The sequence below is a fragment of the Mytilus trossulus genome, chromosome 9 (genome assembly GCF_036588685.1).
Source record: "Mytilus trossulus isolate FHL-02 chromosome 9, PNRI_Mtr1.1.1.hap1, whole genome shotgun sequence".
Taxonomy (NCBI): domain Eukaryota; kingdom Metazoa; phylum Mollusca; class Bivalvia; order Mytilida; family Mytilidae; genus Mytilus; species Mytilus trossulus.
In genome coordinates this window covers 29,662,315-29,734,403 of record NC_086381.1, presented here as the reverse complement: position 1 = coordinate 29,734,403, position 72,089 = coordinate 29,662,315, and the positions used below count along the sequence as shown (strand labels likewise).

The 72,089-nt window shown below is 33.5% G+C and overlaps 1 protein-coding gene across 1 annotated transcript; it reads right to left on the bottom strand.

The window, feature by feature from the left end:
- Window positions 1–36,504: 36,504 nt before the first annotated feature.
- Window positions 36,505–55,296, bottom strand: LOC134683801 (DNA damage-regulated autophagy modulator protein 1-like). The gene is made up of 7 exons (XM_063543105.1): window positions 55,160–55,296; window positions 54,272–54,325; window positions 50,082–50,149; window positions 40,936–41,081; window positions 40,015–40,195; window positions 37,921–37,958; window positions 36,505–37,154 (listed from the first exon to the last, which is right to left on the bottom strand). The coding sequence occupies exons 1-7, from the start codon at window positions 55,231–55,233 to the stop codon at window positions 36,966–36,968; spliced, it is 750 nt and encodes a 249-aa protein (XP_063399175.1). The 5' UTR covers window positions 55,234–55,296; the 3' UTR covers window positions 36,505–36,965.
- Between the last annotated feature and the right edge of the window lie 16,793 nt (window positions 55,297–72,089).

The following is a 72,089-nucleotide window of genomic DNA, read 5'->3' as shown; positions in this document are numbered from 1 at the left end:
TCTGAGTGAAGAAAGAAAGAAACTTGCGCACTTACTTCAAGTGTGTTTTCTGGAACAAAAAACACTAATGCATAGCCTTCTGTGTTAAATTATGCAAATTTGAGCATTTAAAGCTACTGTTGTCTTTTAATTAGTACAGTGGCAGTCATTTCATAACAAAACTATACGTTGAATTAGGCCTTTAGGTTTCTAAATTAAACTGTCTCCTATTTTATTTTTGTCTGGGTCTTTTCGTAGCCGACTTTACGGTTTGGGTTTTTCTCATTGTTGAAGACCGTACGATTGTCTATAATTACTTACATCGACTTCATTTGAACTTTTGTGGATAGTTCTCTCATTAGCAGTCTTTATTTTTATATACATAATCGACTTGACTGCGCTGAAAAAATATCTTAATTTGCATATTACAATGCACTGGTTCCAAAAAGTTGGGTTATATGGAAAAAAAATATCCAAAAAAACAACCAGGTACTTCCGTCCTGAATAACAAGGCCAATATGACCCCTATCAAAGTATCAAATATTAATTTATTATTCAAGAGAAACTGTCATCGAGGATTCTACAGTGATCCCAAGACCTGGCGCTTTCATTTGACACAAAAATACCACTCTTTTTGTTTACGTTTTGACAAAATTACAGCTATGCGTAGGAACTATTTTGTTTAACTTATGTACTACTTTCTGGTATGTTCTTTTGTGACCGGGCCAGCATTTTTGCTTCAATACCTTATTGGTGTCAAGCGAAAAATGAAAGAACTGACACACTCTATTTTAATTTGGAAATTAGCGCAGACACCCCTTCAAACATTAAATAAGTCTTACTTATTTACTGGATAGAAAGAAAAAAATAATTTAAGCGATAATTAAAACAAATACTGTTATATGTTTTAATTCAACAAAATTCAGAATCTTTTTGAAAGGATTTTGTGACTCTAAAAAGAGCAGGTTTTTGTTTATATGTAATTGTCTTTGGGGTTTTTTTTGGGGCGGGGGGGGGGGGGGGTATTTTCTGTCGGATGTAACAACTTCATTTGTTTCTTCGGCAGTGTTAACTCTAGTTGATTCTTCATCTTACACTGCAGTGTAGACCGATTTTTTTTAGATCCTCTCCCTGTATTTTTTCCATTAGGCGATTTATTACATGGACTTCCCCTCTGCATGGTTCACTAAGTGGATTGTTACTCGATGTGTAGTTCCGTTACATCTGCCATAATGCATGACGTTAACTTCGACTTACGACTTGTTTTTACCTTCAAGGAGTGGTTATGGCAGCGTGAGTCTGGCTTTGAAAGACTTCATCGTTTACGATGAAATGAGGCTGCTTTCGTCTACTGTGACATAAAGTGTACATCTACTTAGATTGACGGTATTACACAACCATTAACTTGCCTCTTTTATGAAGACCTGCGCTGAAGAAATTCGTGCGATAATATACCGGATATTTTTAGAAACTTTTCTTATGCAATTACATTCATACTTAAAAGTAAAACACCACTCTTTGCTCGTGAAAAGTGGTGTAAATTTGAACAATCTAACACGGTAAAAACAGCGAACTTCATGCCGATCGGTAGCGTGTTGCTGTTTTATTGACGTATAACTTGTATCTTCCTTTATTCCTATTTTATGTTTCAAAAAAGTTGTTTCCTTTTTACTAAAACATTGAAAATATGATCGCATTTCATAGCTGTTGATTATCAGGGGAATAAATCTATTTGACGGCAACCACCCCCCTTTTTCTTAAATAAATCTAAAAGCAATGCAAAAAGCAAAAATAAAACATAAATACACTAAAAAAAAGCCTTTGCCAATCATAATACGAAACAAAACAAGCTTGTTCTTTTTCAAGTCACATACATTGTATTGGGTTCGAAACCCTTATATAGTACACAATTTGTAAAGTTTCCTCAGAGAAGGTATTGAAAAAATCTGGACAGAAATATACGTATTGTATACGTTTGTGGGTTTGGGGCATTTTTCGTCTTTTTCGAAGTTGTGATCTGCAAAGTTTAAAATTAGATAGTTGCAAAAAGAGTTAAACAACGTATAAATCATGAAATGAGTCTTTATCGTGTTTTTTTTAGAAAACAATTCATAATTTTGCAAATCTGTGAATTTATCCGTTTATTAGTATACCTTTTTCATTAAATAATGTTTACATATAGATTTGCAAAGAAACAGTTTCATGATAACCACAGAATAAAAGTAAAACTGTAGACCTGATGGAATCTCTACCCTTGTTGGGTTTGGGTGAAACTCGTACGTCTAGGCGATGAAATTAATTATGAGACACATCTTTCTCCATTTCTCTCCTTGTTACTTTTGCCAATGAAAAGGGGGATGATGGGAACAAATCTATAACTTTTCTATAACCCTGTTTGACGTTTTTTGTCCATGTCAGAATACTTGTCGATTGTTGTCTTTCGTCATATTGTATTGTCAGTACCGCCCCCCTTTTATTAATATATAACTTAGATTTATTTTGTTGAATTTATATGTTTAAAAACAAAGAAGATGTGGTATGATTTCTAATGAAACAACTCTATAAGAGACCAAAGGACACAGATATTGATAACTATAGGACATCGTACGGCCTTCAACAATGAGCAAAACCCATATCGCATACTCAACTTTAAAGGAAATGTAATAGAATTCAAATAAAATAACTAACTGTCTCATCTATGTACAAAATAAGTAACGAAAAACAAATATATCTTTCATATAATCGAGACAATAAAGAGCAAGAAATGTTGTGTGGTGACCTGACTATTGTCGCAGACTGTACGTATGCATCAAGATATTTATTTCCGTTATTTCTGTCGTTAGGTTATTGTTCAATTGACATATTATAACCCTCATCTGGTTCTCCTTCTATTTCATTCTTAATTTTCCGTGTACACTACTAGGTGAGAAAAATATTAATATATAAATCTGATCGCACCTATATACCATATTGTCAGGACATCGGTCCATTTTTTAAGATTACACGTCCCCCTCTCGATGTCTTTTGGTTATTTGTGTAGTTGGATTGCTGTCTCATTGACGTATACTTCACATCACCTTTTATTCATGCAGGTTATGACTACACAAAATATTATCATATCAGCCTGATAGTACACTGCTAATTTTTTTTTTTGGCTTTGTTTATAATATAGCGGATTGACATAATTGTGTCGGGTTTTAACGTCCAGTGACAAATATTTCATGGATAGTCAAGGCCATTGTATCAGCTTGAAATTAAATCGTAAAGATATTGCGCATATGTCTTGTCCACTTCAACATTTGCTATTTTTTGTATTTTCTGAGTGAAGAAAGAAAGAAACTTGCGCACTTACTTCAAGTGTGTTTTCTGGAACAAAAAACACTAATGCATAGCCTTCTGTGTTAAATTATGCAAATTTGAGCATTTAAAGCTACTGTTGTCTTTTAATTAGTACAGTGGCAGTCATTTCATAACAAAACTATACGTTGAATTAGGCCTTTAGGTTTCTAAATTAAACTGTCTCCTATTTTATTTTTGTCTGGGTCTTTTCGTAGCCGACTTTACGGTTTGGGTTTTTCTCATTGTTGAAGACCGTACGATTGTCTATAATTACTTACATCGACTTCATTTGAACTTTTGTGGATAGTTCTCTCATTAGCAGTCTTTATTTTTATATACATAATCGACTTGACTGCGCTGAAAAAATATCTTAATTTGCATATTACAATGCACTGGTTCCAAAAAGTTGGGTTATATGGAAAAAAAATATCCAAAAAAACAACCAGGTACTTCCGTCCTGAATAACAAGGCCAATATGACCCCTATCAAAGTATCAAATATTAATTTATTATTCAAGAGAAACTGTCATCGAGGATTCTACAGTGATCCCAAGACCTGGCGCTTTCATTTGACACAAAAATACCACTCTTTTTGTTTACGTTTTGACAAAATTACAGCTATGCGTAGGAACTATTTTGTTTAACTTATGTACTACTTTCTGGTATGTTCTTTTGTGACCGGGCCAGCATTTTTGCTTCAATACCTTATTGGTGTCAAGCGAAAAATGAAAGAACTGACACACTCTATTTTAATTTGGAAATTAGCGCAGACACCCCTTCAAACATTAAATAAGTCTTACTTATTTACTGGATAGAAAGAAAAAAATAATTTAAGCGATAATTAAAACAAATACTGTTATATGTTTTAATTCAACAAAATTCAGAATCTTTTTGAAAGGATTTTGTGACTCTAAAAAGAGCAGGTTTTTGTTTATATGTAATTGTCTTTGGGGTTTTTTTTGGGGCGGGGGGGGGGGGGGGGGGGGGGGGTATTTTCTGTCGGATGTAACAACTTCATTTGTTTCTTCGGCAGTGTTAACTCTAGTTGATTCTTCATCTTACACTGCAGTGTAGACCGATTTTTTTTAGATCCTCTCCCTGTATTTTTTCCATTAGGCGATTTATTACATGGACTTCCCCTCTGCATGGTTCACTAAGTGGATTGTTACTCGATATGTAGTTCCGTTACATCTGCCATAATGCATGACGTTAACTTCGACTTACGACTTGTTTTTACCTTCAAGGAGTGGTTATGGCAGCGTGAGTCTGGCTTTGAAAGACTTCATCGTTTACGATGAAATGAGGCTGCTTTCGTCTACTGTGACATAAAGTGTACATCTACTTAGATTGACGGTATTACACAACCATTAACTTGCCTCTTTTATGAAGACCTGCGCTGAAGAAATTCGTGCGATAATATACCGGATATTTTTAGAAACTTTTCTTATGCAATTACATTCATACTTAAAAGTAAAACACCACTCTTTGCTCGTGAAAAGTGGTGTAAATTTGAACAATCTAACACGGTAAAAACAGCGAACTTCATGCCGATCGGTAGCGTGTTGCTGTTTTATTGACGTATAACTTGTATCTTCCTTTATTCCTATTTTATGTTTCAAAAAAGTTGTTTCCTTTTTACTAAAACATTGAAAATATGATCGCATTTCATAGCTGTTGATTATCAGGGGAATAAATCTATTTGACGGCAACCACCCCCCTTTTTCTTAAATAAATCTAAAAGCAATGCAAAAAGCAAAAATAAAACATAAATACACTAAAAAAAAGCCTTTGCCAATCATAATACGAAACAAAACAAGCTTGTTCTTTTTCAAGTCACATACATTGTATTGGGTTCGAAACCCTTATATAGTACACAATTTGTAAAGTTTCCTCAGAGAAGGTATTGAAAAAATCTGGACAGAAATATACGTATTGTATACGTTTGTGGGTTTGGGGCATTTTTCGTCTTTTTCGAAGTTGTGATCTGCAAAGTTTAAAATTAGATAGTTGCAAAAAGAGTTAAACAACGTATAAATCATGAAATGAGTCTTTATCGTGTTTTTTTTAGAAAACAATTCATAATTTTGCAAATCTGTGAATTTATCCGTTTATTAGTATACCTTTTTCATTAAATAATGTTTACATATAGATTTGCAAAGAAACAGTTTCATGATAACCACAGAATAAAAGTAAAACTGTAGACCTGATGGAATCTCTACCCTTGTTGGGTTTGGGTGAAACTCGTACGTCTAGGCGATGAAATTAATTATGAGACACATCTTTCTCCATTTCTCTCCTTGTTACTTTTGCCAATGAAAAGGGGGATGATGGGAACAAATCTATAACTTTTCTATAACCCTGTTTGACGTTTTTTGTCCATGTCAGAATACTTGTCGATTGTTGTCTTTCGTCATATTGTATTGTCAGTACCGCCCCCCTTTTATTAATATAGAACTTAGATTTATTTTGTTGAATTTATATGTTTAAAAACAAAGAAGATGTGGTATGATTTCTAATGAAACAACTCTATAAGAGACCAAAGGACACAGTTATTGATAACTATAGGACATCGTACGGCCTTCAACAATGAGCAAAACCCATATCGCATACTCAACTTTAAAGGAAATGTAATAGAATTCAAATAAAATAACTAACTGTCTCATCTATGTACAAAATAAGTAACGAAAAACAAATATATCTTTCATATAATCGAGACAATAAAGAGCAAGAAATGTTGTGTGGTGACCTGACTATTGTCGCAGACTGTACGTATGCATCAAGATATTTATTTCCGTTATTTCTGTCGTTAGGTTATTGTTCAATTGACATATTATAACCCTCATCTGGTTCTCCTTCTATTTCATTCTTAATTTTCCGTGTACACTACTAGGTGAGAAAAATATTAATATATAAATCTGATCGCACCTATATACCATATTGTCAGGACATCGGTCCATTTTTTAAGATTACACGTCCCCCTCTCGATGTCTTTTGGTTATTTGTGTAGTTGGATTGCTGTCTCATTGACGTATACTTCACATCACCTTTTATTCATGCAGGTTATGACTACACAAAATATTATCATATCAGCCTGATAGTACACTGCTAATTTTTTTTTTTGGCTTTGTTTATAATATAGCGGATTGACATAATTGTGTCGGGTTTTAACGTCCAGTGACAAATATTTCATGGATAGTCAAGGCCATTGTATCAGCTTGAAATTAAATCGTAAAGATATTGCGCATATGTCTTGTCCACTTCAACATTTGCTATTTTTTGTATTTTCTGAGTGAAGAAAGAAAGAAACTTGCGCACTTACTTCAAGTGTGTTTTCTGGAACAAAAAACACTAATGCATAGCCTTCTGTGTTAAATTATGCAAATTTGAGCATTTAAAGCTACTGTTGTCTTTTAATTAGTACAGTGGCAGTCATTTCATAACAAAACTATACGTTGAATTAGGCCTTTAGGTTTCTAAATTAAACTGTCTCCTATTTTATTTTTGTCTGGGTCTTTTCGTAGCCGACTTTACGGTTTGGGTTTTTCTCATTGTTGAAGACCGTACGATTGTCTATAATTACTTACATCGACTTCATTTGAACTTTTGTGGATAGTTCTCTCATTAGCAGTCTTTATTTTTATATACATAATCGACTTGACTGCGCTGAAAAAATATCTTAATTTGCATATTACAATGCACTGGTTCCAAAAAGCTGGGTTATATGAAAAAAAATATCCAAAAAAACAACCAGGTACTTCCGTCCTGAATAACAAGGCCAATATGACCCCTATCAAAGTATCAAATATTAATTTATTATTCAAGAGAAACTGTCATCGAGGATTCTACAGTGATCCCAAGACCTGGCGCTTTCATGTGACTCAAAAATACCACTCTTTTTGTTTACGTTTTGACAAAAATTACAGCTATGCGTAGGAACTATTTTGTTTAACTTATGTACTACTTTCTGGTATGTTCTTTTGTGACCGGGCCAGCATTTTTGCTTCAATACCTTATTGGTGTCAAGCGAAAAATGAAAGAACTGACACACTCTATTTTAATTTGGAAATTAGCGCAGACACCCCTTCAAACATTAAATAAGTCTTACTTATTTAGTGGATAGAAAGAAAAAGATAATTTAAGCGATAATTAAAACAAATACTGTTATATGTTTTAATTCAACAAAATTCAGAATCTTTTTGAAAGGATTTTGTGACTCTAAAAAGAGCAGGTTTTTGTTTATATGCAATTGTCTTTGGGTTTTTTTTGGGGCGGGGGGTTATTTTCTGTCGGATGTAACAACTTCATTTGTTTCTTCGGCAGTGTTAACTCTAGTTGATTCTTCATCTTACACTGCAGTGTAGACCGATTTTTTTTTAGATCCTCTCCCTGTATTTTTTCCATTAGGCGATTTATTACATGGACTTCCCCTCTGCATGGTTCACTAAGTGGATTGTTACTCGATATGTAGTTCCGTTACATCTGCCATAATGCATGACGTTAACTTCGACTTACGACTTGTTTTTACCTTCAAGGAGTGGTTATGGCAGCGTGAGTCTGGCTTTGAAAGACTTCATCGTTTACGATGAAATGAGGCTGCTTTCGTCTACTGTGACATAAAGTGTACATCTACTTAGATTGACGGTATTACACAACCATTAACTTGCCTCTTTTATGAAGACCTGCGCTGAAGAAATTCGTGCGATAATAAACCGGATTTTTTTAGAAACTTTTCTAATGCAATTACATTCATACTTAAAAGTAAAACACCACTCTTTGCTCGTGAAAAGTGGTGTAAATTTGAACAATCTAACACGGTAAAAACAGCGAACCTCATGCCGATCGGTAGCGTGTTGCTGTTTTATTGACGTATAACTTGTATCTTCCTTTATTCCTATTTTATGTTTCAAAAAAGTAGTTTCCTTTTTACTAAAACATTGAAAATATGATCGCATTTGATAGCTGTTGATTATCAGGGGAATAAATCTATTTGACGGCAACCCCCCCCCCCCCCCCTTTTTCTTAAATAAATCTAAAAGCAATGCAAAAAGCAAAAATAAAACATAAATACACTAAAAAAAAGCCTTTGCCAATCATAATACGAAACAAAACAAGCTTGTTCTTTTTCAAGTCACATACACTGTACATTGTATTGGGTTCGAAATCCTTATATAGTACACAATTTGTAAAGTTTCCTCAGAGAAGGTATTGAAAAAATCTGGACAGAAATATACGTATTGTATACGTTTGTGGGTTTGGGGCATTTTTCGTCTTTTTCGAAGTTGTGATCTGCAAAGTTTAAAATTAGATAGTTGCAAAAAGAGTTAAACAACGTATAAATCATGAAATGAGTCTTTATCGTGTTTTTTTTAGAAAACAATTCATAATTTTGCATATCTGTGAATTTATCCGTTTATTAGTATACCTTTTTCATTAAATAATGTTTACATATAAATTTGCAAAGAAACAGTTTCATGTTAACCACAGAATTGAAGTAATAGTTTAGACCTGATGGGATCTCTACCCTTGTTGGGTTTGGCTGAAACTCGTACGTCTAGGCGATGAGATTAATTATGAGACACATCTTTCTCCATTTCTCTCCTTGTTACTTTTGCCAATGAAAAGGGGGATGATGGGAACAAATCTATAACTGTTCTATAACCCTGTTTGACGTTTTTTGTCCATGTCAGAATACTTGTCGATTGTTGTCTTTCGTCATATTGTATTGTCAGTACCGCCCCCCTTTTATTAATATAGAGCTTAGATTTATTTTGTTGAATTTATATGTTTAAAAACAAAGAAGATGTGGTATGATTTCTAATGAGACAACTCTATAAGAGACCAAAGGACACAGATATTGATAACTATAGGACATCGTACGGCCTTCAACAATGAGCAAAGTCCATATCTCAAAGTCAACTTTAAAGGAAATGTAATAGAATTCAAATAAAATAACTAACTGTCTCATCTATGTACAAAATAAGTAACGAAAAACAAATATATCTTTCATATAATCGAGACAATAAAGAGCAAGAAATGTTGTGTGGTGACCTGACTATTGTCGCGGACTGTACGTATGCATCAAGATATTTATTTCCGTTATTTCTGTCGTTAGGTTATTGTTCAATTGACATATTATAACCCTCATCTGGTTCTCCTTCTATTTCATTCTTAATTTTCCGTGTACACTACTAGGTGAGAAAAATATTAATATATAAATCTGATCGCACCTATATACCATATTGTCAGGACATCGGTCCATTTTTTAAGATTACACGTCCCCCTCTCGATGTCTTTTGGTTATTTGTGTAGTTGGATTGCTGTCTCATTGACGTATACTTCACATCACCTTTTATTCATGCAGGTTATGACTACACAAAATATTATCATATCAGCCTGATAGTACACTGCTAATTTTTTTTTTTGGCTTTGTTTATAATATAGCGGATTGACATAATTGTGTCGGGTTTTAACGTCCAGTGACAAATATTTCATGGATAGTCAAGGCCATTGTATCAGCTTGAAATTAAATCGTAAAGATATTGCGCATATGTCTTGTCCACTTCAACATTTGCTATTTTTTGTATTTTCTGAGTGAAGAAAGAAAGAAACTTGCGCACTTACTTCAAGTGTGTTTTCTGGAACAAAAAACACTAATGCATAGCCTTCTGTGTTAAATTATGCAAATTTGAGCATTTAAAGCTACTGTTGTCTTTTAATTAGTACAGTGGCAGTCATTTCATAACAAAACTATACGTTGAATTAGGCCTTTAGGTTTCTAAATTAAACTGTCTCCTATTTTATTTTTGTCTGGGTCTTTTCGTAGCCGACTTTACGGTTTGGGTTTTTCTCATTGTTGAAGACCGTACGATTGTCTATAATTACTTACATCGACTTCATTTGAACTTTTGTGGATAGTTCTCTCATTAGCAGTCTTTATTTTTATATACATAATCGACTTGACTGCGCTGAAAAAATATCTTAATTTGCATATTACAATGCACTGGTTCCAAAAAGCTGGGTTATATGAAAAAAAATATCCAAAAAAACAACCAGGTACTTCCGTCCTGAATAACAAGGCCAATATGACCCCTATCAAAGTATCAAATATTAATTTATTATTCAAGAGAAACTGTCATCGATGATTCTACAGTGATCCCAAGACCTGGCGCTTTCATTTGACACAAAAATACCACTCTTTTTGTTTACGTTTTGACAAAATTACAGCTATGCGTAGGAACTATTTTGTTTAACTTATGTACTACTTTCTGGTATGTTCTTTTGTGACCGGGCCAGCATTTTTGCTTCAATACCTTATTGGTGTCAAGCGAAAAATGAAAGAACTGACACACTCTATTTTAATTTGGAAATTAGCGCAGACACCCCTTCAAACATTAAATAAGTCTTACTTATTTAGTGGATAGAAAGAAAAAGATAATTTAAGCGATAATTAAAACAAATACTGTTATATGTTTTAATTCAACAAAATTCAGAATCTTTTTGAAAGGATTTTGTGACTCTAAAAAGAGCAGGTTTTTGTTTATATGCAATTGTCTTTGGGTTTTTTTTGGGGCGGGGGGTTATTTTCTGTCGGATGTAACAACTTCATTTGTTTCTTCGGCAGTGTTAACTCTAGTTGATTCTTCATCTTACACTGCAGTGTAGACCGATTTTTTTTTAGATCCTCTCCCTGTATTTTTTCCATTAGGCGATTTATTACATGGACTTCCCCTCTGCATGGTTCACTAAGTGGATTGTTACTCGATATGTAGTTCCGTTACATCTGCCATAATGCATGACGTTAACTTCGACTTACGACTTGTTTTTACCTTCAAGGAGTGGTTATGGCAGCGTGAGTCTGGCTTTGAAAGACTTCATCGTTTACGATGAAATGAGGCTGCTTTCGTCTACTGTGACATAAAGTGTACATCTACTTAGATTGACGGTATTACACAACCATTAACTTGCCTCTTTTATGAAGACCTGCGCTGAAGAAATTCGTGCGATAATAAACCGGATTTTTTTAGAAACTTTTCTAATGCAATTACATTCATACTTAAAAGTAAAACACCACTCTTTGCTCGTGAAAAGTGGTGTAAATTTGAACAATCTAACACGGTAAAAACAGCGAACCTCATGCCGATCGGTAGCGTGTTGCTGTTTTATTGACGTATAACTTGTATCTTCCTTTATTCCTATTTTATGTTTCAAAAAAGTAGTTTCCTTTTTACTAAAACATTGAAAATATGATCGCATTTGATAGCTGTTGATTATCAGGGGAATAAATCTATTTGACGGCAACCCCCCCCCCCCCCCCCCTTTTTCTTAAATAAATCTAAAAGCAATGCAAAAAGCAAAAATAAAACATAAATACACTAAAAAAAAGCCTTTGCCAATCATAATACGAAACAAAACAAGCTTGTTCTTTTTCAAGTCACATACACTGTACATTGTATTGGGTTCGAAATCCTTATATAGTACACAATTTGTAAAGTTTCCTCAGAGAAGGTATTGAAAAAATCTGGACAGAAATATACGTATTGTATACGTTTGTGGGTTTGGGGCATTTTTCGTCTTTTTCGAAGTTGTGATCTGCAAAGTTTAAAATTAGATAGTTGCAAAAAGAGTTAAACAACGTATAAATCATGAAATGAGTCTTTATCGTGTTTTTTTTAGAAAACAATTCATAATTTTGCATATCTGTGAATTTATCCGTTTATTAGTATACCTTTTTCATTAAATAATGTTTACATATAAATTTGCAAAGAAACAGTTTCATGTTAACCACAGAATTGAAGTAATAGTTTAGACCTGATGGGATCTCTACCCTTGTTGGGTTTGGCTGAAACTCGTACGTCTAGGCGATGAGATTAATTATGAGACACATCTTTCTCCATTTCTCTCCTTGTTACTTTTGCCAATGAAAAGGGGGATGATGGGAACAAATCTATAACTGTTCTATAACCCTGTTTGACGTTTTTTGTCCATGTCAGAATACTTGTCGATTGTTGTCTTTCGTCATATTGTATTGTCAGTACCGCCCCCCTTTTATTAATATAGAGCTTAGATTTATTTTGTTGAATTTATATGTTTAAAAACAAAGAAGATGTGGTATGATTTCTAATGAGACAACTCTATAAGAGACCAAAGGACACAGATATTGATAACTATAGGACATCGTACGGCCTTCAACAATGAGCAAAGTCCATATCTCAAAGTCAACTTTAAAGGAAATGTAATAGAATTCAAATAAAATAACTAACTGTCTCATCTATGTACAAAATAAGTAACGAAAAACAAATATATCTTTCATATAATCGAGACAATAAAGAGCAAGAAATGTTGTGTGGTGACCTGACTATTGTCGCGGACTGTACGTATGCATCAAGATATTTATTTCCGTTATTTCTGTCGTTAGGTTATTGTTCAATTGACATATTATAACCCTCATCTGGTTCTCCTTCTATTTCATTCTTAATTTTCCGTGTACACTACTAGGTGAGAAAAATATTAATATATAAATCTGATCGCACCTATATACCATATTGTCAGGACATCGGTCCATTTTTTAAGATTACACGTCCCCCTCTCGATGTCTTTTGGTTATTTGTGTAGTTGGATTGCTGTCTCATTGACGTATACTTCACATCACCTTTTATTCATGCAGGTTATGACTACACAAAATATTATCATATCAGCCTGATAGTACACTGCTAATTTTTTTTTTTTGGCTTTGTTTATAATATAGCGGATTGACATAATTGTGTCGGGTTTTAACGTCCAGTGACAAATATTTCATGGATAGTCAAGGCCATTGTATCAGCTTGAAATTAAATCGTAAAGATATTGCGCATATGTCTTGTCCACTTCAACATTTGCTATTTTTTGTATTTTCTGAGTGAAGAAAGAAAGAAACTTGCGCACTTACTTCAAGTGTGTTTTCTGGAACAAAAAACACTAATGCATAGCCTTCTGTGTTAAATTATGCAAATTTGAGCATTTAAAGCTACTGTTGTCTTTTAATTAGTACAGTGGCAGTCATTTCATAACAAAACTATACGTTGAATTAGGCCTTTAGGTTTCTAAATTAAACTGTCTCCTATTTTATTTTTGTCTGGGTCTTTTCGTAGCCGACTTTACGGTTTGGGTTTTTCTCATTGTTGAAGACCGTACGATTGTCTATAATTACTTACATCGACTTCATTTGAACTTTTGTGGATAGTTCTCTCATTAGCAGTCTTTATTTTTATATACATAATCGACTTGACTGCGCTGAAAAAATATCTTAATTTGCATATTACAATGCACTGGTTCCAAAAAGCTGGGTTATATGAAAAAAAATATCCAAAAAAACAACCAGGTACTTCCGTCCTGAATAACAAGGCCAATATGACCCCTATCAAAGTATCAAATATTAATTTATTATTCAAGAGAAACTGTCATCGATGATTCTACAGTGATCCCAAGACCTGGCGCTTTCATTTGACACAAAAATACCACTCTTTTTGTTTACGTTTTGACAAAATTACAGCTATGCGTAGGAACTATTTTGTTTAACTTATGTACTACTTTCTGGTATGTTCTTTTGTGACCGGGCCAGCATTTTTGCTTCAAAACCTTATTGGTGTCAAGCGAAAAATGAAAGAACTGACACACTCTATTTTAATTTGGAAATTAGCGCAGACACCCCTTCAAACATTAAATAAGTCTTACTTATTTAGTGGATAGAAAGAAAAAGATAATTTAAGCGATAATTAAAACAAATACTGTTATATGTTTTAATTCAACAAAATTCAGAATCTTTTTGAAAGGATTTTGTGACTCTAAAAAGAGCAGGTTTTTGTTTATATGCAATTGTCTTTGGGTTTTTTTTGGGGCGGGGGGTTATTTTCTGTCGGATGTTACAACTTCATTTGTTACTTCGGCAGTGTTAACTCTAGTTGATTCTTCATCTTACACTGCAGTGTAGACCGATTTTTTTTTAGATCCTCTCCCTGTATTTTTTCCATTAGGCGATTTATTACATGGACTTCACCTCTGCATGGTCCACTAAGTGGATTGTTACTCGATATGTAGTTCCGTTACATCTGCCATAATGCATGACGTTAACTTCGACTTACGACTTGTTTTTACCTTCAAGGAGTGGTTATGGCAGCGTGAGTCTGGCTTTGAAAGACTTCATCGTTTACGATGAAATGAGGCTGCTTTCGTCTACTGTGACATAAAGTGTACATCTACTTAGATTGACGGTATTACACAACCATTAACTTGCCTCTTTTATGAAGACCTGCGCTGAAGAAATTCGTGCGATAATATACCGGATTTTTTTAAAAACTTTTCTAATGCAATTACATTCATACATGTACCAGTAACAACATTGGGGCCTAACAATTAAGATTACAAAACATTCATTTTTAAATGTACATATATATAATTTGCGACCCCCTGGTGCGGCCGAAGATAATATTACACACACACACAAAGTGACATGCACATTGTATTGGAGGACAAATAGTCCTGGTACTATTCGTCAGGCTAGCAGGACGAATAGCAACTGCTAATATTATTTGTATACGAATATCATATATCAACGATGTTTGATAAGCGTTTTGATATCAGGACAACTACAGCTTATCTTTTCCAATTGCAAAAAATTGTGATCGCTTGCAAAAATTATATATCACATAATTTTCATTTGATTTATGTTTTTATCATTTGATATACTTATATATATACTTGATAATATTTATGTTTAATTAAAGTTATATTTAATGACATATGACTTAAAAGTATTAAAAACTATTTTAAAATATATCAATGGTTATATTTTGTCAAGCTCGCACTCCATACATTCCTAACCCAAATATTGTGTATTGACGGAAAATAGTGTATCACTCAACGGCATCGCATCAGCAACTATATATGCACTTCCTGTCAATAGTCTATGGTGTGAAGGGAAAACGGTAGTATTACATTTTCCCAGCATTAGGTTGGCCTTTTGTGTACCCAAGACAGGTGAAGGAAGTCAACTTATGAGCGCTGTGATTGGATGTAAGGGTACAATATATTTTTTATTTATCTATGAATAACTGCATTTTGTATATTTACAATATAAATTTTAAAACCTATTGAAATATTTTCTAGAGAATTATTTGAAAAGGCTTCCAAAACTTCATAAATTTGATGCAAATTGACGGTGGGCATGGATAACATAAACCAGCTCCGTTGGAAATTGGTCATGATACTATTTGGCTTCAATTTTTAGAATACAGTAATAAAGTACAAACACCACACATAACTGATTGATCCAAGTTTTTATTATAAAAACTGGTAAATTTAGAAAATGTTAGTATTGTTGCCTATGGCAGAATAAATACTACCGTTTTCCCTGAAGATGTCGGTCATGAACGAACAGACAAAATAATGGTATTTTATTTTTATTTTATTGTACCAAAATTCATACCAATGACATTTTTATTTGAATTTCATCAACGTAATCGTAACTTCGTTTCTGATTGATATTTATTTTCATTTGAAATGAAACCACATCAATTTTGTAATATTGAACGTGTGCTAGACAATCACATTTTCTAAATTACAAAAAGGGAATATTTTGCATGTTCGGTTACCAGATCTACATTGACATTCATTTTTGTGATAACTATTCTTCTTCCATTTCGGAAAGGGTGCCAGCAATGGAAATCCAAACAGAACCACCAGATTCAGGGAAAGATCTTGAGGTGAACATTTTTCTTCTGCGTTTGTTCATTAAAACATTCCTATGGTTTGAATATTGAATATTACTTTAAACTACGAGGGTGTACTGATTGATAATTTAGTCTTAGTCAATCATACCACATCTTCTGTTTTATATATATATGACGTATGATCGCTTATAATTTAAGCTGAAGACAGCAACTCACACTAGCAATATTCTTTACTAACTGGTCATGTGAAGTTAGTTACCCACTATTCCACAGAACATCAATTTTGAAAGGGTGTAATGGAAAATAATGCAATGTAATGCCAATTTGCTTATGTTTTAATTTCAAATCATGACCCTTATAAAACTTGTCTTTTAATAGCAACATACAATAGCTCTAGTTTCCATTAAATAGGGATATGAATTAATCTCTTCATCATCATATGCCGATCCAGCAGGCCTATTAACATAAAAACACATTTCCTTTTTTTTACACGGAACAAGTTTGTTCAAAGCAAACTCAGCTTTTGAAAACAAAGATTTACCTGTATAGGTATAAGGTTAATCTTGTAAGTAATCTGATGACATTTGTCTCAAAAATATCTGGGTTTATCCATTTTTGTCTACTTGAAACACAAACAGAACCTATTTTACATTTGGTATAATGAAACAGCCACCACTCTTCACTTTCAACTGACATAGTCTGGAATCAATTGTGGATTGATAATAAAAAAAAACTTGAATATGTAATTTGTCACCCGCTTACAGCACAGACAACAGCTGAAGGCCACCAATGGGTTTTCAATGCAGGACATAACTCATAATAGGGCTGGCAGCAGAGTGAAGTGATTGTTCTTTGGTGTAATTCTAAAAGTCTTTACATACCAGTAGACTTCAATTTTCTTGCAACAGATACAGCATCCCCTTTATTAGCTCAGCTGGCCTGAAGGGCCACGTGAGCTGTTCTCATCACTTGGCGTGCAACGTCTGTTGTCTGTCGTCCGTCGTCGTAAACATTTACATTTTGAACTTCTTCTAGAGAACCACTGAATGGAAAATACCAAACATGGCATGAATGTTCCTTATGATGTGCTGACCAAGTGTTGTTAATTTGGAGCCGATCCATCATCCAAGATGGCCGCCAGCGGGGGACTTAGTTTCAACATAGGACCCTATGGTAAATGCATGCAAATGACTTCTAGAGAAACACTTCATGGATTGAAACCAAACATGGCATGGATGTTCGTTGTGAGGTGCTGACCAAGTGTTGTTACTTTAGCCGATCCATCACCTATTGAGCCGAGGTTAAAAAAAATGCTCAAACACAATTTGAAAGTGATCACCAGCTGAAAGACGCCTCCGGGTGCAGGAGTTTTTTGCTACATTGAAGACCTATTGGGAATTCTAGCTGTTGGCCTCTCTATGGTAGGGTTGTTACCTCTTTGAGACATTCACAAATCTATTCTCAATTTTATTACCGTATAAATTTTACTTTTTTAAAGTAAGTTCATATGTGCGAAATTTAAATTTCGGCAGTATTTTCAATTTATTCATTTAACGAAACAATATCATCATGATAACGGTGTGTGTTGAATTTTTCAATTAAATGTAATTTAAATGGGTCTTTACGGCGTTTGATTATAAACTGTGTGTACATAAACAATTAAAGTATGCAAGGTCAAGACAATATGAAAGGCAACATATTTCTCAGGATGATTTGTTTGTGTCGACATCTCCCAGCTTCGTAAAGGTATACCTCAGTTAAAAAATACTGTTTTGAATAAAAATAGTACCTTAAACAAACAAATAGTATCAATTTTAACAGCAAACCGGATTTTTCTGCATGAAATAACATATACGAATCAAGGCTCCTAACCAGGATCAAGTAAAACAAATTATATTGCACAAAGGAAATAGGATTTAATAACAAACTAACCTATTAGAAAATTGTATTAAGGGAATACTCAATAAAAAAAATCTGAAATTTCCAAAAAAATAGGAATTAATATTATTTGTGTAGAGAGATCTTACAACAGTCAAGACTAGGAATCGGAACTTTTCAAAATAAGAGACGACGATATTTCCTGCATGAAAAAAATTAATAGGAAATCTGGACACCAAAACAGGGCCATGTAACACTTGCCAAGTCAGATGTTACAAAAAAATCAATATATGCATTAGCCATATGAACGACCAGAATTTAAAAAAAAACCAAGGCATTGACGGGATGTAGAGGTACAGATCCATGTTAAATGGATTTTACCATAGAAATAACTTCAAAAGCTGTTTTCTAATGGACAAATAAAATTTATCATTTAGGTTTATGTACCCTTCTGTAGCCATCTTTCTACGAATTTTTCGAACATCAATTGTATCGAAGCTACAGATATAATGAATAATAGAGACAGGCCATTTTGAACATATACTAGGGGGAAACTTGATGCAAAGCATTATTATTTACTGTTGCCTTGCATTTAATAGAGAAAGAGTACTTTGTGCCAAATAAACCAAGATTTTTATATAAAATCCACAGCCTTTCATAAAGAGATTTTTGTTATAAAATTTGAATAGTTTAGTCACTTGTTGTTCAATGATGTGCTACTGTTCATGTTTTACAAACAGTCCAACCTGTAAATTCCAAAATACCTCGTGCAGAGTAACTAAAGTCGAGTGCACACTAAACGGTGAACTTGGTTTGGTCAATAATGTTATATGTTCTAACCAATAACTACATTAATAACCTTGTTTTAAGGAAATAAATGCTACCACTGCATGCAACATTTCTATATCTATCGGTCATCAAATTGCCAAATATGACAGCACAAGGGTAAAGGCTGTGGATTTTCTATAAAATTTCCACAAGTTTAGCATTGAAGCAGCACAAGGGTACATAATTTTTATAAGAATTAATGTATTTTGTTTGAAAGTCATTTCGGTGGAGACCATTTTTGATTAGTGATGGAAGGTAAAATGCCCGGAGAAAACCACCGACCTACGGTAGAAAACTGAAAATCCTAGTCAATTAAGATTGGAGTCGAGTGCACCTGCACTTGCGGCTCAGTGTTGACTGGCTTGTGACTTCAAGTCACTACTTAAAGACTACTCGCCCCCGGTGCTTCAAGACAAGTAAAAGAATACTATATAACACATTATGACGATCATAAACAATGTCAGAACCAAGAACCTACACCTCACAATAATCGTGTATTATTTGATGAGTTAATACGGATTATTTATAAACAAGGTTTTGGTACCTTCCGACTATTTTTTTTAGGAAAAGATTCAACAACATTCTATTCAGACCCACAAGACAATGTGAAATGCTTAGTAATCATAACAGAAAATGTCGAATGAGCCAATCTAAATACAACCAGTACAGTATTGAACTGAAGAATTTGTAACACTGAGTTCACAAATATACCTGTACAGGTAAACTTTTCCGGATATTGATTTGCCATTCATAAAAAAACAGGTTGACATCTAATCTTGAACTTCATACAAAATATTTCATTATATAAAAGAAAGCTCAAGTATGAACAAAATCATTTTAAATATCAAAGAATTATAGGCGAAACAATACTATTTTCATGTTTTATGAAGATTTAAGCTTCATTTTTAAGAAAATGTATGGATTTACAAGTTTCACGTACTCATACAAAATATTTCATTATATAAAAGAAAGCTCAAGTATGAACAAAATCATTTTAAATATCAAAGAATTATAGGCGAAACAATACTATTTTTCATGTTTTATGAAGATTTAAGCTTCATTTTTAAGAAAATGTATGGATTTACAAGTTTCATGTACGTTCATGTATCTAATTGAACGCATATCAAAGGTGTAATACAGAAATTGGATAGAAATGTCCTAATACATGTTTATTTGACAAATAAACATTAGTTGTACTGCATTACATGTAACAGTGCTCGTCCTTACCAATTTTAAACAAATTAAGTCATCTTGCAGGCCTCAAGATGTTTTTGAAAATTTTGTGTTTACCCCAAAAACCGGTTTGGTCACAACATCAAAATTTCTAGTTTGTTTAAATGAACATATATTTCCATAGTTTGAGATTATATTTTTTTCAGGTTGAAAAATACGGTCAAAGTTTAGATATTTCTGCATTGTCCTATATTTTTACTTTAGTCGAACCTTAACATGCTTAAGCTTTGTAAAAACATGACTAAGTTTTGTCGGAGCCATTCATAACATGATAATATCATAATTAAGGTTTCTCAAACAGACTAGGGTTCGGTTAAGTTTTTTGGGTGAAGTAGATATAAAACCCGAGGTCATTTAAGAAAATTTAACCTGATAAAATTCAATCTCTTGCCATGTCTAAAGTTTTGTTCAAGGTGTTTTTTTCCGTGTTCTCCGTAACAAGTCAATATTTCGTCCAATTATACACAATATGGCAATACCTTACTCACAGAATAACAGTTTAGCAAAGAATGATAACTTACCTGGTCTATTCTCGCGAGATCTCAGTTAAGATATGATACTATCATAATTAAGATTGCTTAAATAGACTAGGGTTCGATTAAGTATTGGGGTGAAGTAGATAAAAAAACAAAGTCATACTCCACCTGAACAATGGACTTTTTCATACATAGACAAAACAAACCTTAGTTCTTTCCAAAACTTATCCCAAAACTCAGACCTTAAAATTAACCAATGCCATCAGCTTTTTGAAAACAGAGAGTACATACATACATGTAAAAGAGGGACGAAAGATACCAAAGGGACAGTCAACCCCATAAATCTAATACAAACTGACAACGCCATGGCTAAAATTGAAAAAAAACCAGAAACAATAATAGTACACTAACACAAAATAGAAAACTTAAGAATAAACAACACGAACCCTATATGTATTGATTTTGGGAGACGTTCTAAACTTGCAGCAAGGTGAAAATATTCAATTTATCTGTTGTCAAGTCTCAGTGACTTTAAGATAAAAACATTATCGCATGTTAATCTCTTTTAAAATTTGTTATTTGAAATGATTTCTGCCTCAAATATTTTCAATCAAACATCCCTGAACTCCCGTTACATTCACATTAATGATACCAATAAGGAGAACTATGAAACTTCTAATAATACAATATAGATACTAGAGGAAAACAAATGGAATGAAGAGTAAAAGGTTGCTAGTGCACTTTATGCCAAACGCTATCAGTTATCTCAAAACAAAAACCTTGTGTAGAAGGACAGCAAAAATGCAATGTCAAAACGTTACCTTTTACATATCAGACAAAATATTATCACATTGTATTCCCCGAAAACGGTTTGCAACAGCTACTTATATTAAATACTCAAAAACCGGTGTTTTTTTTTATTGCTTCAGCTCTTGATCAGACTCAAAAGCACTAAACCAATCTGCTATAAAGACTTAAATGTACATGTAGCCAATATGTTGTTATATACTAGTATATTTGAATGGAGAGTTATCTCATTGGCACTCATGCCACATATTCTTATATCAAGTAATACGTATGCCTCTATTTTATTATGTATGTCAATCTTGTAAATCACCATCTTCAACAGTATTAGCAATTATCGGTACAAAAATAAATCCGATGTATACTGGTAAATTAACATGTATTGATTAATTGATTATTGGTTGCTTAACGTCCAGTGGCAAATATTTCATGCATATTCAGGACGAGAACAAGTTCACAATAAATACAATAGGTAGGTTGATACGATAGAGGCCATCTGGGATGAAGGTCGGGGAAATTTGGACTGCCACTGGAAAATGAGGGTATTTTGGATAGGGACAGAAATTTTGCCTTGCAACAGGCCACCTACGGACCCCTCAAAAGAGTTGTTGCAAGAATTCTTAACGTGCACGAGGCATCGGATTTATCGTCCCCCTTCTGACCGGACGTGACTGCGAACTGGATACATCCCGCACAGCCAAACGGACACCCCACTTCGGCAAGCGTCTTACTGCCGGTCGGGAGAAGACCAAGTGACCATATTTTTATACCCCAGTCACCCTTGGGGGTAAATTAACATGTAAGTTCTGAATCTCTTTACTACATGTTCTTGCATAAGAATATTGATTGTTTGTCGGTTGCTTAACGCCGCATTAGCACACACAGGCTATATCGCGGCGAGAGCTAATTCCTTAATTTATCTTCCCCAAGGGTGACTGGGGAATAGAAATATGGTCACTTGGTCTTCTCCCGACCGAAAGTAAAACGCTTGCCGAAGTGGGTCGTCCGTTTGTCTGAGCGGGATGTATCAAGTTGGGCGCACTACGTTTGCGCACATTTTGGGATTAAAAAGTTTCACGTTTGCGCGCAGCTTTTGATTACATTTGCGCGCATCCATTTTACAGGTAAGCTCAGGTAAAAATACAAATGAAAATTAAATTAGATTATAATATTTGACTACTAAATAGTATATACTTTTTGGTATTTTCTTTAAGGATATGACTATTAACTATCAATTTCAAAATACTGGTTAATTCAAATTATATATTGTTCATATTGAATTCTAAAACCAAGTATTAACTCAGTTATACCTCAAAGTCATGTTACAATGACGGGTTATGTCACAGATTTTCTTTAAATTTTGCATACACCTTGACTTGTTGAGTTTTATCCGAAAATCGAAAAAAATATGCGGCTTTCTCTCTTTCTTCCCTGCCTTACGAACTTTTAATAACGGAAGGGGTACTGATACTTGTAAATAACTGAACAAACGAATAAATAGATAAGTATTATTACCTATATTTTACCTGGGTTTACCTGTCAAAAAATGCGCGCAAATGTAATCAAAAGCTGTAATGGTAATGCGAGCAAACGTAATGCACGGATCAAGTTCGCAGTCACGTCCGGTCAGAATGGGGACGTTGTATCAAATGCCTCGTGTAAAGAGAGTGTCACGCTCTTTGCACGCTAAGAACCTTTAAGGGGTCCGTAGGTGACCCGTTGCATGGCAAAATTTCTGTCCCTATCCAATATACCCTCATTTTCAAGTTGAAGTTCAAATTTTTGCCCGACCATCATCCCAGATGGCCTCTGTTGTGACAAGACCTACCTATAGTATTTATTATGAACTTGTTCTCGTCCTGAATATGCATGAAATATTTGCCACTAGACGTAAATCACTGGAAATCTCTGCTGGTGGACTATTTCACCAGCTCAGTAGTCAGTATTTCTGTACTGACATGATTTAACAAACTGTACTTAAATTGTCTTAACTAAGGTTTTAACTCCCTCGGGCAAAGTTGGCATTAGATGAATTTGGCTATTTATTTTTGGTATTATTGAAATATAGCTCTTCCAACGGTTTCGGTACTTATACATCTTCGAATTTCATGTATGGCTTTGAGCGTTCCTGGCGAAGGTAAATCCAGAAAAGCGTTTCGAACGCAAGAAATTATTAAACGTGTTGTTTTCAATCAAACACCATTATTTTTTTGTTTTTGATTGATTGTTGGTTGCTTAACATTCAGTGGCAATATTTCATGCATATTTAGGACAAGAACAAGTTCACAATAAGTGCTATAGGTAGGTCTTGAAATAAAGGAGGCCATCTGGGATGATGGTCGGGGAAATTTGGACTGCCACTGGAAAATGAGGGCATATTGGAGAGGGACAGCAATTTTGCCTTGCAACAGGCTACCTACGGACCCCTCAAAGAGCGTGGCACTCTCCTTACACGAGGCATCGGATTTAACGTCCCCAATCTGACCGGACGTGACTGCGATTTTGATACATCCAGCACAGCAAAACGGACGCCCCACTTCTGCAAGCGTTTTACTGCGGTCGGAAGAAGACCAAGTGACCATATTTCTATTCCCCAGTCACCCTTGAGGTAAACACTCCAATAAAGAGCAATCATGACACATGACAAAAAAAAAACAAAAAGCTATTGAACTACAACCCCTGACTTGGAAATGTAACAACGTTGCACACTTTCGATGGCGCAATCTTCATCGCGAGGGCGGAGTAACAGGAAGCTAGAAAAAAAATATATTCTTCAGGGATACCGTCTATAAATAAAAATCGTCCGCCTTTAATTTCGTTTTTTTTTTTACTTTTTCAAATTAATCAAAAGGTTTTTGAAATCCAACTTGGTGATTTTTTAGAAAATTATTTTGTATCCTTATTGGTCGTTTCCTTTCAGACGTCGCCATGGGTGTCAAACCCCAATATTACATCTGCTAGAAAATTGTCGTGTGCATCATTAGATAACAACCAGTATATAGCTGCCGTATAAATGGAAATTTCAAAAGCTTTTGATTGCCTACCAAATATAATTTTGCTTGATAAATTATCAGCATTTTGATATTTGCTCTAAATGCTTTGGTTTTTGAGTTATAAGCAAAAAACTGTATTTTACCCCTATGTTCTATTTTTAGCCATGGTGGTCATCTTGGTTGGTTGGCCGGGTCACCGGACTCATTTTATGAACAAGATACCCCAATGATGATTATGGCCAAGTTTGGTTTAATTTTGCCATGTAGTTTCATAGAAGATTTTTGTAAAAGTTAACGACGACGGACGCAAAGTAATGAGAAAAGCTCACTAGAGGTTTCCATATTTGCTACCGTACCAACCGTAGTACGAAGTGGGAGCCGTCATTTAACTTTTGAAAATTATTGATGCATACACTTTATATCAACACATGTTTAAGGAATCATATGCAGAACTGTTTTGAGAATTTTTAGCTGTAATTTGGGACTAATTTCATGTGGTTTCTTCTTGTATTCGTACAAAACAATAGTGTGTGCACTCGATTATGCTTTCAAGCAACCGTTGCAAGTAACCGTTGGTACGAAAGGTTTATAGTTGAGAGTTATTTCCCCGTGAAACTACAAAAATACAACAAAGCTAAATTACAAAACAAATTTAAAACTTTTATAAATTTTGTTTGTAATAACTTTATGTATCATTGTAAAATGTTAAAGTTTTGTATTATTTTGGTAAGTTTTTAGAAAACATGATCAAACTAAATGAATTTGAACAAAATAAATTGACCTTAATAACAAAAGAAAAATGACAAAACTAATATAAAACCAAATCGATGTTCAGTCGGTACGCGTCAGGCCTATAACCCTTGTAAATGGTTATTGAATCAAAAGATAAATAAAGTCCAGGGCGACATACATATAAACCTGAACAAATTACAAAGAAACATTTACCAACCGATGAAAATGATCCTTAATTTTGAGTCCATAAATCAGTTATAAATGGTGCAAAAGACAATATATAGCAACATAGTATTTTCCGTAAAACATTACGAAGAGTTAGAAAGACATATTCATATTACATTAGACTAAGTGTAAATATAGCGTCAAATTATTGCCGTTATCAGTGAACAAAATACGCTGTGTTGTATGCAATGCTGTACGACAAAAGGATTAATGGATGGATATTGGTTTAACATTACCCCTCGTAGATTATATTATACTACTCCCAGGCACGTGCAATACACAATTTTACTCGCGACAATATTTACAAATATTAATGTAAAAACAATATCTAGTGACATAATAATAATAATAAACGAACACGATGAAGTAACATCGTGATGATAAATATTTCGACTCAAAAAATGGTTTTCGTTAGTGTCATATAATTTATATTTATTCTTTAAGTAATTAATATAATCAACAATTTTATTAAAAAGTTCAGTGACAAAATATAAGGAAAGAGATAGATCGATGTTTTTACAATGTGTGTTGCGTTTTATGAAAAAATGTAGCTCCAATGATCGAAAAGATAGCTTAATTAATAAAAATTTATTTTAATGAGAAATCAACACAATTTTGAACTCACTTTTGCCATAAGCACGTGTACTTGTTTAGTGACGAATTCAGAACTACTCATAAAGGGGGGGGGGGCGCTCTATCCTTGCTTCAGTGATTCCCTATATAATTAACCATTTTTTTGCCACTAAAGGGGGGGGGGGGAGCGGGCCCCAAGCCCCCTTCCCCTGGATCCGTCTATGTTGTCATTAACGGCACCAGTAAGGTACAAGTAAGATTTTATTAATTACTAATTATTCACATAGCCATACAGAAACGCAAATCTATTTTTAGAATATAAAGGTCGAGGCAACTCAGTTCCAGTAAGGACTGTTTGATTCATTCTCTTGTGCACAAAACAAATTTTATCGTTTAAAATCACGAGCAAGGTTTTCTAGAAGCAGAGAAATCGTAATAAAATAAAAGATTAAGGTTTTTATCACTGATATGCAATTTTGTTTCTTTATTTTCATCATGATACATACGATAATCTCATGCTTTAAATGAAACCTCCCAAACAACACCAACGGTTGTGTTACGTACCAACCGTACCTGATACGTAGCAAATCTGGAAACCTCTACTTAGCCCTTAGGGCCAGGTGAGTAAAAAATTGGACCTTTGTATAATTATGCAGACAACAATACTTTATTTTATGCCTAGGTCACACATTCACGGATTTGACGCCAGATTACCTACGGATACGTTCTGGCATCATTTGTGGCAATCTGTATAAGCCCGTAGATATCCGTATTGTTACCGTTGTCATACGTAGTAGTACTTGTATATCCTTGACCAATTATGAACATGCGCAAAATTTTACCACGGATTAAACATGTTAAACTAAACCGTATAATACCGTACTGATCCGTTTTAGTCTATCAAAGCCGTATTAATCCGTATTTTAGGCCAAAATGATTTCTAAGGCTAGTCCCGGAGAACTACGTTCAAGTACGGTTACACCACGTATTAGTAAAGATACAATACGATTTGTTATGAATGCATCATTGAATGGCACGATGTCATAACGTTGACGTTACGCTCAATGTTGGTGTCATTTTTGGTAACGTCGTATGTTAACGTCAAAATGATATTATATAGACGTTTTGTAATATTGACGTCCAGTATATTTGTTAACTCGCTTTTCGGTCAATGAAAAGTGATATGGGTTTATGCCAGGTAACCTCTTGACAAATGGAAATATAAGATAAATGCGTATAGTGTTTTGTAAAAAGGACGGAAATAGTGGGATTTACGCTACATTCAAATCCACGCGTATGCATTCATGCACAATTTGTTTTAAAATAATATATAAAAAAGAAGATGTGGTATGATTGCCAATGAGACAAATATCCACAACAGACCAAAATGACACAGACATTAACAACGCATATTCAGCTATAAAAGGCCCCGATAAGACAATGTTTACCGGTTGAAAAAAACAAGATAATTTTTTTTATTATGAAAACCGTACTGAAGAGGAAAAACGCTTTACATTTTTAGCCTTTTTAATACTTGATCTTTTTTTTTAACCTAAAAAATGGTTGTAGGGATGTCCGGTACATTTTTTTTTATATCAACTTTAAAGTAGTTTAACAAAATAACTTTTGCTTATTTTCAATGATTGTAAGACTTAAAATGTCTGTCAAAATTCTACGACGACAGTATTTGATTGTCAAGTCAAGTGCAGGAATTTCTTGCTGCATTGGTGGCCTTCGGCTGCTGTCTGCTCTTTAATTTGGTCGGGTTGTTGTCTCTTTGACATATTCCCCGTTTCCATTCTCAATTTCATATTTCATGTCTTACTTTGTTCTGTATTTGTTATTTAATTGTTCTCATTTGGCGCATTCTTTATTTCTCAACGAAATGATTTTCTGTTCCTTAGAATACAATTTAAGTAAAGATGTACTTAAGTGTCATGTGATTTTCTCCCGAGTAAAGTTTTCAATTTTGCATTTCTCTTAAATATCACAAACAAAGTACTCATTGTTTAATACAAAATTTATCTAACGCGAGAAAAAAGATAAATTACGCGTCTCACATACATTTCTAAATCACTTCTTTTAACAATGTTTAATATCAATTGGAGGAATAAAAAAAAAAAAAAATCTTCAATGTAATAGATATTATTGCTTAAGACAATATTGGATCAATATTGAGAAAGTTCTATGTAGTGCTCTGATCCTGTGCAGTGACACCATACGAAGCCGTGACACAATATACATGTCAAATGAATATTAATGAAGCAGTTAACATAAATTAACACATTCCAAAATATTTTTATTCTCTTCTTCGGTTAAAACGAGCGTATTTCTTTTCAAAATATTGTCTTTGCATACATACCATTCGGAAGCGCTTGGGACAATTGCTTTTTGATTTTTCGAAAGATTGCCCTGTAAACCGTGAAGGGTTTTTTTAATGAAATAATGTCCATTAATTACAGATCTTCCTTCAGGGAAAGTTGGGCCTTCTTTTACTTTAAGGGTCCCTATACTTTAGAGGTAATTGTTAGGTAAGAGGATGTTTTAGGTTAGGGTTAAGATTTATGGTTAGGGTGAGTGTTACGGTTAGGTATGGGTTAAGGAAAGATTTGGGTTTTAATTGATACGAATATTCATTATGTATGATATGCTAGCTGTACTTTGAGGCGATTATCTCCACTGAAGATATTAATTTTGTATATACATGTATAATTTTGTTGTTGTTGGGTTTCTATTTCATAAGCTTTAACAAAAAATGACACGAAAGAAAAAAAAACATTTGAAAGAAAAAATAGATTCTGAATTTAAGTTTTAGATATTTTTATAACAAAATAAATACGTTTCAAAAACGCCATAATGCAAAAAAACGGTTACATTTAATGGTTTACGTCAAAAACGTCAAATAAGCGACGCCGTGACATTTTGGTAGATCACCATGTGCCCACTGTATTTTGATAATTTTTACATTAATCTTTATACTATTTATATCGAAATGTTCCTTCGGTTTGAGAATTTCCGATTATCGCTTAAATTTTCTTCTCAATTATACAGTTTTCACTTATTTATAAAGATTTGTAACAACTTGTTTTTAGTATTTTAGAAAAAAAAATGACGATGCCATTTTTGTGACATTTTGGTAGACACCCTTCCAACGCATTAGTAATCGAAATAAATTGACAAAAATATAAACGAATGCATACTACCGTTTCTTTTTTATTAGGAATTTATCAAATTGGCTTCATTTCTCCGTTTTAAAATGCACAATCCTGTTTTTTTCTTCGTTTTCTTTAAAAACCATCAAAATTAATAACGTTAAACGTTAGTTAAAAGTTTTGTGACGGGAGCCCTGTGGGGACTCATATGCAAAATATAATTTTATGTAATGCTAAAAAAGAGACTGCGATATGAATAAATGCCGTTCAGATGTTCTAGATTACCGGACATGTAGAATTTTCTGACTAGATAGCATGCTTTACATATTTTTACTCGGTATTGAGAATTTCAAGTAGAGCATGTATTTTTTAAACGTTGTTGTGACAGTGTTTTTAGGGGCATTGATTTTGATTATGATGTCGAAGTTCTCATTGAATTCGTTCTTTTAGATTGGGAATCAATGTTTTTAAAGCATTTTCCAAGTTTGTTTTACGTAATGATATTAGAAATAAAGACTTTGATGACAAATAATCTCGCTATCGATCGATTCTCACCTGTTTTGCCGCAAAGGGCTTATATTTTTCCTTCAGTGTCTACAAGCTGAAATGGATTTTTCCAAGGTCTACTCGGTTCGAAAATGGTGTCAATTGCGTTATACAAATATAATATCACAAAGTCCTAACGTTCCTCTTCCATATGGTATACAATTTTTATATTTTATTTACTTGTGGGTATCCGAAATTCGGAGGAACCCTCAAAAACAATATTAGTATGTTACCCGTCTACACGCAAAAACATATGATTTGTCTCGTATGTTTTTGGACAGCTTATTGACAAAAGTTAATAAAAACTAATAAGCCACCGTAAAAATAATGTTTTAAGTGCTCCGAAGATTTTAACACAAAAAAACTTTGATATTCACGGTATTTTTCTTATTTTAAGCCGATTATTGGTCAGAGGTACGTGAAATCAGAAAACGTCACCAACATCGAGCGTAACGTCGTTACAATACGGATAGCTAGGTATCAGACAGGGTTCTGAAAGTCTTATTACAGTTAACTACGTTACAAACACGACAACGTACGGAAAACTGGATTCTTATATTTTCGTTGGTACCAATTTTCGTGGATTTCAGAAACCTTGCATTTTCGTGGATAACAGATTTCGTGGTTTTACCAAAATCTGGATACAAATTTATAAACTTTATTTTGACTTTTTTTTTAGTCAACTGTCAAATTACTTGGCATAGACATATATAATCAGCAAAATTTTGATATTCATATTGGTAAAAATGCAGGAAGGCATCTCAGCAACTAAATATTTTGAAACGTTTGGGTGCTTATTTGAACAAGCTTAGTATTAAAGCTTACTTTTTTCCAAATATTTAAATTTTAGTTTCTTGTGTACAATTTGGAAATTAGTATGGCGTTCATTATCACTGAACTAGTATATATTTGTTTAGGGGCCAGCTGAAGGACGCCTCCGGGTGCGGGAATTTCTCGCTACATTGAAGACCTGTTGGTGACCTTCTTCTGTTGTGTTTTTTTATTTTGGTCGGGTTGTTGTCCCTTTGACACATTCCCCATTTCCATTTTCAATTTTATTTGACCTATTTTTGTTTACTTTTACAAATTGGGACTTGGATGGAGAATTGTATTATTTGCACTCATACCACATCTTTTTATCTATTATACCATTATTTGTCTCCTGCAATTGTAAAATATAATAAGTCTAACAAAATTTTTCAATTGATGGATGAACACGTTGATATAAATTGGACGCAAGTGTCCAGAACTTGGTAAGACTTTAATAAGATAAAAGGCAAGGTTTTAAAAATTATAGTTCATAATTTTTACATTTTTGTGAAAAGCATATCTTGTGTGACAACATTTCATTTGGAAATGTAACGAGTCATATTTACAAAGTAATTTCTTGATCCAAAATTAGACTTTTATGGCATTTTTTAGAAGTTTTGCCTGAATCTCAAGAAGTTTTAAACCAATTTGCAAATATATTAAATTATAAATCTGGTACTGTTTGTTTACTTTTATTTTAGTGTTTTCTGTCAATTATGTTCTCCCACTTATTTGTATTGTAGTTCTGTCATGTAATGTTGTTATTTTGATGTTATATTTAACATTGCCATATAAGCGGGAAGTTTGGCTAGCCACAAAATTAGGTTCAACTCACCGGTGTTTTTCTTTAAATGCATGTACCAAATCAGGAAAATGGCAATTGTTATCGTTAGTTGTTTTTGAGTGTGTCACATTGCCGTTTGTGCTTTCTTCCCTTCTGAATCAGTGTTTCTATTGTTTCGTTATTGAAATATACTGTATTGTATAATTGTTTGTGACACGAATGTTCTTACACTTACTTGTGCTGTATTCCTGTCATGTAATGATATCATTTTAGTGTTATATTTAAGCATTGCCATAAAAGTGCGAGGTTTGGATAACACGCATCATTTTTCTTAAAATGTCCTGTACGAAGTCAGGAAAATTATCATTTTTACTTAGAGTTCGGTTCTGTGTGTGTTACATTTTTAAAGTGTAGTGTTTCTGTTAAATCGCAGTTCTCCTCTTATATTGATGTGGTTCTCTCAGTTTTAGTTTGAAACCCACATTTGGTTTTTTTTTCTCAATCTATTTATGAATTTCGAACAGCGGTATACTACTGTTGCCTTTATTTATATGTCATACATGTATGGGAAGCACAATTGTTGATAAATTTAAAACGGTAAAAATTAAAATCACAAAAATACTGAAAATAGAGGAAAATCACATAAAAATCGAATGGACAAGAACTGTCATATTCCCGACTTGGTACAGACATTTTTAAAAGTAGAAAATGGTGGATTAAACCTGGTTTTATAAACCTCTCACTTTGGTTACAGTCTTATCATCAAATTCCGTTATATTTACAATGATTTGAACTAAACAGACATAAAACATAAAATAGTAAAACTATGGGTAAAGCAGGCATCATCATATAACAATTTAAAAGGAACAATTAAACAGATAAACACACAAAAAAAATCTATCTGATAATAATCTAAAAACACTTTCATTGATTGGCGTGTCTGACGTCAAATGTAAAAAAGAATTAATTTCAGAAAAAAAGACTGAGATTTGAAATAGTCCAAAATTTATATAGAATTTATAAGAATCTTGTTCATTCCACTACGCGATTGAATAATATTGACGTTTGTGGTTCAACGTATTTTGTAATTCATAATAGAAATATATCATGATGACATATATTGAACAATATCATCTTGATGGGATCTTTTAAAGTACAAAGTCACGTTAAAAGAATCAATTCAAAGAAGCACAAAAATTCGCATATACAAAACACACCAGCACAAATTGAGATAATACACACATTGACGGGATGTTTAAGTACCGAGCCACGTCAAATGGATACCACATAAACAATCCAACAGTAAAAACAATAATACTAATAGAACAAAGACAAATGAAAGAACAATATTAAATGAATGGCTATTATCTATTTTGAATTTATTGATCTATAAAACTAATTTTTGACTCTTCACATTAAATAATCCGCGAAACTAATTTTTGACTCTTCACATTAAATAATCCGCGAAGCAAATTATGTAAAATGTGAAGAGTCAAAAATTAGTTTTATGGTTCAATAAAATCAAAATAAATTATTGCCATTCATTATAAATAAATTTCTATCAAAAATTAGACTCAAAGAACTTTTTACATTATTTATATTAACAATAACAACGTACACACATGTTGGCGTATGAATACACAACGTCAGAGTGGGCGTGTCACAATCAAAATTGACAACATTGAAAATAAAACTAATAATTTTAACCAATCAGAAGACAGTTAAAACACCAAGTTTATTTATAACACATTGTTAAGATGAGATGATAACTAAAATCAGTCCGTAGTATCTATACATCAAGACCAACATGTATTACTTGTGAAGATCTGTGAAGTTGATTCGGAATATTTACCAACAAGGTCTTGGTACCTTCCGATGAACTTTTATAAAAAAGGACGAGACGTTCATTAACTTTCTACTCGGATACTGATCACGTTTTTCAAAGTCTGAGTAGGAGCTGCACGCTCTTGAAAATCGAATAAAGTTGGGGGAAAATATATCCAATGTGCAGGTGAAGTTGGTATATTGTAACTAAGGTGGGGGGATTTATAATTTCATAATTAAAATCGTCTCGTTTGTCATAGATTCTGGTACTAAGATAAGTTTCATTCATCAAACGCAAACGTAAGGACCAGTCCGGCATTCTTTACTTGAATACTCACTAAAACACTTAATTACCAATGTTGTAAAGATTTTTTTTGAGAAAAGAATAGTGATCTTCAAATTCTTTGGAACAAATTGTCTGTTGATTGTTTTGAAGATTTAGAGCCACAAATCACAAGCTCCCTATTGAACATGGTAGATGTAATAATACAGTTAGAATCAAAAGACTTTGCCTTTTTTGTAATAAAAATGATACTGGTGATGAATTGCATTATTCATATTAGAATGTTAATACTTCGAAGAAAAATGGAAACATTGTATGTCGCATTATTATTTCACAAATGCAAATATTGCCAAATGCAAGCAGACTATGTCTCAAAAAATCAAATCAGAATTGATTAACCTTTTTAAATTTAAAAAGCTTATTTACTTAGGTGTATGTATTCTAAAATGGACTTCATACATTGTATATTGTGTTATCAACTGTTTCTTCTATTTTGTGGTAAATATTATCAGATTATTACATGTCATTTTTCATATCGCATATATTATCAGCCCTAGGTTCAATATCAGCCCAAGAACCGCATGGCTTGAGGGCTGATATTGACCGGGGGCTTATAATACTACGATATAAAAAATGACATGTTATGATCTTTTTATCATATGCGTCACAGTGTATATAAAGTGCGAATCCAGCTAGTTCATGTTTACTGTTATATGCGGGTATGTCTTTTGTAGAATAAAGGATCATGGGAAAACTGTATTTGTTTATGTGTTGAAAATATCAAGTTAAGTGATTTGAAGATAAGTTTTATCATATTTTCATTGTGATATGTCTTTATAATATACAAACATAGCATTACAGTTCAAATAAGTGTTATAAAAGCATCATAATATAGGATATCGATTAATGAAAGCGATCCATTTTAACTATAGATGCGATGAATTATCACTGTTAGTGCAGTCATTATTAGTGTAGAATTTTCAAAGATGCGAGGAATTTTTATTGTAGAATTATGTGATAAATGCACTTGCAACAAACGAAAAAACTTAGTGGATGACTTTAGGATTTATGATACATGTATTTTCAAATTGAAATACAAACTCCTCATTCATCCTTCATCAAATATATAGCTTTTCAAACTTGAAACAATAGCGATTTTCAAAATGAAAAATTCTAGATCCGCGAATGGATACTATCGCAGAGGTAAAACCATACTGACACATTTGGGTTATTGTGCACGAAATGCATGCTACAATTCATTTTTGTTGATTTTAGATCCTTTGGAACTCTTTGTGGGCTATTTCAGCAACTAGGCAAAATTTCCCCAAACTAGATACACGGTTAGATTCAGCATGTAAACGAATCCCAAATATCTATATTAAAGGACTTTTGTCTATAAATTTGGACCCCACATAATTGAAAAAGGGACCAAAAATATAAAAAAAAATGCATGCATCGGATACATTTGTTATTGAAGGCATGACTGTAACAATAGGATGAATATACAAAAATATTTTATTCTGGGGGTCTCATCGGGGGGTTCTCATCCCGGATCCCGCTTACTGTTTTGGCAGATTCCCGTATTCCGCTTGTTGTTTTGTCAGATTCCCGTATCCCGCTTATACTATGCAGTTCTCATTTTTTGTAATTATCCGTGTCCCGTTAGACTTCATTTCTCGTTTTTCACGACACAATCATTTTCATCTGCCACGCTTGCAAAAAATCGGCAATCCGGCGTCACGCTTATACCCAAATGCGACCCAATATTTAACTCTATTCTGACTCATATTAAGCCCATTATATATATTTTAAAAAAAGTAGCGTGGATTTTTTTATCCCTTTTTATCCCGTCTCGTTTTGTTTTTGAGCCATATATAGATGTCGTATGTGACAATGAGACAACTCTCCATCCGAGTCACAATTTATAAAAGTAGACCATTATACGTCAAAATACGGTCTTCAACATGGAGTCTTGGCTCACACCGAACAGCAAGTTATAAAGGGCTCCAGTGTAAAACCTTTTAAACGGGAAAACAAAGGTTCAATCTATATCAAGATGTACGTAATTAGTGGTGAAGTGTCATGGAAATGGATAAAAAAGTAAGGATAAAGATCCCTATACGCTTTACAAGAAACTAAATGGAATACATTTGAAATAAATGTTATTTCTATTGAATTTATTAGAGACTGAGTGTTTTAAAACCAAACTTTCCTCCGTAAGTTATCAAAGCTTTCTCTTACTTTATCTATTGTTTGAGCAAGTCGGCTAAATTAAGGCTTTACAGCTAATTTCCTAATGCATGTACAGCAAAACTTTGGTTGGCTTGCTTGCTTTGTTTGTTTAATTGTTTATACAAACTTTGTAAATAAGATTGACATTTTTAAACAATATGAATAGGCATAGTTTAACCTGTATTTTTAATATTTGAATTACATTGGGTGTTATCATAATGATTATCCAATAAAAGAAAAGCAAGCAAGTCAACTAAAGTGTTGCTCTACATGCTTAAAGAAATGAGCTGTAATAGATAAAAAAAATAATATTATACAGTGAAAATGCACCGCATATACAATACTAATGATTCGCTCCACAGTGAAAATGAAAGAATAGTATCATTTTTCGACAGTAAACATGAGTAGCATTACGAAATCACCATAGTGGAATTTAGTTAAATATGAAGAAACTGAATGACAAAACATATTCTACGTTATACAACTTTATCAATTGTATTAAAATGAATATTTTTTACTGCAACAACATCTCACCTGTTAGTTATAAAGCACCTGCACGATCTGTTTGTGAAATGTCATAAATATTCACCTATTTTGGTATATATTTCACAACTGGATGGCTTTAGGCGCGATAAAACCCCGCTCGCTTATCTTACTTTGCTTCATTTTCTTCAAAAATTAAAAAAGTTCGTCTGTTTATTTATCATTCTACATTAGACATTTATGGCATATACAGTAAAAATGATATTTTAGGATCCGCATTTTACATACACTGCGTCAACAGCAGAGAAAAATAACAGATTCATATATTGATCCTTTAACGTGGTTCCCGAAAAGAAGTTGAGAGAGTAAAAAGTTCACGGACGTCGGACCCCAAATTTTATACATTCAATATGAAATCTTTCTATCATATTCCTCAACACAGAAAAAAAACATATTTTTATATGGACGAATCGACAAAAAAATATTTCAACAATATACATAATGAACATTGTATGGAAAAGTCAACTTTTTTAAAGTAACTTTCTAAATCATGTTTCAGAAAAACTAAAAAATGCATTTATTTAATTAATTTTTTTAATTTAATTTAATTTAATTGTTTTGCACAATATACATTCCAGTATTCAAATAATTGTTTTGTACACTTCTTTGTAATGTTTTTTCACTGAAAGCATTGAGGTGTTTTTTCCGGAATTTGCCGAGTTTCACCGGAACGACATGTGATAACGTTACGGAAAGGCATGTGATAACAATCAAAGCATGTGGTAAACTTTTCTTATCAGCCCGCTAAGCACCAATTTGAAAAATATGGAAAATACTTTAATTTAATGCTATTATCATACGCTAAAAATCATATGTTATTTAGTCTAAGTATATGATAATGTATATTATTGTGTTCTCTATACCTTTGTATATGGTTTATTGAGAATAAAGATATATATTATATAAGACACAATTCAAAAATATAAATAATGATGATTAAAAGTCTCAATTAATTCGAACATTTAGTATTCTTCAAACAGGAGATCTACTTTGAAAGACTTTAGGTTCACTAAATGTCAATGCTATTTTCATTTCGAGCCAACATTATAAATCGAATCGCTATTTATATCTACTTTGTTAGATTTAATGTTGGTCTCATCTAGCTGTATTCTCCAGTCGTAGTGACGAAATTCTGGTATAAAAGTCAAAAAGTAAAACGAAACTAGGAAAGCTAATATCCATTCTAAAATCGCTGCTTTTCGTTTGATTGAAAGATCCTAAAAATACAACAACAATATAGAAATGAATTAATTTTTTTTAACGAAATATTTACTTAAGTTAAGTTATATTAGTAATATTATAATACGAAATATAATCTTAAAGAATTCTTTAGCCGGTTTCACAAAGCTATCTTACATTTTGAACATGTCTTATGATCCTCTTATGTCTATCTTAGGACAAATCGCAGACCTCGCCTTGGGGTTGTGTAATGATGATTTATGTAAAGATATCCTGGTGCAAGGTCTCAAAATTTATAGATATAAATATTTATTTATTGAAAAAAAGACCATCATAAGACATCTTTCGTATTGTCCTAACGTATTACATGTACAAACTTTACAAAATTTCCTTAGTTATGACCACATTGTGAAACCAACTTAAGACTAATATATGTCGTAAGACCATCCTAAAACAGTTTCGTGAAACGGGTCCCTTTTTTTTCAATTAACTAATAAAACTCACTCGATGCCAATGATTCGCTATAAGATAACTTAAAAACACAATTAAATTCCATTGGCAAATCAAATGTTCAAACAACAACATTGGCACTGATTAGATTTTACAAAAATATAGATTAATACCTAATAAATACTGTAATACTAATGGAAGATTGATGAGTTAAAACTATTAGATATAATACGTTAAAAAAAATGCACATAAAAATATCAAAATTCTCTATAAAAGTTTGCCTCAATGTGTTTATATTTCAAAATGCATCTTATTGTATTATAGTACTACATTTGTAAACATCAATTCACTTACACTGTTAGATTGTTTGTACTGTATAGTTACAATGAATGCTTTGTCTGGTTAAGGATAACAACTTCAAAAATTATTTCTGCAATACTGGCGAATTCTCTCTAAGATATCAAACTAATAATTTTTTATGATAATTGTATGATTTTCTTTTATAGCAACAATCACATTCTGCATTTTCATAACAATTGAAATTGGTAATACAGTCAACATTGAATTCTTTTTAACTTAAATGTATATTTCGTGTATGTGAAGAACTTTAAAAAGTATACGTATTGTGTACACGGTAGTCGAAGCATGTTTTTTGGATACCTTAATAGGTATCAAAGGTAACAGGATTACAGTTTAATACACCAGATGCGCATTTCGTCGTCATGAGACTCATCAGTGTCGCTAAGATCTAAATAGATATCAAGCTAAACAAGTACAAAGTTGAAAAAAAAATAAAAAAAGAATGGCCAACGTAGAAACAAGAATCTTGTCTTAGGGAGGGATAAATCCTACTTTTTCAAGGATCCCTCTGATTCAAACAAAAAATTCTCTGAAACTAATATTATCAAGGTGCTTGATTTCTTGATTGACAACATATTTGGTACGCTCGGAGATCGTGTTTTTCAACAGACTCGGCATTCCAATGTGACAAAACTGTGCCCCTTTACTTGTCGACTTGTTTCTTTATTTTTATGAGGTTGACTTCATGCAGGAACTTCTTATGAAGGCAGATGAGAAGTTAGTAATATCCTTCAACTCCACTTTCATGTTCATCATGTATAATTCAAAATTTGGTGACTATGTGGAACGCATCTATCCTATCGAACTAGAGATAAAAGATACTACAGGTAAGTCGGCCTCATATCTTGACTTACATCTAGAAATTGACAATGAGGGTCGGTTGAAAACAAACTTTACGACAAAAGAGATGATTTCAGCTTTCCAATTGTGAACTTTCTATTTCGAAGTTGCAACATTCTAGGAGCACCAGCATACGGGTTTTAAATCTCTCAATTGATACGATATTCCAGGGGTTGCATTTTCTATCCCGATTTTCTTGATAGAGGGTGTAAATCACTCTTTCGTTAATTTAACTGACTCCATCACGAGTTGGTTGACCGTAATGGAATAACCGTTTAACAAATGATATCGGATATGTTCCTTTCGTCGTAACTACAATCCCCTTCCCTTTCATGATTGTGACCTACCGAATTAGACTATTTACCGGGTTTGTTATCACATAAACAGCACGACGGGTGCCACATGTGATGTATGATCTGCTTACCCTTCCGGAGCACCTGGGATCACCCCTCCTTTTTGTGGGGTTTGAGTTGTTTATTCTTTAGTTCTCTATTTTCTGTCATGTGAACTGTTGTTTGTCTGTTTGTCTTTTTCATTTTTAGCCATGGCGTTGTCATTTGGTTTTAGATTATGAGTCTTTTGAAGAGCACTGCGGGATACCGGTCGGCCTCTAGGGTACCACCTCAACCTTATAGACTTATGATTTTTACTCCTAAGTCGATACCTCTGAATGTTGAATATCAGTCACCTAGGGTGTCATCTGCTCAATTGCTTTAACAAAATTTACCAAGAATCAGTACGCAAAATAAACAGCCTTTCCTACCTATAAGCTACAAATAGCTTTTATAGCATAATTTACCCCCGATTTGGTACCCTTCTTTAAGGAAAACTATTGGTCCTCCATAGTACCAGCCGCCCATTAGTCATATTTTGGTTAACTCCTGAGACAATTCCTCATCAGGTGAAATATAAGTCCGCTAGAATACTTATAGATATAATATAAATGCATTATTCATCCTTTAGTCGAAGATGAACTTTCAGATTTATAACCAACCATCTGCACAGTAGCCGTATCACAATTTTATGAAACATTTTGTTTGTAAATTTATTGTTCATAAGATATTATTAAGCCCATTCCAAATAAATGTTGCTGCCAATAAGCTATTTAAACATTAGGAGAGCAGACGACCTCCAACATATTATAGCAAAGAAATTATATCTATACTTTAAACACATTTATAATCCTGGTACTTTTGATAACTTTTAAATGTTTGCTACATGCTGATATTAACAGTATAAAAAGGATACTTCCTAGTAGAAAAGCAAACTGTAGAACCGACAGCACTATTCTAATAATATTTATTATAATACTGCTCCCAGGAATGTCTTTCAAAAAAAATGAAAATAATGACTGCATTGCTAAATATGAAACTCCAACACCAAAGGCCAATACAGCACCAGTGTTGTGTACTCCTTCGTGTGTACCAACCTAGAAAAGAGTAAACCAATCATTGATTTAGATCTGTTCACACATTTATGACACAGGACAGTAAGACCACATCTTATTTTACTTTGTTTACTTGAGGTAAAATTTTCGAGGCTAAGCAGCCTCAATTGAAGAGAGTAACATACAACAAATATCAAACATGCTAGATAGTTTCATCGGTGAAAACGAAGAATATGTGTTTAAATGCTTTCTAATATTATATTTTTTTGTCTTAAGGTGGTACCTAACACTACAGGGAGATAACTCTGTAATATCAGCTAAACGTTTGAATAACGTTACCTTGTGCAGGCAATATAAATCTTCACAATGATCGAAATTAGTGTTTGTCAAACTGCTATATAACCAGTGTAATTTTTCTGACAAAACGATTGGTTCAACATTATGAAATTTGTATATTTTTGTTAAAGGAACATTTTATGAAAATTAAAGGAGCCAAATTAATTGTAGTGCAAGTGTTGGGTACCACCGTAATTCTACATAACTTCAGTTACATCGTTCTAGATCTATACTGGATGTAAGTTACTTGACTTGCTGTGGACGATGGTTTCACACAAAATGCACTTTTAATTCATTGCTTCAAATTCCAAAGCGGTTGTCTAAATTATTTTCTATGATGATATATAACTATAAGAAACACCTTTTTACAAATAAGATGCTGATAACAACTGACTAAGGGCATACGATACAGTTACAGGGGAGATACTAACTGCTTAATGTCTTACCTGGAAGGTAGAAACCAAAGCAATACCAGACAATGATAAGAGACCAACGACTGTTGTAATTATGTTTACTATGTATCGAGGCCGACTTTTCTGGTAACTGTAGTTTACTTTAATCTGTTCAAATCTAACAGTTATATTGATAAATGCTGAAAAACAAGTGGAAGACTATTAATATTATATAAAAGTGTTTCTCAACAATAATTATATTTGTTTTTATTTGTCTCAACTGTTTAAGTCCCGGTTGTAACGCGGTGAGGGGGACACCAGATCAGTATGCACATGCTTGTAAAATAAAGTCGATAGATACCAAGGGGTCATTCAACGTCGAAAATAAAATGTACGGTGACCTAAAACTGTGAATATCTGTGGCATTTGGTCTCTTGTGAAGAGTTGTCTTATTGACAATCATACCACATCATCTTTTTTATATTGACAACGCTACAAATATAGAAACCATAAGATTAAGACTGGGTAACATGAACCCCTACCAGCAACCTTTGATAATAGCATGTGTGTTATAGAGGTATGCAGATCCTGATCAACATGTGATACCCGGGTTGATTTTCAAGTAAGCACAAACCCAGTGATTAGTATAATTTGGTAGGTCATATTCGGGGTAAAGGAGGACAAGACGAAACATCCATCGTCATCTCTCAAATATGTATTCCATAACGGTCAACCATATCCTGATGGCATCCGTAAAATTGTGACGGGACGATTTGAGCTTCACCACTAGAAACTTGTAAATCGATAAATGTCGTCTACGGATTTGAGTGCAACCTTTGCGGATTGGTATACGTCGGTGAAACGAAAGGAAGGCTAAACAAACTTATGTGCGGTCATAGATCAGACATTTACCTTAATGCTAACGACATTCTATACCAGCATTTCAATCAGCCCGATCATTCCATCGTTTCTATGACAGTTCGCATTATCGAAAATATATCACATAGCTATAACAATCCTTATCTTTCAACAACTCTCCGTAGACAAAAAGAAGACTACTGGATTAGACAATTGGGAACTGCGACACCTTATGTGTATTAGGTATTCTATCTAGTGTTTCGTGTCACTCGATGATTGTGATGAATATTTTCAACGCGACTCCTCGACGTGAACGCAGTCATAGTCATCGCCATTATATATCACCTTCTCTGCATGATGTCTCTATTAATGACTTGCTGCCATTTATACAAATACTGTTAGGTATTCATCACATTCGCACAAAACTTTATTCATAACCTCTTTCAAAACTTCATTCTAATGCAATTATTTTGTAACAATTGTTCTGATTGGATGACAGCAAGCGTAAAATTCTCTATCTCCTTGTCTGTAACCAAGGAAGCCGACATTTTGAATTTCGGAATATATTGACATGTTATTTCTACAATAATAAACAAAAAACCTACTTGTTGCGCCTAAAAATCTTCTTTTTATCAAATTTTATTACATTCTGAAGCGGCACAGAAGCAAGCAAACGCCCGGTGTTTACGTTTCACGCCGGAAACATAGCTATGACGTCACCTAGTGTAGGGACCAAAGAAGATAACATCTTTTCGCGGAATTTTCTTTTATGAAGATTTTACACTGAAATAATGATTATAATTTAATTATAAACTTGTTTTGCATTAGAATAGAGATAACTGTATTGTATTTGAAGCTTTTCGGACGTCCATCGGTAGTTTTACTGTCGCAAATACCCGTTTACCTGTCTCCGCTCCGCGTCGCCAGGTAAACTAAATTTGCGACAGTAAAACTACCGATGGACGTCCTTAAAGCTTCAAATACAATACAGTTATCTCTTAATTCTCTGTTCAATTTATGTTTGGAATCCACTGTTACAAACTCTCATTTAAACCAATACAAACTTGAAGCTATAATTACGGATATTGCTAGTCAGAGACTTTTCAAGCCAGCCCGCATTGTAAAAGATGTAAAAGAGGAAAAGAACTTTCCTTAATATTTCCTTTGCCAACAAAGGTCTCGATGGCGTAAATTTATGCAATATTCTTCATCATAAATTAGTTCAATCGAAAATACCTCCTTGTTTCAAAGACCAGTCTGTACCGATTATTTCTTATACCTATACCAAACCTATTGCAACTAAAATTTTCAATTACAAACACGTTTTGCCGGATCTTGATATTGACGACTTGAAGTCTAAACCTCCTGATTGGACTTGTGCTATTTCCCAATTCACATATAATCCTGCTGGCCACGTTATTAAGGGTGACTTCAACATTGTTACTAACACTTCTCTACGAAATGTGTTATCGAAAGGTCCGGAATATCGTGAGCCTAAATTCCATCAATTGGAAAAACAACTTTTGATGGATTCAGTCGAGGATTATACCAGGCAATGGGCTAAGCACGATAAGGAAGACGTACACTCTTTCCGAATAGATTAAGGCAGTGAGGTCGTTGATACAAATCAGAATTCAGAAACTGAATGGGTCCATCAATGCCCATGCTACGTCAATCTTTAAAGACCCAAATGTTACAAAACACCTATCTGAACTCCATGACATAAATGTTGTTGTCCCCGCCGATGAAGCCCCAAAAAAATATCGTTTTTGTGTGTAAAAGTCATTACACAAACTGCTTGATAAACGAATTAAGTATTGACAATTCACTTGGGAACTCAACATATACCCTCCCGACACGTACCAAAGAGGAAATCCTGGATAATAATAGGTCTGTTCTATGTTCCTTTTGCATTGCAACCAAAGATGAAGAACTGGATCTTCCATCACTGTATTGGATACCTAAACTACATAAGTGTCCTTACAAACAACGGTATATTGCTGGGTCTTTCAAGTGCTCCACGAAACCTCTTTCTTAATTATTAATACCAATTTTATCAGCAATCAAAGACGGGCTTCAGAATTATTGTGAACCTGCATATTCTAGAGGTGGCGTGAATCAAATGAGTACGGTGACCAGACCCAATATTTTAAAAATGTAATCGTCAAACATACTATATGGCTATAACATATATCATTGGATTCGGAAAAATTAGTACGTTTGGAATATCGATGTCGTCAAAAAGAAATGTGGTAACAGTTTTGCTTAAATTAAGGTCAAAGATCAAGATACTATTTTCTTTTTTTCTTTCTATATTTTCGAAATTGAAAGATCTCAGCAGCATCTTGTGTTAAATTTCAAATCAACTAACAATGAATTATCCCAAAAATGTTAATAAAGGAATTTATTACTTAGTAATCGATTTATTCTGAAAATTTACGTTTTTCAAACACTTGTTCTATGAAGAGGAGAAAACCTTTATCGGGACTCCGGGATCAGAGTGTTTTTAAGCTTGGGATTGACCCTTTCGTGATCCGGAAATTTTTTTTCTTCGAATTTCGTGATGTCGGGATTTTAAATTATTTAAATTCGGTACCTCGGGATATCGTATTTTTAAGACCGGTATTTTCAGGATCAGGACCCCTCCTACCCCTTTCTATTATACAAAATCAATAGAAATTCCGTTTAGGTTACAGTAGTTACCTTGATAGGTGACAATCAACCTCAGCAATAAATGATAAATGTTGTTTTCGATTAAAGCCATCTATCCCGAACGTTTATTTTGCCAAAGCTCATACATGTAATTGCAACCAAACACTACTTATTACCTTCAAAACAGTTACAATTAAAAATTAAAAACCAATTGTTCAGAGAACAATTGAAAGTCTTTCCACAACAAAGAAATTTGGATAAGAAGGTAGTTTCTTCATACTGATGCGATAAATGATGGTTTAATTATCTTTTTGAGTGATATAAGGGAGATAATATGCTACTTCCGGTAAAATGAATGTCACATCCTGTCTCATATGATAGCTTCTTTCACACTGATTCCAAAAATATATAGTTTCTATATACTTTTGTATGTAGAATGGGAGATAATTGGCCACTTCCGGTTTGTTGGAAGTCATTTTTAGTCTTCAGTTATCTGTTTTATGTATCTATATGACAAAATATATGGATTCTGGGTACTTTTTGGTGAAAAAATTGCAAAAAAAAGCTACTTCCGGTTTTCTAAAGGTCACTTCCGGTAGCCATTTTTCAAGGTCATTTGTCACTTAACCTTTTGTATGAGGTCAAATGTCTTTATAATGAACTTAATTGAAGTTATAATCAAATAACCTCATATCAAGACATTTCAGGGGCAACAACTCCTATAAGATGCCATTTAATTGTATAAGACTAAATGTAGCATATCTTCATTACTACAAAGCTGACATTTTGAACTTGTTCTTTAATATGTATCTTTCAAAGTGTCAGAAAAATTGCAAAAACAAGCAAAAGTCACAATTGAGAACTTGACCTTGACCTTTGACCTTGACCTCATTTTCTAAGTTAGGACTTAGGGGACTCAAATAAAAACATTCCAGGGTTATACGGTTAACTGTTTATGAGTTAAATAAACATACCGACAAATTTATTTTGTAAAGGTAGATAACTCCTATAAAATTTCATCGAATCGCTTCGATCGAAATACGCCAAAAATTACTGAGGATGTAACGAATAATTTGTAAAAAGAATTTTGTCGCTATCTTGTTTTGTTACGAAGGAGATGCACACAGAGTATAAACAGTGAAAAGAGAGATAACTCTTACATAGAAAATGGTTCGCCTTAGCAGGGTGAAATTTAAAAGCGCATAAACTATACGATACCATATGAGAAATATCTAAGCGACATATTGCGAAACAAACATTTTGCGCAAGAACAAAATTTGGCGGAAGAAAAAAATAAAAAAAATAATAATAATCAGAACAAAAACAATAAGTCTTTCCACAGAAAAGTGGAAAGACTTAATGATCCACAAAACAGATTTCATCCAGGAGTATCTTATGATTCATCTGTCAAGGAGTTCTACATAATTCTGACCCACAGGAGCAAAGCTCCGTACATGTAAGATATTGTTGTGAACAAACACTTTTCACTTGGAGATTTTTCCTTACATGAACACACAAGATTCTGCAAGAATTCTGCTGACATATGCCCTTCAAAATAAACAGTGTGTACAGAATAAATTAATTTTCGCCAACCGTATTCTATATATGACGGAAAAGGACGTTGAATAATGAATGATGCAAAATTGCCGATTCACAGAGAGGTAACCGAACTTAACCTACATGTCTACTGGTGGCAAGCTTGACGCGCATTTTATTCATATCATGATGGAATGATTTAAAGAGGTTTTTCCGATCATACATCTTCGAAACTAAATTCCTTCGAAAAAACAAGGGCTTCATCTTCGTCAGTACTCCCAAAGCTCTGTAACTATCGTGCGTGTCCTTCAAAGTCTTGCAGACTATTTTATCACTACTCCAAACAGAGACAAGTTGTGTCGCATCCGGTAATAGTATGTACAGCAAAAGGCAGTTTATAAATTGTTGGGGAAAAGCCAGCATATAGTTGGTGAAGGGGTAAAAGTCTTCAACTACTCTTTACACTGCTAATGTTCTCAATCAGCACCCAAACCTCGCATGCACGTGTCATCTGTTTGTAGTAGTGAACACTCAGAACAATCACGCCCGTATGAGAGGACCGTATGATTATTCTGTCGCTCTTTTCCATTTCTGTTAACTTCATCTCAAAGTATAAGGCATACATTATCAGAGGAATAGTGGCCCTTGTAGAGTGCTAACTGAGTTACGACAGTCATTAACATTATTGTCTGAAATAACTGACATTTTCGGATTTACAAACGTTCCGGCTAAGTAAAGCTCACTATAAGGTGGTATCATAGGGGGTTTGTCGTAGTTTTGAAGAAGAAAAACTACCAAAGAAGTTAGGGAGAGGCTGTTGGTTATTTTGAACAGAAAGAAATTTCTTTTAATCAGGAATCCTTCTCCCTTCAATAAACTGGTACGCTTTGGTGGAAGCCTTAGTCATTGTGCGGCTTTCCTTTTCAGCAGACAACTTTATTGAGTGTTTATGTCTTAGCGGTAAAGAAACGTCTGCTACTATGTGCGCTAGAGAAAATCATTGGGCCATACTTTCTGTTATCACCAATACAATTAAACAATGCCATACCACCTCTCATACTGGTGTAAGTTGTGATTGATGGGCCAAAGGAAGGTAGGGAAAGTGCACAAGAGACATCAGATCGAATTGGTTCACCAAATCAGGAATTTTAACAAACGACCCATACTCTTCAACACATTGCTGGCAGAAGTCTTTCAACAGAACTTAAAGCAACGTTTTCTCTACAGTAAAGGAAGGGACTCGGTACTTCTTCTCTTTCAGACGATACACTTTTCAAAGGTAAAGCACACGTGTTGCCTTTACCAGGTTCAACCCACTACTTTATCTTTAAAATTGTCCTGTACCAAGTCAGGCACATAACCATTGTTATACTATAGTTCGTTTCTGTGTGTGTAACATTTAAACGTTGTGTCGTTTGTTTTCTCTTATATTTGATTGTGAATTCACATTACTACGTGTCACGGTACTTTTCTACCCCAAATTCATGTATTTGGTTTTGATGTTAATATATTTGTTATTCTAATCGGATTTTGTCTAATGCTTAGTCCGTTCCTGTGTGTGTTACATTTGTGTGTTTTATCGTTGTTCACCTCTTATATTTAATGCGTTTCCCTCAGTTTTAGTTTGTTACCCCGATTTTGTTTTTGTCCATGATATGTTTACGAGTTTTGAACAACGGTATACTACTGTTGCCTTTATTTGACTACTAGGACCTATTCGTAGAGGACTTCCTAATTCAAACATTTTCCTACATGTCCAAATTCAGACTTGGTTCTTTTTTGTATTTTGTTTTATGTTTGAAATATCATATAATATTGATTACTTTACGTTTTTACGTAAAAATAAATGATGAAAAGTAATTGAAACGTTCTCTATTAAATGCAAAATATTCATAGTGTTCAATTTTTACAAAAACTCTTCAATAACGGATTTATTTTGCTTAATTTTGTTTGAAATTGTTAAAATAAGGTGTTATAATAATGTATATACTCACAAAAAGGAGATCACGAATGTTCTTTTGGAATGTAGGCCTAAAATTTTTTGATATATTTTTTTTCTTTAAAGTAAGGGAACGAACTTCAAAGCCCATTTTACAAAAATTGCACCGTATGATTTTTGACGACATGTCAAAATGTAAAGAGTAACCTTTGAAATACCATTACTGTGATTGATAGCCGCATAGTTTGAATGACGATTAAATCCTTAAATAAGCGACTTTTCGCTACTTGGTCACCGTATTAAATGTTGATACTTAAAAATTTCAAAGATCTTTTAGAGTACATACAATCTAACTCTTTTTCACCTTGTAACAGTAATAAAACATTTGACTTTTCTACTCTTTACACAAGTATTCCACATTCCAAACTAAAAGACAAACTGAAAGAGTTGACATTGCTTTGCTTCATAAAAAGAATGGCCAACGTAGATAAAAGTATCTTGTCTTAGGGAGGGATAAATCCTACTTTGTAAAGGATCACTCTGGTTCAAACAAACAAATCTCTGAAACTTATATTATCAAGATGCTTGACTTCTAGATTGACAACATATTTGTTGCGATTGGAGGACGTGTTTTTCAACAGTCTGTCGGCATTCCAATGGGAACAAATTGTGCTTCTCTAATTGCTGACTTGTTTCTTTATTATTATGAGGCTGACTTCATGTAGAAACTTCTTAGGAAGAAAGGTAATATCCTTTATCTCTACATTCCGCTATGAAGCCGATGTTCTTTCACTAAAAAATTCAAAATTTGGTGACTATGTGGAACGCATCTATCCCATCGAACTAGAAATAAAGGACACTACAGAAGCATTCAAGTCGGCTTCATATCTTGACTTACATTTAGTAATTGACACTGGGGTTGAAAACAAAACTTAACGACAACAGAGATGGTGTCAGATTTCCAATTGTGAACTTTCCATTTCTAAGTAACAACATTCCAGCAGCACCTGCATACTGTGTATACATCTCCCAAACGATACGATATACCCGTGTTTGCATTTCCTATCATGATTTTCTTGATAGAGGGTTGCTGCTCACAAGGAAACTAATAAACCAAGAGTTCCAAATGGTGAAATTGAAATCATCCCTTCTTAAATGTTACGGTCGCCATCACGAGTTGGTTGATCGTTATGGAATAACCGTTTCACAAATGCTATCGGATATGTTCCTTACGTCGTAACTACAATCCTTTCCTTTCATGAATGTGACCAACCGAATTAGACTATTTACCGGATTTGATATCACATAAGCAACACGACGGTTGCCACATTTGGAGCAGGATCTGCTCACCGTTCCGGAGCTCATGAGATCACCCCTACTTTTTGGTGGGGTTCGTGTTGTTTATTCTTTAGTTTTTTTATGTTGTGTCATGTGTACTATTGTTTTTCTGTTTGTATTTTTCATTTTTAGCCATGACGTTGTCAGTTTGATTAAGATTTATGAGTTTGACTGTCCCTTTGGTATCTTTCGCCCCTCTTTTAAATTGGAACCGCTTGAATATTTTTTGCCAGACGGCAATGGTTTGTCAGCAATGTCGCGGCGGGTGAATTAGAAATTTAGTGCAGCTGGTAAATAAATATATGGAACAATTATTTATGCATCTGTGTAATCATTTTCAATGAAAATGTATATTTTTTATTTATATGAACAAATCTTGTAAGAGCACCTTTTTTGTTTTCAGGTTTAAAAATAAGCAGCAACGCCTTGAACGAGTTTTAAAAATGATGTTCCTTGAAAAATAAAAGCAATTTGGCACCTGTATTTCTTGTATAAATAAAGAATGATTAGAAAAAATGCATACAAGAGTTATTATTCGTGGACAGATGGTATGTGCCTAGGCTGACCCATTAAATGGCAGTTGTCTTAATTCTTTTGTTTATTTTAAAGGAGTGCATGTTTTTTATTTGACTTTTATATGTGTTTGCTGGTATTACACATTGTTTGAACTATGTCTTTGGATACTTATTGGTAACTGTTTCATTAATGTTCGTTTATTGAAATGGAAAATTTCAAAGCATGGAACATATCTTTGCAATTAAGTGACAAGTGCATATTATTTATTTTATATCTTAACATTTGTGTTAGATCATTCTGCCATTTTTGATGGACGAAAGCGTGAAGTATTTTTTAAACCTGTTAAAAACTTTGCACTCACCTAAAAATCCATAAATATTGAAAAGTAAACTGAAAGCCGAAGCTGATATCCCTTTGTTTCCTGTGTCACTAAAAATATAATTACAATAATCTGTAAAATTATTTAAAACAAGGAGATGGTTTCAGAATAATCATATTTTTTCCACCTATAGCGGGTTCCTAGTTTAAGGAAAACACTGGCGTTTTACCCCTGTGGTTTATTTTTTAACCATGTGAACCAATTTGGTTAGAAGGTGGAATAATCGAACACATCTTTTTAGCGATATTCCCATAAGTTGAAAGTGAGCAAGTGAGGTTCCAATTAGCCTTAAAAAAGACGGTCACGGACGAACTCATCATATTAGTTCTTTTAAAATGTTGTAGAATATTATTGCAAAATGTATGCAAATAAAATAAATAAACTTGAAACAAATGGTCAAATGAACGGAAAATAAAAATTATGCATAACAAATAAACTAAACTTTTACTTTCATTCCCAGCTACGCCAATTCTTAAGGAATAGAAAAGCGGTTTATTCCTTGAATGCCAACATCCTTTGATCTACCGACAATTTACCTGTAAAATAATGTTGGCATTCGAGGAATAGGTGCAAGAAGTTATCACAACAAAAGTGCATGCTTATAAAAACAATCATACTAATTAAACAGATAGGTAAAATCTAATTCATCTTGAATTGGTCACGTTGTTAACAAAAAAAATTTGCTGATACTGTGCTTGAACGAATATGGATTCTCTTCAAATGAAATTTTGAAAAGTGTTGCATCACAAAGTCAACATGTGCATAATCATTTTACGCAAATTATACAGCAGCCTCTTTGGACTTTTAACTTTTTAACTATGTTTTATTATGTTCAGTTTGTTCATGGTATTATTCTTGGTAGTAATACTACACCCTTTTTGCAAGTGTTCATGAAATGATATTGATAAGGGGTTTATCAATAGGCATTTGCAACTCATCAGTGTCCTAACAAAGACGAAGATGTTGTATGATTGACATTGAGACAACTCTCCAAAAGAGACCAAATAACGCAGAAATTAACAACTATAGTTTTCAACAATGAGCAAAGCCCATACCACATAGTCGAACTAACTATAAAAATCAGTTGAAAACATCTTATCTCATCAGATGGATGCAAATAGAAATATTACACAGAATGGACGTGGCCAGGTACTTGTATATCCCAACAACAAAAAGACACTTAAGAACAGCCTCTGAGAAAACTTGCAGTTACTGACAGCTAGTTCAAAGTCACGTACACTAATACAAAAAATCAGGTCTCTTTAGACTGAATTCTTGTAACCCTATTTTGTGGATTTTCTTCAAACTTTGTAAACTTTGTAGAGTACCATCTTGAAAGTTATCAAATTTACTCAATTATTTTTGATGATTTTTGAAGTTTAAATTAGCTAATTGTTCAATTAAAATATTCATATATTCCTTCTAAATATGTCTTATCATGTTAATAAACATTTTTATTCCTCCAAATTTTTTTCAATAAATACATTTTAGTAAAAAAAATTCATTTTCTTTCTTTCTTTAAATTCATAGTAATTTAAACCCTTGAATTTTGCTATTTTTTTCTTATTAAAAACTGATAAAATGTAGCAATTTCATCAAGTTCACTTATTATTTTTTACAGTTAAATACTTATAAAAACACCTATTGTTATTATATAAACATCCATTGAAATATTTTTGTTGGCATTCAAGGAATAGGTAACATATAAAATGTTGGCATTCGAGGAAGACACCAGAAAAGCACCGACATCAAAAGCAAAACTTTTCATTTATAACGATCATGGAGCGTGCCATTCTATACCCGAGGAAACATATTTAACATCCCCATTCTTATTAGACGTGACTGCGTACTTGTACATCCCTCACAGTCACTTTGACCAGGATTTTTACTGCCGGGTTGAAGACTATGAGTGAACATATTTTAATTCCCTAGTCACCTTGGGGGATTCTAATGTTAATATAAAAAGGGCAAAACAATCATCTTTTTGTTAAATAAACACATTAAAACATTTAAAGTGGTTGTTGCTCAGGCTAATGTCTCCGATATGTCCCCCCTTATATATACCTTAATATAAAAAAAAATGTGCTATATAGCTTAATATTATACCTAATATAGGGGACATTTTTGACATTAGTTTGTGCTAAACCAGCCATGCGTTTCGTCTACAAACGAATCGTCAAAGCGCCAATATTAAAACTAAGAAAGTTTTAATATCAATATAGGAGACTGATTCATGACCGTGCACATATTTCATTTTTCTATCAAACATAAATATATGCAATTAGTTCTCAACAAGAACTTTTTTAACCAATCACTCATGGCAAAATCCAGGACGGGTCCAAAAATGCGTTGCATTGTCGTGTCTAACGTTTTAAATTTCTCAATTTCCTCTCTTCTTGCAAAAAAAAAACCGGTTTTTAAAATAATTTGCTCAAGGAAACATTTTACCAACGTATATAGAAAAAGGGCAAATCAACATTTTTTATAAACAGATACTTCTGTATTGAAAATCAGACGTGTTTATTGACTATTTTTGTGAATTGTGAGATGCCAATTAAAATGAATTGATAACTTTTGTCGTTGAATAAGCATTTGAATGACATACATTTAATGCCTATTTATCCCGACATTTTTCATGGTAACGATGAAACAACAGAAAATGTATGCGAAACATTTAATCGAATCGAATTCTAGTTACGAGGTTTCTCGCATAGTTTACACTCTTTCCTGGGGAAAATATCAAAACTTAATAACCCATTAAAATAATAACCTCTATTCTGTTTTTCTACAAAGTTTCACCTTTTAATCGGGTAAAAGAAGTGTACATGTTTTTAAGGTTAACTATAGAAACATCTTTACATACACAGTTTTATCACACCCAAACCTCCATGTAAATTACTCTTCGAAAGATTTGTGAACGCATCCCTTATAAAACATTCCCAATTCAAAACCTGCGAGTTAACCAAATACTTAGTATTAATTGAGAATGTAAATTATGAATATGTCAAAGGGCCAACAACTCGATTAGATAGCAGACAACCAGCAATGGGGTTTGTTCATAGGAACTTCTTCTATCTCTTTCAATCAGCTCCTCGGAAAGCCTGTTATGATGCATCTGTTTATTAAATATAACAACACAACACTTTACTACAAAACTCCTAACACAAACACTGTTTTTTTTTCTGGACAAAAAAACAGCCACGGTATAGCCAAAGAAATTGCTCTAGGCATCACTAATACATATAAATGAATAAACAAAACTGTAGATTATTCTTTACTAGGTTTCAGCGTGAAGCAGTATGAAATTGGAGAGTGAAATACTTGTGTTACCGTATGTCAACGTACTATCCTATCATTGTCAATTTATATACTATGATGAGTTAAGTTGAATTTGCTGTTGAGTGGATATTTGACACGATGGGTGCCATATGTGGAGCAGGATCTGCTTATCCTCCCAGAGCACGTGAGATCAACCCTAGTTATTGGTGAGGTAGTTATTGGTGAGGTTCATGTTGTTTATTCTTTAGTTTTCTCTGTTGTGTTATGTGTACTATTGTTTGTCTGTTTGTCCTTTTCAATTTTAGCCATGGCGTTGTCAGTTTATTATCGATTTAAAAGTTTGACTGTCCCTCTGGTATTTTTTGTCCTTCTTTTTTAAACAAAAGTGTTTTATATTTGATCCATTAAATGTTGGTCAGCACTTACCAGCAAAACTATTTAAAAAAAGCACCCCATATCCAAAAAAGAAATGAAAGTAAAGTATACGTTGCAATTCGTTCAGTATTTTACGCTAACTATGAGTTGTGCACAAGTTGTACTTTTGTTACCATGTAATTTAAAATATGTTTATGCTTCAAAACCGTTCAACATGATTTGATAAAAGAAGCACATTGTTTTGGAATTAAATCTATTACCTCTGACTGCCATATTAACTACATGTAACTAGCACCGATACACAGTTTGGACAATCGAAGATACTACATACCTGTTAACTGTTTTTAGAGTATAGAATATATACTTTTTACAGGAGTTGTTTTCTCAATATCAAAATTTCAGAATTTCATTTCTATTTGCATTGCTTGTGTAAAAAGTGCTCTTTGGAGTCCGTTTTGTTTTACTGATATACAATAAATGTAAATATATTTGATTTTGGGTTATATTGTTACGATTACCTTATGTATGGAAAATCTTTTTTCACATCTCCATCATGGGTGGACTTCAGATAGCTAAAAAAAGGAAATATATTTCGTTTATCAATTCCATAAAGCTATGTATAAATAAGATATAATAAATAAAATTGAGAATGGAAGATATGATTGCCAATGAGACAACTATTCCCCAATGTTCAAATAAAGAAGACGTAAGCAACTATATGCAAATAAGCGGCATCAGTTTCAACAATGAGAAAGAACGATGTCGTAAATTCGGTTATAGAAGGCTCGAAGTTACATTTTAGATACATGAGTATAGAAGATAGGGTATGATTTTTTTTAACTAATACCCATTAGTAATGGTAATTATTACACTTAGTAATACGTAATACGTAGCAAAACATAACGAGAACGTAGCATAAACCTAGTAAAACCTAGCTTTCAGAATAATGTTATAACGGGACAAGTTTTGGATATAATTCAAGAACGAGATTTCAACGAGACTGAAAAGTCAAAAGAATACATTCTTTAGTTCCATTTTTACAATTAATCTATGAAATACAAACAAGAGGGTGATTTACTACACAAGAAAATGTCTTTACCAAATAAGGAATATATGGCAGTTATCCATTCGTTTGCTGTTTTAGAGTTTTGAATTTTCCATTTGACTAGGGATTAACAGTTTTGATAATTTTTTGTCAGAGTTCATTTTTTGTAATTTTACGTTTCTCATGTGATTTTAGTTTGGTTACCTATCAACGATTACGGTTGATTTGTCCTAAAATGTAAATAAACTTTCCCTTCTGTAGAACGCAAAACAACGGATTGTCCACTTTCTCTTTTAGTGATTTTCATACCTTATTACTCAATTTACAGACATGTTTTATCAAATAAAATATCCATACTCACGGTATTATGCAAGCAAATATCATTTCTATGGCCAATATAATTGGATAAATCCATGGTTTTATGTAATAGATCATAGCTGTAAAATTCTAACACACACCGTTATAACTTCCTGTTATGACTACATGGTATTAACACGTTTAAATGTAATATACTGTTTACTTTTGAAATCCGAAATTTAAATTTCTTACAAATCAATAAGACGTATGAACAATTACTACTTTAGAATTTGACCCATTAAGTTTATTGAATATGGTATATTTAAATAGATTGTTTCCTCGACACAAATTATTTCTCTCCTAAAAGACTTTTTTTTAAATATAAACCACAGGTCATTGTCGTTTTGATTTTTCTTTAAGCTCGATGTTTTTGGTTTTTTTTTAACTTTTTATTTCGGAAAGCTCCTATAGGGTGGGGCAAACGACGTGTTGAGAGTAACTTTTTAAAAGTTATGCTTATAGTGATTGAAGTTGGAAAATATAATTAAACACAAAAGTATAATTTTAGTGTTGCGTAAAATGTATGTGCCAACTAATTATTTTAATATACGTTAACAAATACATACTGCAAGTAATATAAAGCGATTCACTTTGTTAAGAAAATTCTATGAATAAAAACAGAATCAAAAGTTCTTTTCCATTCTTATAAGTTCAGTGATTCTTATAGTTCTAAGCATGATACTTGAAAAAAGAAACGGGGAAAATAAAACTTGATCGTTTAATTTTTAGACTCATTATATAGGCCATGTGAATATGAAGTCATCTGATGGTATCTTCCGTAGTGAAATATTTATTACTGATCGCTAATGCTGTAGACAATTTATACTTATGTCTTGTATACTTTTTTTATATGAAGTAGACAAAAAAACTGTTTGAATTAAAAAACAAATGTCACAACTTGCAGTTCGTAAACTTTATCATTATTATTCTCATCTGAAACAACTGTGCCAAATTAAACCTAGTAACGTTTTACAGGGTCCTGGCAGCAGTCGCTTTACTCCCATCCCCCTACGGCAAAGTTCTCGACCGCAAATGGTTAGAAGGAAAGCAATTATACATATCTTCAACTCGTATCAATTCCTGGGTGGAAAAGTGCACTTGAAGACTTCAGTCACTGACCATCCAAAGTCTGAGGTACCTATACAGTTATGGGTATGGGCTCATTTTTCAGTCTTTCTGTACAGTTCCCTACTGCAAAGTTTTTTTCCCACACCTAGTGGGATTGAAAGCTTGTCCCAGACCCTATTATTCATGAAAATGCCCAGGTGGGAAAGTGCACCAGAAGCTGACAACAGCATACTCAGTTTCTCATTTTGGTCCATTACGGGTGGTGGCAGCAGTCGCTTTACTCCCATCCCCCTACGGCAAAGTTCTTGACTGCAGGTGGTAAGAATGAAAGCAATTATACATATCTTCAACTCGTATCAATTCCTAGGTGGGAAAGTGCACTTGAAGACTTCACTGACCATCCAAAGTCTGAGGTACCTATACAGTTATGGGTATGGACTCATTTTTCAGTCTTTCTGTACAGTTCCCTACGGTAAAGTTTTTTCCCACATCTAGTGGATTGAAAGCTTGTCCCAGGCCTTTTTATTCATGAAAACGCCCAGGTGGGAAATTGCATCAGAAGCTGACAACAGCATACTCAGTTTCTCATTTTGGTCCATTACGGGTGGTGGCTGCAGTCGCTTTACTCCCATCCCCCTACGGCAAAGTTCTTGAACGCAGGTGGTTAGAATGAAAGCAATTATACATATCTTCAACTCGTATCAATTCCTGGGTGGGAAAGTGCACTTGAAGACTTCACAGACCATCCAAAGTCTGAGGTACCTATACAGTTATGGGTATGAGCTCATTTTTAATAGATATAGGAAGATGTGGTGTGAGTGCCAATGAGACAACTCTCCATCCAAATAACAATTTAAAAATTAAACCATTATAGGTTAAAGTACGGCCTTCAACACGGAGCCTTGGCTCACACCGAACAACAAGCTATAAAGGGCCCCAAAATTACTAGTGTAAAACCATTCAAACGGGAAAACCAACGGTCTAATAAGTCTTTCTGTACAGTTCCCTACGGCAAAGTTTTTCCCCACACCTAGTGGAATTGAAAGCTTGTCCCAGACCCTATTATTCATGAAAATGCCCAGGTGGGAAAGTGCACCAGAAGCTGACAACAGCATATTCAGTTTCTCATTTTGGTCCATTACGGGTGGTGGCAGCAGTCGCTTTACTCCCATCCCCCTACGGCAAAGTTCTTGACTGCAGGTGGTAAGAATGAAAGCAATTATACATATCTTCAACTCGTATCAATTCCTGGGTGGGAAAGTGCACGTGAAGACTTCACTGACCATCCAAAGTCTGAGGTACCTATACATTTATGGGTATGGGCTCATTTTTCAGTCTTTCTGTACAGTTCCCTACGGAAAAGTTTTTTCCCACAGCTAGTGGGATTGAAAGCTTGTCCCAGACCCTATTATTCATGAAAATGCCCAGGTGGGAAAGTGCACCAGAAGCTGACAACAGCATACTCAGTTTCTCATTTTGGTCCATTACGGGTGGTGGCAGCAGTCGCTTTACTCCCATCCCCCTATGGCAAAGTTCTTGACTGCAGGTGGTTAGAATGAAAGCAATTATACATATCTTCAACTCGTATCAATTCCTGGGTGTGAAAGTGCACGTGAAGACTTCACTGACCATCCAAAGTCTGAGGTACCTATACATTTATGGGTATGGGCTCATTTTTCAGTCTTTCTGTACAGTTCCCTACGGCAAAGTTTTTTCCCACACCTAGTGGGATTGAAAGCTTGTCCCAGACCCTATTATTCATGAAAATGCCCAGGTGGGAAAGTGCACCAGAAGCTGACAACAGCATACTCAGTTTCTCATTTTGGTCCATTACGGGTGGTGGCAACAGTCGCTTTACTCCCATCTTCCTACGGCAAAGTTCTTGACTGCAGGTGGTTAGAATGAAAGCAATTATACATATCTTCAACTCGTATCAATTCCTGGGTGGGAAAGTGCACTTGAAGACTTCACTGACCATCCAAAGTCTGAGGTACCTATACAGTTATGGGTATGGGCTCATTTTTCAGTCTTTCTGTACAGTTCCCTACGGCAAAGTTTTTTCCCACACCTAGTGGGATTGAAAGCTTGTCCCAGACCCTATTATTCATGAAAATGCCCAGGTGGGAAAGTGCACCAGAAGCTGACAACAGCATACTCAGTTTCTCATTTTGGTCCATTACGGGTGGTGGCAGCAGTCGCTTTACTCCCATCCCGCTACACTTTCTCGATAATATCCAAATATTAAAGAAATATTCATTGGCTCTAACTCCAAATATGGACAATGTTATGTTCAGGGGGTCCTGAAATATTTTGAAAGCGTCTGATGTGCTATTTTATAACCTTTTCTTATTAACCAGACCAAATCACTACTTTACTTTAAAATTCATGACCCACAATTTTTTTACAGTTTGCTTTAATCCCCCAATTTTCTATTTGAGGCATAAAACATGAAGAAAAACATTTGGAAGGGGTATACACAAAAATGGCAAGTAACACACTGTCCACACTAAGGACTATATTCAAAGGACGATAACTGTGTACTCGGATCATTTTAGGATGCCGAATGGTTAGAAATTCAGTGTTTTTAATGATAGTTCTTGTTAAATTTATTTACGGTTCTCTGAATATGGAAAATAATTGTGCGAGCAAATTATCATAGACAAACACTGTTGGTGTTTTTCTAATTCAATTCGTTTTCTTTTAATTCTCATTTCTTATCCGTAAATTACTCGTATATAACTATTATGTGATTGGGAATATACATGTACGATCTGTTTTTAATATTAAATTTGCAATCCTTGATTTTTGTTTACGTCCTCGGTTAAGAGTTTGGAAAACCGAGAAAACGTAAAGAAGACCTCAAAATATAGTTTACATTTTTTCCCAACGAGCTTCTCAATAGAGTTAAATACGTAGAGGGGTGCACTTTCCATTCTATATATACATATACAATAACATAAAGTATGTGTGTATGTAGGGGAATAAAAATCGTTCGTTAAAAAAGAATGTTCCTATGCTTTTAGTGTATTTTTCGCTGTGCATTTGCTGATTATATTGATGCAGACATTTAGCAACCAAACTAGTCAGTACATTAGGCATGTTGTTGTGTCCCTTCTGATTTAATATGGTGGATATCTTTAGTTATTTAAAGGTTAAAAAAACAATATAAACCGTATTGTAGCAATTTTACCTGACCATATCGGGAAATAGGTATTTAGTCGGATCTTAACACGTACGTGTGATTTGTTTAAATCGGTTTTCGATAAATATACGAAGAAATGTCAAAATGTTTAGGACTTAATTAAATCCGTATTTCGGTAAGATTGTGCAAGCATACGATTTTTATTGCGTCTTACACTTTGAGAAGCGAATAATCTGTAACTACTTTATTCAAATATTCTGTAAAAACGTTAATTTTGAGCTTTGAAAGTCAAGTGGCTAGAGAATTTTTCCTGAGGAAGTTTTAAAAAAGTTCAAAAAAATATTTTTACAGTGGGTTAGCTTTCATTAGTCTTCACTATCTATAGATTAACAACTTTTGGTTATATTTATAATTCAGAATCATCATTGAAGGTGGAGCGCGATTGCGCAGTTAATTAATTATATGGATGTGCCATTTGTATGATGAGTGACATTCCGTGGTATTATGTGCCAATTCGATAAAGTTATACGAGAATTGTCTCCCCTTAACAGGTTCATTTTTTTTATAATTATGTTTAGGTTTCTGATATAATTTTGAACAATTACAAAATGAATCAATGCAATATATTTCAGTTTTTGTTATTGATGTATCAAAACAATTGATGTACGAATTTAATTTCATAAATTTGAAACGTTTAAAATTTTAACATACCAATATAAAGAACTTTTTATCATTTTTGAAATAGACTATGACTACAAAAGGCTGCCCATCACGATAGATTTCAAGTTCCGTAAATCAACAGATAGTACATGTGACAATCCGCCGGTTTCAAATATTTCTGTAAAAACGAAAGAAATTAAGAAATCAAATATTAGAACTGAAGAAAGTGAAACAGATGATGCTAATATGAAAACCGTACATGATGCAAGTGATGATGAAAAATGTGAATTAATTTCCAAATTTGTCCTGAAAAAAAGTAAATTTACAATTGGTAAACTAATTTGCAAAATTGAAAAAACGGGTAGACTAATTATTTTGGATATAGACTCAAACACATACGAAGAACTAGTTAGAAGTGACCGATATTACAAAAAGTTCAATACAGTATTGACACAAGACTTCAGTGATGTTCGTGAAACGCAGCATATGAATGCTGAAATTGAACAGGCAATACTTCAGATGATAGACTATGCTAAAAATAAAAAAAATGTTGTAAATAAATGGTTGATAAATATATTCTTTGTGAGCATGCGTGTATGTATTTGTAAGATTGAGTGTATGCTAGCTTTTGTTTTTTGCCTGCGGAATTATTTATGACTGCTGTCACATAGAAATTGTTTGATATTGATGAATATCAACGTTTATGATCGTGAACTCGCATGGTGGAATGGTTTCCAGCCCCGTACGAACATTTGATTATTTCATTTCAGTATTCGTCTCTTTATTTTCTGTAAACATTGAAAGACAATTACCAGTTAATTTCTTACTTTATATTGTATTCTGCGTAGGTTTCTAATATAAGTTGAATGATTGAGCTGCATGAAAGATTAGTGTGAGGTAGCATGATAGTATAGGGACTTGATGTTTTCCAATAATATGTTGTAAAGTGATGTAGAAGATGATAAAGATTTGTGCAATAAATTTTATCAAGATAAAAAAAAAGATTGGGAATATGAGCCAGAGTTATCTATTTGTCATCACAGAGAGGGACTACCAAGCAAATTTTGATTGCAGCAAATTCATTGTTAAAACAATGTTCTACTATAAACGAATGTTGTTTTATACAAATATAAGGACTTAGTAAGCTAAATCTACAAATTTTATTTGAAATTATGAATTTTTATTGCAATAGATTAATATGCTACGTATTGGTAGCAAGATTTTATTTTTAACAGAACGTTGTTTCACTATTTCGTTTTGTGGTTTTCTCATATACCACATAATGATTCTTTGGCAAGTTGATTCTCATTGTGTTCTTTAGTGGTCGCTAGAATTGGACGCTAGCTTGATTGGTCGCTAGCTTGAGTCTGGTGTATATGCATGCAACTTATCTAGTACCAACGAGTTTTTTACACTCCAAAAGTAATAAATTCCACTACTTTCGAAGGCCTTATTTGAACAATTTAATATAAGGTTTTTTTATTGTACCAAGTCTACTAGTAAGTTAAACTGGCAATTCAGTAGTGGAACAATGACTTGAAGATGAAATAAATCTACATTTGTAAGGTATTTTGTGTAGCTTCGGAAGCCAGTATATAGTTGGGACTTTCATTGTATTTGGTTCTGCTTGTAAAGAAGTAGCTAAAAGTTTTTATGTATGTACATGTTTGGCCTGTCCCAAGTCAAGAGCCTGTAATTCAGTGGTTGTCGTTTGTTACCCAGTACATATTTCGTTTTAATCAATTTTTGTACATAAATAAGCCAGTTAGTTTTCTTATTTGGATTGTTTTACAATAATCATTTCGCGGTCTTTTATAGCTGACCATGCAGTGTGGACATTGCTCATTCACTTTTTCTGGAAGGTGGTATACGATGACCTTTAGTTGTTTTGATTTCTGAGTCATTTGGTGTCTTGCGGAGAGTTTTCTCATTGGCCATCATATAACGTCTTCTTTTATATACTAGTATATACATAGGTCATGCTACTATTGTCAACAATGATAGAAACCCATACCACATAGTCAGACTTAAAAGGCCCTGAAATGTATAATGTTTTTCAACACCCAGTCTCTGCATGATTCAAAGATGTTATACTGCATTGTATTAGTTATACATCCTTGATTATACATGTTCATATACAGTGGCGGATCCAGGTTTTTTTGTAAAAAGGGGGTGGGGGTAAGGGTGGGTGGGTGTGTTTACTGACCAAACTGATGGCCTGCTCCGTTCATGTTTGAGTGATTCCCTATATAATCCACCATTTTTTTCCTACAAAAAGGGGGTGGCCTGGGCCCATACTAAATCCGCATTTGATATAGTGAGCGAATGCATATCTCAAACTACATAAGACCAAACAAGTTCATTGAAAATCTATAATACTAAAATTACGAGTCCAATTTTTCAGCCGTCATCACGTAAAAACGACGAATCAAAGAATTCAACTTTATATATCACTAATATAGTACAAAGATATTGAATTACACCACTCCAGGCCCGTTTTTTTTTCCACGTAATTAATATTGCCAACAAGTAATAGCTTTTCTAAAAAGCTTGCCGTATTTTAGCTGATTATATTGTGATCAGTTGTTTGTGAGTAGTTTATTTTTATTGGAATATTGCACTTCAAGCAATATGAAAACATAGCGCTTTTTTCTACTAATATGTCGTTTTTGTTGTATTATTGGTGGACCCGTGTTATAATGGAAGAAGACTTAATAAAATTGAGAATGGAAATGGGGAATGATATTATAATAAAATGTATTCTGTGTGTATAATCAACTTGATAAAAATAGCATATAACGTAAACATACTTTTGAGGATTACTACTTGACAAAATGGACAACAGAAGGCAGTGGCGGATCCAGAGGGGGACGTAGAGGGCGAACGCCCTATCCCCCCCCTTTTTTGATTATTTTTTTTTAAATGATTAATCATACTAGACTATGTGAACTTCACCATTTCCTGTGTACTTTATTATTTAATTTTTATGCGACAATTCTTTACTTAAGAAGATATTTTTTGCCATAATTTACTGATTGTCAAAGTCTTGTGATTCGCTATGGTGGAGTTGACCAGTGCTTTCGAAAAACGTCGCTCAGTCATTTTGAAATTCAAATTACAGTTATGCTTACGCTAAGGATGACAATCATGACACATTCAAAGCGACATAGGTTTGAGCAAGAACATATTGACTTCTATTTCACTATTCCACCAAACAGGAAGTAATACTCTATAGAGTATCTATAGACTATATTCACTATAACACTCTCATGAAAAAAGTTCCATGGCAATATTATTTACCTACGAAAACATGTTAACCCCAAACGCCATTGTCATGATTGATATGGACTATATAAAATTGCTGTTTGGTGTGAACCAAGCTTTGCGTTGAAGACCAAACTACAACCTTTAATAGTTTACTTTTATAAATTGTGACTTGGATAGACATGATATACAGTTGTCTTTGGTACTTACATGTATATGAGATCCAGTAATACCTATCTACAAGATTGAGAACACATTTTTTTGTAATAAATTTAAAACATATTTAATTCTGTAATATCTGATACTATGTATCAGTTATTTGTGATTTTTCATTTGATGTGTACCGGTAATTTCTGGTAATGTCAGTATCAGCATGATTAGTTGTGACAAAAAAAATTCGGCAGTTGTCATGTGCAGATATACCACATCTCCTTTCCCCTCTCATTTATAAAATTGTGCATGATATTTGTCACAGAAACGCACCAGTATTTTGGTAAATGAAACACTTGTCATATTAAATTAAAGTCAGAGTTTGAGTTGGAGGGTTTTTCTGGGGCCTGGGCAACACTTTTGTAGGAAAAATTTTGTTGCTTTTATAGGGAATCACTGAAGCATGCATGACTGGAGTTGGCCCCTTTTTAGGCAGTCAGTGGGTTTCGATTATGAAATTTCTGGATCCATCACTGAAAGTTTGAGTAAAGTTAGATTATCAATCAAATTTATGACAAATTATGTTGAAATTTGCTCAGATAATGAATGAAAAATCTAGTAAATTAAATTAATAGGCACTTCTTCTTTTTTTATACTATTATTAAAAGCTTTCCTTGCTTATTCACAAGGACATATAATATCCTCCATACTATTCCCATCTGAGTTTCTATTCATACATGCATGTAGTCTGGTGCTGCTCCAAGTAGTCTTCTTTTTTCTGTTTCTTGAGAAGTATTTGTTTTACCTGTTCAGTCACTATAAAGTGTTACAATTCTTATTTAAACGCAACACATAAATAGTGACCAAAAAGGTTCAGCTATTACATGAGAAAAGCTAGAAAAAAGTAAAATGTATACATTATAAACATTTGTGTAGGACCATGAAAATGCCTGTGGGGTATATAGATAGATATGCATAGATAGACCATAGAACAAATAAGCAAACAAATTCAAAGGAGATGTACATTAACATGTAAGATAAATTATGAAAAAAGAGCCATGGCCAGAGGCCCCAAACTTGACAGCATTTGGTGTTGAACAGGTAAAATGTTTGCATTGACAATACATATAGCCTTTGTTAGACCCAGGTCGCCTTTCTCTAAATCAGCTATATTAAAGGTAACCACATATATCTGGGCCAGGTTGAAAAATAAATGAAAATGACTTTGAAAAAGCAAATAGAAATACACCAAATTTGGGAGACATCTATTAAAATGTTTGAAATAATAAAAAAAAGTTGACAAGAACTAAGCTTTTTCAGATAATATACAGACTATTGCAGTCAGCCTATAAAAGACTCTTTGCCTCCTGAAATGTTTGCTTATACACTGTGCTGTCATATAATGATTTAAAATCAGTGTGATAGTTTTCATGAAGAACACTGAGGGTACGGTTATTATGACAAGATAAATGTTGTGCTACATGTATCTAGCCAAATAAGTAAAAATATAAAAATTCTTGACTTCTAAAACCAGTGATTGATCTCCTGATTTATATCTTATCACTCTATGCAGATGCTGTGTGAAAGAAAAATGACTTAACAAGTTAACAGTATGCTTAAGCTTCTATCCATTGAGTTGATTTATTATCAATTATTTTGCTTTAAATACCCCTTATTGCTACAATATGTGTATGTCCACCATTACAAACTGTACATGTACATCACAAATATTCCAAGTAAAATTTTGAAGTTTTAATAAAAAACGTATGATGCCACAATGGAAAAGTAATTGCTGTATGACATTAATGGTTTAAGAAAGGACAGATTCTCAGGCCAGCTGGAACAATGAGGGGGGAGGGGGCGACTTCTCCAGTCATGCTTCAGTGATTCCCTACATACATTTGTAATAAACCAAATTATGGCAAATAGTAATGTTCATCACGAAAAAATACACTAAGTGTAAGACATGATGATGTGAATAAATTGAAAGGAGATGTAAATCCGACATATCAAATGAAGTTTTCAGTGCTTTTGATATATCACTGGGCAATCTGATGAGTTGGGCCTTTTTTGACTGATTTTTATAATTCGTTCTCATGTTGTAAATTATACTGTTATACATGTACCACTGTCCAAGGTTAGGGGAGGATCAGAATCCCAATAACATGTTTTACCCCGCCACATTATTTATGTATGTGTCTGTCCTAAATCAGGAGCCTATAATTCAGTGGTTGTCTTTTGTTTATATGTTACATATTTGTTTTTCGTTCATTTTATTTCATTTATAAATATGGCCGTTGGTTTTCTGGTTTGAATTGTTTTACATGTCATACCAGGGCCTTTTATATTGATCATCTTTGACCTATAGTTATTCATGTCTGTGTCATTTTGGTCTCGTGTACACAGTTGTCTCATTGGCAATCATTATATAACCACATCTTCTTTTTTTATAATGACTCACCCTGATCATATAAGGCACAAAAAGTGCACCTAAATATAGGTATCTTGTTTTGTAACCCCCATTGACATAATATGCCTGATGTTCATATGATGAAATCATAATCTTTCAGTCAGTTTAATTGAAGTTTGGAGCTGGCATGTCAGTTAACTGCTAGTAGTCTGTTGTTATTTATGTATAATGGTCATTTTGTTTATTTTCTTTGGTTACATCTTCTGACTTCAGACTTGGACTTCTCTTGAACTGAATTTTAATGTGCTTATTGTTATGCGTTTATTTTTCTACAGTGGTTAGAGGTACAGTATAGGCGGAGGGTTGAGATCTCACAAACATGTTTAACCTCGCAGCATTTTAAGGCCTGTCCCAAATCAGGAGCCTCTGGCCTTTGTTAGTCTTGTATTATTTTAATTTTAGTTTCTTGTGTACAATTTGGAAATTAGTATGGCGTTCATTATCACTGAACTAGTATATATTTGTTTAGGGGCCAGCTGAAGGACGCCTCCGGGTGCGGGAATTTCTCGCTACATTGAAGACCTGTTGGTGACCTTCTGCTGTTGTTTTTTATTTGGTCGGGTTGTTGTCTCTTTGACACAATATTCCCCATTTCCATTCTCAATTTTACATTGGTTACACTCATACAAACTACATGTATCATAAATCATTCACGATTTCCCCAGTCTATTTGTAACTTTCCTTCACATAATGGTTACATTGGTTACACACATGCAAACAACCTTTTTAGAGTTCACTGTGTTACAAGTTTTTTGGGTTTGAATGATCGTATAAATCTCGGATTACAAGAACACATTAGGTCCGAGAACACAATTAATTCGCAGTGCATTTCTTTTAGAACATAAATGAAAATTTAAAAAAAACCCACCTGCGCTTTCTCAATGAAATTTTCACAGTGTGTTGTACTACTCTTGGGACAAATTATATCAAAATTATAGAAAACCTCATCGTCTCTAACTCAAAATAATGACAGTTTTATCTTTAGGGCGTCTTGAAATCTTTTGACAGCTTCTGAAGTGCTATTTTTCAACCTTTTTCACCTGGACCAAATCACTACTTTCCTTTAAAATTCTGGACCCAAGTTTTTTTTCGGTGTAATTTCACCCCATTACTTACAATTTGAGACATTAAACATGGAGAAATAAATTTGGAAGGGGTATAAAAATTAATGGCAAGTAACCAACTGTTAACACTAGGGACTATATTCGGAACAACGAAAATCAAAGGACGACAATTGTGGTCTCGGACCATTATTAGGTTAGTTTACCCTCGTTTATTACAAAATGTGTTTGTATTTTTAAAACTTTTGTTACAATTTAATTTGATGCATGCACGTCGGATAAAATGTCATAAAGTCTGATAAAGTATTTTAAAGATATATCTAGTAGCTGCTACCCAATGAAAAATTTAAAGGACGAAATTGGCATAAACAAACATATTATCAGTGTTAGATTTTGTTTCTAAAAACAAAATAACTCTTTTTCTTGATAATCATTAATTAAACAGCAAATACAATAAACTGGTTGACTAAGTAAAATTATATTTGGGGTGGTATGGCATGTATGGTGACATGTCTTACTGCATGGACACCTCACAAACAATAAACTATAATTTAATTTGACCTATAATGGTTTACCTTTATAAATTGTTATTTGGATGGAGATTTGTCTCATTGGCACTCATACCACATCTTCCTATATCTATGTAGAACAAAGTCTAGGTTTATTTGATGTTATTTTTGCAAAAACATGTTTCATCCTGAGTGATTATGCATTATTTTTATGTGGACATTTAACAGCCTTCTGTCGCCATCATCTATCTGTAATTAGATGTCAAACATTCAAGTGACTGGTCATTTTGTGATTGATATTTGCCATATTTTAATATAATTTTCTGTTGTCTTTTTTAAACCCCAAAAATTTCGGTTGACTTTATAAATAGTTTCATCTTGACAACAGCAGAGAAATGTTTTAATTGTTTAAATAAAAAAAGATTTGTTTCAATGTTTTTGTTATAACTGCATGATGTTTTCATTGTTCGTGTTGCTTTGTGGTTATATTTTTCCATTTCAGGAAGATATGAAAAAGAATGAGAACAGTAAGTTACATACATCAACAGAATTTAATACTGAGAACTTGTACATGTACATTTAATTAATGGTCATGAAATTGATACAACATGAATATAAGCTTCCATGTGTTACACTGAAGTTAAGTATTATACATTGTAATATTATACAGTTTTAAAGCATGTTAAGAAATCTGTTTTTTTACCTATCAATAGTTGTACTTCAATTGAATACACAACAAAACAATTTTTTCAGCTAATTATTGTGCACATTTTTCTAAAACTTATCATTTATCATAATTAAACAAATACATGTATACATATTTAACAGTAATTCATATATTTTCCCTTTGATCTCACTGCTTAATATTTTAGAGTATCAACGTACTGGCTGTATCACTGAAAATATTAGGCAAAACATTGTGTGACGTCATAATTGCCTATAAACAGAATACTAGGTAGTTTCGTTTTTGATACGGTCTATATCATATGGAATATCTAAACTCGCCCTAATGGGCTCGTCTAGATATTCCACATGATATAGTCATTATCAAAAACGAAACTACCTAGTATTCTTTATGTACTATTATATAATAAAACACAAAGAAAACGAGTGAAAAACAATGACAATAAATAAGTACCAAACAAAATTATTCAAGTTATAGGATACACTAGAGTCACACTAGTTCTTGTATTGTTAGTACATATAGAAAATACTTGTTGAGATTCATACATCTTTTTTTCATATACTGGATTGATACAAATAAATTTTATTAATCAATCATTCATGTTTTATCAATATTTATGCTTTTGAAGATTTGTTAACTAAATTTATCAGAAAAAAAATACCTTGCACTGTAGGTGTCCACGTTTGTATCAAGAGTAAAGATTTAATGTCAGTTAGCATAAAAAGGAAGATGTGGTATGATTGTCAATGAGACAACTGTCCACAAGAGACCAAAATGACACAGAAATTAACAACTACAGGTCATTGTATAACCTTCAACAATAAGCAAAGCCTATATCACATAGTCACCTATAAAAGACATCTAATTCAAACGAAAAGACTAACGGCCTTACTTATATAAAAAAAGAACAAAAGCCAAATATGTAACAAATAAAAAACGTTGACCACTGAATTAGAGGCACATTCATATGTAATGTGGCGGGGTTAAACGTATTGATTATCCAACATTTTTCTGATTTAGAATATAAAATCAGGCCTAAATTAATATATTGTTTGTTTCCCCAAATTGACACTCCCAAGGTAGGGAAATAACTTTATTTTTCCAAGAAGCTGGAACAATATCTGTCCATCTGGCAAGCATCAAAATTTGAAATGAATTAAACAATATTTGAAATAGTTTTGACAATAAAATTTTCTTAGTCGAATGATTCTTTCAGTCAGGATATGGCAAACAAACAATCTTTTTTTTTTAGGTCTGATCTTATTTTCTAAATCAGAAAAATTTTGGATTATCAATACAATTCACTTGACCCTTCTGCTTATAAATTAAAATATAAATGTGTAAAACTTCATACATGTACAGCATATGTTAATTTGGGGCTTATAGTGAAAGATATTATGGACATAATTGTGCAAATTGTGATACAAGCATGAAATTTGGTATAAAGGTGGGCTAAATGACTATTAAAAGAAACCAGATGCTGGCCATCAAAAATTTCCATTTTTTTAAGATGGCCACCGATCATTTTGCAAATGGCGTCATATCCAGTTGGCTACATTTCGGAAATCCTTGAAAGCTGTGTTATAGGTATAATCCAATTTAAGTTTTATTAAACGTAAATGATAGTTCCTAAATTACGAAAAAAACAACACATAATTGACAAAAAAGAGTGACTTCCGGTTCAAAAATGGCGGCAAAATTTTTGAAAATGTATTTTTTTTTTATAATTTCCATCAACTTAACAAGTGATATCACATTCTTTGTTAATATTAAACGCCTAATTTTGTTAGAAAGACAGTTTGGTAATCTTATAATTATCTGATAGTAGCCAATAAAAAAACCCGTTTAAGGAATGACAGAACGGTAGTATTTACAGTCACTAACACAGCTGGATTTTTCGCCTCCTCATTTCAAAAGTTCCAGACAGGAGGATGCAACTTTAACGGCAGCCGAAGAAGTCCTTTTTGGTTTCCAACTGTCATTGATTTTTTTTCTTTCATCCAACCCCAGTGTTCATGAATTGGTACATAAATGAGGTTGAGCCCAAACTTGTCCTCCTTGATACGCTGCTCTTTGGATGTGCTCCGGAAAAAAACTCTTGTAGGCGGAACTACATCACAATGCCGCTGCTTCCTGGGTAAAAATTACATCTTGCCTCGTTAACAGCAAATGGTGATGTTGTTCTGTCATATATGATGTAAACAAATGCTTCTATTATGTCCATATATGTGTCTTTATACTTCAGCAAAGACAAAAATACGTCCCTTACTTGTTGAAATACTTTTTATGTCATTCAAACTGACCTATTCCCTTTCCCACGAAAATCCGACAAAGAGTCACATCCACTGAATTTATGAATGAAAGAAACAGTAGCTACACGAGGACCAAACACATTTGATATATCACGTACAGGAAGCCATCAAAAGTCTTCATTCCTGCCAAAACCTATTCACAGTTTGTTCTACCATATTTTTGGAGTGCTGCAATTCTTAACACTACTACATCTGTGTCGGTGCTACCTAAAATAGTGGTCTTCAACAATTTTCATAATCATGCCGAACATGGACAAACATTCGTATATCTGCTTTTCCATGCTTATAAAGGGGCAGCTGGAAAGTATCCTTATTAGTCTCTAAAAAAAACATGTCTGTCGGCAAGACACTTGAAAAATTTCGTTTCGTTGTCATCTTCATAGAGAAAACTACTCCAGAACCAACTTTTGTCTTGTCATATCTAGCCTTTAAATTATTCATTTAGTAAACTTCTAACACAATGTCTACTCTTGAACACTTATCGATGCAAGATTTTATTTAAGGCAGTATGACACATTTGCAAAATCATCCAATATTGTTGCCCAACAAGGTGGCCTGGAATTAATCATTGCTGCCCAATCAACGATAAATGCGTCAGAATTTGGATCTGCAAATTGCAAAATGTTTCAAGTTTATCCATGTGCATCGATTTAATACCACTGTTTAAAATGACATCCTAAGACAAAAACACTGGAGCAGTTTGTCTTTATGTATTTAGAAATATTCCAAATCAATTCAATTTGTCCCATGCGACAAGAAATAAAAGTCTAGAAAAGATATCGCAATCACTTGTAAGGTTCTCTAGCTTTGTTTTTTGACAAAAACGTTTACAGTTTTATTTTACTAACATACAAGGTTCGATCTTCCGATGAACATTTTAGAAAAAAAACTCTGTAAGTCGATCATTTTCGATCTATAAGTTTGACTGTCCCTCTGGTATCTTTCGCCCCTCTTTTTAATGCCTTTTTCTCCCCAGTAATATGTTTTGAGGAGAAATGTACACTTGTACCTTAGGTTCTTAATTCAAGATCTTTAAAGTAAACAAAAGAAAATGTTTCTATTTGTAATCTTTAACTTCCTTCTTCCCCTCTAAACTTTGTTTCTACTGTTTAAGACTCCTGCATTCTCACTGTCGATCACTTTCACTTGCTCACAGTTCATCACGCTCACACTCTATTCTCCCTTACACTCCTTCTCTTCAAACTAACTATCTCAATCTCGCTAATACTCCCTAATCTCTCTCTCTCGTTGGCACTCTTTCACATTCTCTCCCTCACACTTTGCCTGCACTCTCCCAATCTCTCTCTCGTTCACACTTTCCTCTCGCTAACACTCTCGGTCTCGCACACTCTCTCTCTCACACACACATACTCTCAAACAGACTCAGCCTCTCACACTTTTTTCTCTCTCACACACTCTAACTCTCATATCTATCTCATATTGTCACTCTCTCTCTCTCACATTGTCACTCTCTATCTCATTCTCACTCTCTATCTGTCTCTCACTGGCTAACTCTCTCACATTCTCACTCTTTTCCTCTTTCTCACTCTTTTCCTCTTTCTCACAGTTTCACATTCTCACTCTTTTCCTCTTTCTCACTCTTTTCCTCTTTC

What these genes read in the sequence shown, in the direction of transcription:
- LOC134683801 (XM_063543105.1), bottom strand. Translation starts at nt 55,233, where the DNA reads ATGATCTATTACATAAAACCATGGATTTATCCAATTATATTGGCCATA. An exon ending in CTTTGGTTTCTACCTTCCAG is followed by an intron (nt 40,196 to 40,935) that starts GTAAGACATTAA and finishes ACTCTTTTCTAG; the next exon opens with GTTGGTACACACGAAGGAGT. An exon ending in AGTACAAACAATCTAACAGT is followed by an intron (nt 37,155 to 37,920) that starts GTAAGTGAATTG and finishes TTGTATTTTTAG; the next exon opens with GATCTTTCAATCAAACGAAA.